Below are 72,089 nucleotides of genomic sequence, written 5' to 3'. Positions count from 1 at the left end.
AGAGATTTGAGCTCGGGGTCTACAGCGTTTTTCAAGCATTTGCCCTCGGGGGTCCACAGCGCTTCATGGATTCGAACTCGGGTCTACGGCGCTCTGTGTCAACGCACTTATCCTCTGAGCTACTTGCCTGTGCTCAATCACCTAAGTGTTCGTTCTCCTACTTCAGGTCTATAACAAGGTCTTAAATTTAAAAGAGGAAACCAAGAATCGAACCTGCAACTCAAAAACAGCTTGATGGCCTTGGGTCGGCTGCTAACCCACTGAGCCAACCAGTCTTCTCATCAACAGGAACGTCAATCAAGACTTAGTAAGCTAAATATGATCATCGACATTCTAATAAATAGATGTGGATTCGAACCCCAAACCTGAAGGTCATGCTGGACCATTGGTTTGCTGCTAAACCTCTATACCAGAACAAAGCTTGGGCTTGGAGTTCAGCAGCCAGCCCTTTGAACATCAACACTTTAGTAACCAATTTACTAATCTCCTGACAACTATAATTGCAAAGAGCGGTTTACCCAGGGAGGTGAAAATCAGGACTTAGAATGTTTTTTCCTTTTATCATTTAGGGACTGTAGATCAGCTTTGGATCAGCAGCCAACCCTTTAAATATCAAGACTTGGTAAATAAATGATCACCAATTTGATTAATTAATCAATCAAACCAATTAATCTTTAAGACATAATTGGCCGTCTAATGCAGATTAGCATCCAATATCCCTGCTGGAGGGCGACAATATTTGTAATGAGCCTCCTTACCCCAGGTGGGTAAAAATGGGGACTTAATAGATTCTCCTTCTTTATTTATGGGCCTTTGGTAGATGGGGTGTGAAACGCCAGGTTTGGACTTAAAGGTTGTGTAGAGTTGATGAAAATGATCCAAGACTTTACGATGTTGAGGAACTGGGTCTTAATTCATTTAAAAACCTAAGTCCCTGCTTTTGGAATGGGCTTCCCCGGTAAGACAGCCCATCCTAATTATATATGTTGCAGTGATGTCACAGACCGTGGACCGAAGAGGCGGGGTGTCCACAACCTAATGTGATGCCCACACATGTTACAGGCCTGTGGGGACCTGGGACTGGAGCAGACTGGTGGGTTGTCCATGGCCTCCAGACTTTCTCTCAGAGATTTGAGCTCGGGGTCTTCAGCGTTTTCAAGCATTACCCCTCAGAGACTACAAAGCTTCATGGATTCGAACTCGGGTCTACGGCGCCCTGGGTCAACGCTCTTATCCTCTGAGCTACTTGCCTCTGCTCAATCACTTCAGTGTTTGTTCTCCTACTTCAGGTCTATAACAAGGTCTCAAATTTAAAAGAGGAAACCAAGAATCGAACATGCAACTCAAAAACAGCTTGATGGCCTTGGGTTGGCTGCTAAACCACTGAGCCAACCAGTCTTCTCATCACCAGGAAAGTCAATCAAGACTTAGTAAGCTAAATATGATCATCGCCATTCTAATAAATAGATGTGGATTCGAACCACAAACCTGAAGGTCATGCTGGACCATTGGTTTGCTGCTAAACCTCTATACCAGAACAAAGCTCGGGCTTGGAGTTCAGCAGCCAGCCCTTTGTACATCAACACTCTAGTAACCAATTTACTAATCTCCTGACAACTATATTTGCAAAGAGCGGTTTACCCAGGTAGGTGAAAATCAGGACTTAGAATGTTTTTTCCTTTTATCATTTAGGGACTGTAGATCAGCTTTGGATCAGTGATTTAGCAGCCAACTTTTTAAATATCAAGACTTGGTAAATAAATGATCACCAATTTGATTAATTAATCAATCAACCAATTAATCTTTAAGACATAATTGGCCGTCTAATGAAGATTAGCATCCAATATCCCTGCTGGGGGGGGGGGCGACAATATTTGTAATGAACCTCCTTACCCCAGGTGGGTAAAAATGGGGACTTAATAGATTCTTCTTCTTTATTTATGGGCCTTTGGTAGATGGGGTGTGAAACGCCAGGTTTGGACTTACAGGTTGTGTAGAGTTGATGAAAATGATCCAAGACTTTACGATGTTGAGGAACTGGGTCTTATTCATTTTTAGTGCCAGTTTAGTAGGCTATTCACTAGGGTTGGTATAGAGTTAATGAAAATGATCCAAGACTTTACGATGTTGAGGAACTGGGTCTTAATTCTTTAAAAACCTAAGTCCCTGCTTTTGGAATGAGCTGCCCCAGTAAGACAGCCCGTTCTAATTATATATGTTGCAGTGATGTCACAGACTGCGAAAGGAAGAGGTGGGGAGTCCACAACCTAATGTGATGCCCACACATGTTACAGGGCTGTGGGGCCGGAGCAGACTGGTGGGTTGTCCATGGCCTCCAGACTTTCACTTAGGGATTTGAGCTCAGGGTTGGTCTACTGCACATCCATGTTTCTGCCCTCAGAGTCTACAGCGCTTACAAATTTGCACTTGGGGGGGTCTACTGCACTGTCATGGATTCAAACTCGGGTCTACGGCGCCCTGGGTCAACACTCTTATCCACTGAGCTACTTGCCTCTGCTCAACAGCTTGAGTGCTCATTCTCCTACCTAAGTAGTAAAAGTCTGCAACAAATTCAAATAGCTGAAGTGGGATTCGAACCCGTCACTCTAAAATCAATGCTGGATTGGGAAGCTCTTTACTAAACCACTGAGCCACAGCTCTTGGAACATCAACTTGGTAAATCAAGATTTAGTAAGTAAAAAGTGATCGCTGATTAACAAGCTGCGACTCCAAAACTGGTAATTTGTAGCTAGATTCCTAAACACCACCACTCAAGACTCGAAATTACTCAAATCCAGATAAAAAAAAAAGTGGGGCCTTTTTCTTCTTATTTAGACTCAGGGGTTTGGCAGCCAAAGCTTTAAAAGAAATGAAAATAATAAATCAACACTTAAGTAATGATCGTTGGTTGATTCCTGATCAGGTGCGGACTGACCATTGAGTCACTCGGGCACTGCCCGAGGGCCCCATGCCACTAGGGGGCCCCATCCGGGTTGCCAGGCTCAGTAAAACCAGGGACAGTATGTAAAAATCTGTGTTTTTTTTAGATCTGTCCCCGATATGTCCGAAAATGACATGCTTTTAATGTGAATATCCCAAGATTTTAGCTGGCCGCCTCTGCACTACCTCCTGGCGTGGTGGCCATCTGTAAGCCAGAGGGGCCCCATCCTCTTCTATTGCCCGGGGGCCCCATGAGTTGTCAGTCCGCCCCTGTTCCTGATCTCCAGCAGACAATATCTGTAACTCACTGTCTTGGAGGGTGAGTGAAAAGTGGGACTTGAATAAGCACAGATTTGATCAAACTATATTGCATTTGTCCACCTAATTCACACAAGTCATAGACTAAATAAGATTAGTACCAGGTGGTCCAATATCCCTGCTGGAGTCTCTTCCAACAACATTAATTACAACAAGGTTTTTTTTTATTATTATTATTTTTTTTAACCTAAGTGGTTAAAAACTGGAACTTTTTTCTTGATGGACTTTTGCACTCCAATTTTGGATTGGTTGGTTGAGCAGAGTTGCTGAAGACATCAAGATTTATTCTTTATAAGAGCAGGTTTCGGGGGAACAAGGAAAGGCAGTAGATGTGATTTTTAGAGTTCCTGTGCAAGTTCTTTGGATTAGAACTTTATAATCATTCACTATAAATATTCATTGTTTCTTGTGTTTGAGAATTCCTATTTGTAGACATCACTAACTCCAACATGAGCCAACACAACATTTATGGCCCGGATTCAGAGAGCAGTTACGACGGCGTATCTCCGGATACGCCGTCGTAACTCTGGGTTGCGGGGTTGTATCTTTGCGACTGATTCATAGAATCAGTTACGCATAGATTTCCCTAAGATCCGACCGGCGTAAGTGTCTTACACTGTCGTATCTTAGGCTGCATATTTACGCTGGCAGCTAGGTGGCGCTTCCGTAGATTTACATGAGGAATATGCAAATTAGGTAGATACGCCGATTCAGAAACGTACGTCCGCCCGGCGCATTTTTTTACAACGTTTACATTAGGCTTTTTCCGGCGTAAAGTTACCCCTGCTATATGAGGCGTATCCTATGTTAAGTATGGACGTCGTTCCTGCGTCGAATTTAAAAAATTTACGTCGTTTGCGTAAGTAGTTCGCGAATAGGGCTGTACGTAAGTTACGTTCACGTCTAAAGCATTGACGATTTGCGGCGTAATTTCGAGCATGCGCACTGGGATTCTTTCACGAACGGCGCATGCGCCGTTTGTAAAAAACGTCAAATACGTGGGGTCACAATGACTTTAAATAAAACACGCCCACATCATCCACATTTGAATTAGGCGGGCTTACGCCGTAACTAAGGGCGTAATTTACGGCTGCGTAACGTATCGGAGATACGTTATGCCCCGCCTAAAGATACTCCAAAGTATCTGAATCCGGCCCGCTAACTCCAACATAAGCCAACACAACATTTAAATCTCTTGCTGTGGATCATAGTTTATGGGTGCAATCAGCGGAATTGATGTTGAAGCCAGAAGCAGACACAGTTATGGTATAAGAACCTACCAAAAATTTTCTTATTTCGGAAAAATAAGGAAAAAGGAAAGAGGAGCAGTGGCAGCTGGTGCTCCAAATTTTTGGGGGGTGCAAACAAATTGAAAAATTCAGAAAAAAACCCCATCAATTGCAGCCTCACTGTGCCCATCAAACACAGCCACTGTACCAAATGCAGCCACTTTGCCCATTAACTGCTGCCACTGTGCCTCCCGACTGCCCGACCCTTACCCGGTCTTGGGTGACGGCGGAAGACGGTGTCCGGAGTCCTCCATGTCTTCTCCCGCCCACCCTCTCCTATGATTGGATGCCTGATAGGCACACAATCACAGCACCTGTCGTTTCAGCCAATCAGGTTACAGGTAACAGACCCGAGCCCCTGATTGGCGGAGAGGCGGTTCATTGTTAGGAAACCAAATATTTATTCGCTTTCCTAACACAATGCTGAGTGAACTGCGAGCGCCCAGCATGACGCTCGCTGTTCACCTTTTTTGACACCTATTAAAATCTATGGCTCTAATCAGGTTATTCAAAAAAAATACCCCGCTGCTGTAATTCAGGTGCCCGGCGCCCGAAAAGTTGCCTGGCACCTGAATAGGGGTTGTCAGCGGGTGCCATAGATAGATTCATGCAATGCTATTTGTCATAGAGCGGTGGCAGGAGAGAGGGGGTGGTGCCCGTGCGCCCTTTATGGCGCACCGCCACTGAAGAGGAGAAGTATGCTAATCTATCATAAGTGGAAGAGTGAAGATCTTGGAGGTGAATGAAGAATCGGCGATCGGTCCCCGGAGCTGAAGAACGGGGAGAGCTGTGTGTAAACACAGCTTCCCCGTTCTTCACAGTGGCAGCTTCATTGATAGTGTGTTCCCTGATATAGGGAAACACGATCAATGACGTCACACGTCCAGCCCCTCCCCCTACAGTTAGAAAAACATATGAGGTCACACATAACCCCTACAGCGCCCCCTAGTGGTAAACTTCTAGACTGCCATTGTCATTTTCACAGTAAACAATGCATTTTTATAGCATTTTTTGCTGTGAAAATGAACACTGCACATCACCCTGAACACACCATCCCCACTGTGAAACATGGTGATGGCATCATCATGTTGTGGGGATGCTTTTCTTCAGCAGGGACAGGAAAGCTGGTCAGAGTTGATAGGAAGATGGATGGAGCCAAATACAGGGCAATCTTAGAAGAAAACCTGTTAGAGTCTGCAAAAGACTTGAGACTGGGGTGGAGGTTAACCTTTCAGCAGGACAATGACCCTAAACATACAGCCAGAGCTACAATGCAATGATTTAGAACAAAGTATATTCATGTGTTAGAACGGCCCAGTCAATTTTTTATAACGTTTTAAGAGGTGGGGTGGATGGGGGGGGGAGGGTTGGGAGGAGGGGCTAGGGGGGTGGGTTGAGGGAAGATGGGAGGGTGTTGAGGCCTATATAGGAATCAATAGATACACGGTTTCGAAAAAAGGGAGTATTGTATTTTACATATGTAATACTATATTTGTTTTAGTGTACTTTTGATAAAATAAAACAAAGTAAAAAAAAATAAAACAATAAAGAATGGCCCAGTCAAAGTCCAGACCTAAATCCAATTGAGAATCTGTGGCAAGACTTGAAAATTGCTCTCCATCCAATCTGACAGAGCTTGAAATATTTTTCAAAGAACAATGGGCAAAAATGTCGCTCTCTAGACAGGCAAAGCTGGTAGAGACATCCCCAAAAAGCTGTAATTGCTGTGAAAGGAGGTTCTACAAAGTATTAACTCATGGGGGCGCCCTACAAATGTACCCCCCACACTTTTAACATACTTATTTGTAAAAAAAAAGAAAGAAAAACATTTATAATTTTCCTTCCACTTCACAATTATGTGCCACTTTGTGTTGGTCTATCACATAAAATCCCAATAAAATACATTTACGTTTTCGGATGTACCATGACAAAATGTGGGAAATTTCTAGGGGTATGAATACTTTTTCAAGGCACTGTATGTACAGCAGGGTCCAGAGGAGTGGCGAGGATCTTTGAAGTGCACCTTTTCGTTTTTTTGGGGAAAATGTGAACGTACCCTTTAAGCTGTTAATAACCCCCGGCACCAAGAAGAGAATTTTCAACATGCATACCAATTCCTGTGGCAGCATCCAAATTCCTAATATCATTGAACTACAACTGTCACTCTCCTTTAAGTGGAAGGACATCAGCTGCGGCACTAGTCATCACCCCCTCCCCCCGATGGCATCATTAAGGTGCCTGGGGGCCCAATGTCTACTGGCAGAAGTGTGGCAGAGAAGATGGCCAATCACAGCTGGGAAATGTGCTTCAATAAGGCAAAAGAAGATTCATGAGCAATACTGCCCTCTGCTGGCCATAAAAGATTGCAAAAACAATTTGAATTAACAGGAACGCATACAGTATTAGTATTTGGATTTCTCATCACTTTAATCTCCATGATAATGGTCACTAGGGAAAATAGAGAAAGTGAATCTTCACACTGGGGACAGAGGTTCAAACCCTTCACCACTCTAACAAAAACCTGGAAGAGGATTATTTACATTTAGCCTAGGTTCACACTGACAGCGGAAGTTTCAGTCCCGACTTCGGGGGGTCGATTTCAGAGACATCTATGTGGGTTTCTGCACAGATGTCTATTGAAAAAAATCGCACCCCGAGGTCGTCAAAAGTAGTATAGAAACTACTTTTGGGAATTGATGCGGCGCCGCAAATGTGGCATGGCGCCGATTCGGACGGTGCCACTGCATTGCGATAAGATATGTCAAATCGCTGCAATGTGAACCAGGGCTTAATACACTCGTGGAGCAGGAAAACCAAAAGGCCTTCTCTAGCCCATTCAAAAATATAAACAGGTGAATCTCCAAAAAATATATAATATCATCAAAAAGTTATTTTCAATAATTCAAATCAAAACGTGACACTCATATTTTAAGCATTTCGTTCTTCTTTTTTTTTTTTTTTTGAGGGGATCAGAGCACTGTGCAGCATTACAGGCCTCCTCAGTGCACAGTCCAGAGCCAGAGCACTGTGTGCATTACAGGCCTTCTCCGACCACCGTCCAGAGCCAGAGCACTGTGCAGCATTAGAGACCTCCTCATATCACCGTCCAGAGCCAGAGCACTGTGCAGCATTAGAGACCTCCTCATATCACTGTCCAGAGCACTGTGCAGCATTACAGGTCTCCTCAGAGCACTGTGCAGCATTACAGGCCTCCTCATACCCCTGTCCAGCATTACAGGCCTTCTCTGACCACCGTCCAGAGCCAGAGCACTGTGCAGCATTAGAGACCTCCTCATACCACCGTCCAGAGCCAGAGCACTGTGCAGCATTAGAGAACTCCTCATACCACCGTCTAGAGCACTGTGCAGCACTAGAGACCTCCTCATACCACCGTCCAGAGCACTGTGCAGCATTACAGGTCTCCTCAGAACACTGTGCAGCATTACAGGTCTCCTCAGAGCACTGTGCAGCATTACAGGTCTCCTCAGAGCACTGTGCAGCATTACAGGACTCATCAGACCACTGTCCAGAGCACTGTATGCATTACAGGCCTCCTCAGACCCCTGTCCAGCATTACAGGCCTCCTCAGACCACTGTCCATTTGTCCAGAGCACTGTGCAGCATTACAGACCTCCTCAGACCACTGTTCACTTGTGCCGAGCACTGCACAGCATTACAGGCCTCCTCAGAGGATTGTGCAGCATTACAGGCCTCCTCAGAGCACTGTGCAGCATTACAGGTCTCCTCAGAACACTGTGCAGCATTACAGGTCTCCTCAGAGCACTGTCCAGAGTACTGTATGCATTATAGGCCTCCTCAAACCCCTGTCCAGCATTACAGGCCTCCTCAGACCACTGTGCAGCATTACAGGTCTCCTCAGACCACTGTGCAGCATTACAGGTCTCCTCAGACCACTGTATGCATTACAGGCCTTCTCAGACACCTGTCAAGCATTACAGGTCTCCTCAGACCACTGTATGCATTACAGGCCTTCTCAGACACCTGTCAAGCATTACAGGCCTCCTCAGACCACTGTCCACTTGTCCAGAGCACTGTGCAGCATTACAGACCTCCTCAGACCGCTGTTCACTTGTTCAGAGCACTGTGCAGCATTACAGGCCTCCTCAGAGCACTGTGCAGCATTACAGGCCTCCTCAGAGCACTGTGCAGCATTACAGGCCTCCTCAGAGCACTGTCCACTTGTCCAGAGCACTGTGCAGCATTACAGGCCTCCTCAGAGCACTGTGCAGCATTACAGGCCTCCTCAGAGCACTGTGCAGCATTAAAGGCCTCTCATACCACCATCCAGAGCACTGTGCAGCATTACAGGCCTCCTCAGACCACTATCCAGTTGTCCACAACACTGTGCACCATTAGAGGCCCCCTCAGACCACGTCCAGAGCACTGCGTAGCATTACAGGCCTTCCCAGAAGACCCAGGCAGAAGATCTCCCCAAAAAGCATAGAGCAGATCAAAAAATATAAGGTGTTTTTTTTTTCACTCCAGGAGTACATAATGAGTTTGGAAATTGTAGAGAAATGCTTAAATAATGCATTACAATTAAACTAAACCCATTTGATTTAAGCCGACTAAAATGTACTGGAGATTTTTGTCGACTATATACGACTAAAACAGTTGCAGATGATTAAAATGCGACAAACTAAAATGGCATTTTAGTCAAAAGGCTATAACTAAAACTAAATCGAAATTTGCTGCCAAAATGAACACTGCTCGAAGAATCAGTTTACAGAGCCGTTGTCTGGGAGTCGTGCTCCAGTAAACATGACTCTTGGAGAAAATCCCAGATGTTGGGACAAGAGCATCAGAAGATAACTCATACAAAATCAGTTTGGATTATTTTCCCAATTTGACCATTGGTAGAGCGCTGGACCTGAAACAGGAAGAAGTTTAGATCTAGGGGCCACTATCAGTTAGTGCTTAGATGCAGATAGTAAACAGGAAGAACACTGGGCTATAGATTGTTAACAAAGGATAGGTTAGGATTTTGCCAATTGGGGTCACAGTTTTTACCCTATCGTTAATGTTATTCTTGTTGTCCACTAGTCTCATCATTTAGTTTTAACATCGAAGCCCTGATGAAGAAGTATTGAGCCCCTGAAACAAGTTGGCTTTCATGCGATCTTTAACCACTTAAGCCCCGGACCTTTAGGCAGCTTAATTCCCAGGCCAGGTTTTGCGATTCGGCACTGCGTCGCTTTAACAGACAATTGCGCGGTCGTGCGACGTGGCTCCCAAACAAAATTGGCGTCCTTTTTTCCCCACAAATAGAGCTTTCGTTTGGTGGTATTTGATCACCTCTGCGGTTTTTATTTTTTGCGCTATAAACAAAAATAAAGCGACAATTTTGAAAAAAATGCTATATTTTTTACTTTTTGCTATAATAAATATCCCCCAAAAACATATATACATTTTTTTTTTCCCCTCAGTTTAGGCCGATACGTATTCTTCGACCTATTTTTAGTAAAAAAAATCGCAATAAGCGTTTATCGATTGGTTTGCGCAAAATTTATAGCGTTTACAAAATAGGGGATAGTTTTATTGCATTTTTATTAATTTTTTTTTTTTTACTACTAATGGCAGCGATCAGCGATTTTTTTCATGACTGCGACATTATGGCGGACACTTCGGACAATTTTGAGACATTTTTGGGACCATTGTCATTTTCACAGCAAAAAATGCATTTAAATTGCATTGTTTATTGTGAAAATTACAGTTGCAGTTTGGGAGTTAACCACAGGGGGCGCTGTAGGAGTTAGGGTTCACCTAGTGTGTGTTTACAACTGTAGGGGGGTGTGGCTGTAGGACTGACGTCATCGATCGAGTCTCCCTTATATAAGGGATCACTCGATCGATACGCCGCCACAGTGAAGCACGGGGAAGCCGTGTTTACATACGGCTCTCCCCGTTCTTCAGCTCCGGGGAGCGATCGCGACGAAGCGGCTATAAACAAATAGCCGCGCCGTCGTCCCGGATCGCTCCCCGAGGGAACCCGACCGCCGCATGTAGCGGGGGGGGTCCTGATCGGACCCCCGACCCGCAGAAAGGCAAGGACGTACATGTACGCCCATTTGCCTGTACGTGCCATATTGTGGACGTACATATACATGCGGCCGTCGGGAAGTGGTTAATGGGAAAAACTGTTTTTTTTTTGTTACTCACCGAAAAATCCCTTTCTCTGAGTTCATTGACGGACGCAGCTTCTCTTCTTTATTCATGACTAAACAGGGTTTTATATCACCATATACAGAAGTAGGACACTAGGCAGAAAAAAAAACACAGCACCGCCTATGGGCAGTCCTAACATGTATCAAAACCCCCCTCTCTGCTATAGGCATTCAGTTCGTAAATCAAAGCAATGATATAAGTATAGACGCCAATAAAGGGGTGGGTGATGTGTTCGTCATTGAACTCAGAGAAAGGAATTTTACGGCAAGTAACAAAAAAAATCGCATTTCCTCTTACGTTCATTGAGAGACACAGCTTCCATTATTTATTCATGACTAAACAGGGATGCTCCAAAGCAGTGCTACAACGAGGGGTGGGCAACCCAAAGGGCAACCAACGCAGTCAAGCAAACATGCCAGCTACCAAAACAAGGAGCCTTAAACAATAGTCGGCAAAACCTTGTAGCCAAAAACAAGCATCCAAAGATGCAAACACACCAACTACGTGAAACTTCACAAAAATACGAACACAGACGACCAGGTAGCAACCTGAGACACAGATGTCAGAAAGCACTGAAGGCACCATCTCCCCAGTGGAGCATGCACCAACCGGTAAGGGAGGTTGGTATTAAAGTACTCCAGAACACACCTCGGCCGGATTTAACGGAAACCGTGGCAGCAGAGGCCGCCAGGCCTGGTCTTAGCCGTCCAGAATCAAAAGAAGAAGCTGAACACCAGCAGGAGGCCACAATGGACAGGTACATACGTACCACCCAGACCACCTCCAAGGAGAGCAAATGCAACCCCTGTAGGATGTGATGGTCGTGGACACAAGGAAGGCAGAACAATGCCCCCAGTCAGCCATAGCAATATCAGCACAGTCTATCAGAGGGCAGACCTGAAGTCTGCATTGTACACCCGGGTACACCATTCGACCCAGGGAGGGGGTATAAGGGGAGACCCACAGTTGGGACAAAGTACACAGGCATTCTCGTGCCTCTCCTGGCTACAACCAGGGATCATCAGCCAGTCAGGAAATGTGTATGCCCATTAGGTGATTTGCTGCAGAGCATTACGCCGCCAGCAGCACCATGTCCCCAGCATGCTGCAGTCAGCTTGCAGGACACCACACATGGGGAAGTAGGGAAACGGGGGAACCCCAAAACCAGCAAACCATCCCCCAGGGTGCACAAGAAAGGGGGAAGGTCCCTGATGTCCCCTATCGCACCAACCCAACAGGATGCCACGCCCCTAATGGGACGTTGTCCACTAAGGATGGGACCTGGGGGGTACCGGCTCTAGAGTGGACCCCACAGGGCTGACCACCCTAGGCGGGTACCTGTGTCCCAAACCGCATATGTGAAGGGAAGGGAGGGCGCATAGTCTACTTACCGATCCAACTGAGCTAGTGGGTAAGGCTCCCATGACATATCCTTCTCTCCACCGAAGTGGGGGGGGGGGTGTCAGCTGTATGCACGAACAAGCTATTGGGATCTAAGCACAGGTACATTTTGTTTCCATTGTATTGCAGGTTAGTGGCCAGACCTAAACCATGTAGCTCTACCCCATTTTGTGTCTCTGTACCCCAGGTTGACATTGTGTTCACAGTAGCATTTGCAGTGAAAGTAGGACTGGCTAAAGAGGGATTACTTTGATGCAGTTGGTCAGCTTAAACATGTATTGCAATATACTAAATATTACTATTTTTCATTGCAAATGTTGCTTGATACCAGTGTGCAGAGGGTTCAACAAGTATTTTCCCACAAGACGTTTAACTCCCTGGCTGCCCCAGTCCAAGATGGGGCTTGGTCCCGGCCAGCCTAGCGCGTAGCTGAAATTCGGCACGTACTCACTGGACAGACTGGGGTGACCACTGGATCTAGCTTGCCCAGCCTGGCTGTTGATTAAAGATTTCCCAGGTTAAAAAACAGAAAAGGAAATGCTTCGGAATCAAAGGTCCCACTAGGGAACTTGGTCCTTACTCCTCAAAGAAATGAATGCGTCTAGCAGAGAGTGGGGTTTTATACCAGCTAGGACTGCACATAGGACTGCTTGTTTCTTTGTCGGCCTGGTGTCCTACTCCTGTAGGTGGCACTATAAAACCCTGTTTAGTCATGAATAGTGAAGAGAAGCTGTGTTGGTCAATGAATGGTAAGAGAAATAGGATTTTTGACTCACCGTAAAATTATATTCCTGGAGATTGGATACTGGACAAAAAAGCTTTCATTTAGTAGCAAGTAACAGTAGAAAGATCAGAAGAAAAGAACAGAGAAATATGACCCATTTCCCATAATGTACTCCAAGAAAGTAATTTTACGGTATTGCAAAAGTCCTACATTTTTTATTATTTAATTCAGGATACAGGATGAGCACTTGCCTACATTGAAACATCCAAAAGCAGTCTGCAACACAAGGCTAACAGCCCACAATAGCCAACAGGTTGAAGCTCAACAAAGCCTACAGAGCTGCATGAAGAACCTTGCGATCAAAGCTCAAAAGCCCAAGAAGCCAACTGATGGAGTGCTCTTTGACTAGGAGTGCTCTTTGACTGGGAAAGGTGGAACCCTGCCCCTTAAGGTCATAGGCTTGAAAGAGGAGTTGCTAAATCCATCTGTCGATAGCAGAACAAGCAGCAGGTTGTCCTCTCCGAGGACCTTCAGAATAATGAACAAGGAGTTAGACAATTGAAAGAGAGCTGTAACTGAGAGATAAACGCAAACAGTGCATACCATATCCGGCCAATAAAGGGAAACCTTACAGACAAAGAGATGGTAGAACAATGTCCCGATTAAGTTGAAAAGAAGAAACCACCTTGGAAAGAAAAGAGGCCTTGGGCCTTAAAGGACAACGGTCTTTGTGTAGCGCAAGAAGCGGTTCTTTACAAGGAAAGGTTGCCAAACTCATACATTTGCCTCATTTGAAGTAATGGAAAAAGGCAACCTTGCCATTAATGGAGTTGTAAAGTCAGAAAGTTTATCTTAATGCATTCTATGCATTAGGATAAAAATGCCTTGTGCGCCGCAGCCGCCCTAATACTTACCTGTACCCAGTCTCTGTCCAGCGATGTCCACGAGTGTCTCAGCCGTCCGAGACTCTCCCTCCCGATTGGCTGAGACACAACAGTGGTGCCATTGGCTCCCACTGTTGTCTATCAAAGTCAGTTAACCTATCGGGAGAGGGAGGGGGAGGGACTGGGCGGCAGATCCGTGTCTGAATGGACACAGGGAGCTATGACTGCTCCGGTGGCCCCATAGCATGCGGCTTGCTGTGGGGGCATTAAACAGGAGGGAGGGGCCAGGAGCACAGAAGAGGCACCCGAGAAGAGGAGGATCTGGCCTTTCCTGTGCAAAACCATTACACATTCTACGCAGACTCACTCCCTTTATCCCAAAAAAAAAACATAGCAGTCGTGGTGGAAACACTTATCAACTCCAGACTTGACTACGCAAATGCCCTCTATCTTGGACTCCCAAAATACCAAATCACTCGTCTGCAAGTCGTTCAAAATACGGCCGCTCGACTTGTGACTGGGAAAAAACCATGGGAATCAATCTCACCTTCGTTGAGATCCCTATATGGCGCCTGCGCACCGACTAGGAGCCGTGTAGAGCTGACTGTGCAAGCGCCATATAGGGCCGACTCGCAGTTCGGCTATTTGCGGAAAGTCATGACGCGCCTTATCCGCCGGTGGGAGTTTTTCTCAGGCACGTCAATCATATGGGCGAATGCCCAGTCCCGCGGGAATGAGTACCCGGAAGCCGGGAGGAAAATAGCGATAAAACCGTATGTACACCCCCCCCAAAAAAAAAATGCATACTGTACATGTTTGCGGTATACTGAATGTAATGTTATATACTTGTTTTTTGGGTGAACCCCCGGCTTTAAAGGAACACTAAAGTTAAAAAAAAAATTATTAAATAACAAACATGTTATACTTACCTCCACTGTGCAGCTCGTTTTGCACACAGTGGCCCCGATCCACGTCTTCTGGGGTCCCTCGGCAGCTGTCTCGGCTCCCCCCCCCGCAAGAGCTTTCCACCTACATGCGAGCGAGCTTGCATGGTGGAAAGCTCTTGGGGGCACGCTCCCGTGACATAGCCGGCGACTGTATCACTCGGCCCCGCCCCCTGCGGGCCACGTCATTGGATGTGATTGACAGCAGCGCCAGGTTTCAATCCATCCAGTGTAGCCAATCAACGGCCAGACTGGGAACCGAAGAGGATGATGGGGACGAGCGCGGGACTTTCGAGGGGTCAGGTAAGTAAAACGGGGGCTCGGGGGGAGGGGCGTACAGTACTGTCGGATGTTTTTTCACGTTAATGAATAGGATGAAAGGGGTCTAACAAAACAAAAAAATAATAGAAACCAAGGCATGCTGGGAGTGTAAAGGAGTTATATTGGGAAGTCCTTTTCCGCTTTTTTTGCAAGTGTCCAATCTACTGAAGGAAATAACATAACCCAGAGTAAGCATCCTGTGCTACATGAGCATGAAAAAAAGAAAAAAAAGATCTACCGGACCATAAATGGTAAACTTTTACACTTGTCAACGTCCAAAGAGAGCAGGAAAAAAAGAAAAAAAAGATCTACCGGACAATAAATGGTAAACTTTTACACTTGTCAACGTCCAAAGAGAGCAGGAAAAAAAGAAAAAAAAGATCTACCGGACAATAAATGGTAAACTTTTACACTTGTCAACGTCCAAAGAGAGCAGGAAAACGTCTACAATAAAGCACCCACCGCTCATAAAGGATGAACTCCTGCTGATCACCCGTTTCGAATGAGCAGTTCCTTGGCGTCTTCTGCTCACCCTGCTCTGCCCTCCAAGGCTGGCTCCGGCATGCATCAGTGGGTTTCGGGAAGCAGAAGATACAGCCCTGGGTGCTGATGGCAGGCTCAAGGCTGTTCAAGAAAAACTCAAAATTTTATGTTACATAAGATAGATATACAGGCCCAGATTCTCGTACGGGTTACGCCGTCCGTATCTCCAGATACGCCGTCGTAACTCTGAGTTTGAGGCGTCGTATCTATGCGCCTGATTCTTAGAATCAGTTACGCATAGATTTGTATTAGATCCGACCGGCGTAAGTCTCTTACGCCGTCATATCTAAGTTGCATATTTACGCTGGCCGCTAGGTGGCGCTTCCGTCGATTTACGTGTCGAATATGGTAATGAGCCAGATACGCCGATTCTCAAAACGTACTTGCGGCCGGCGCATTTTTTTACGTCGTTTGCGTAAGGCTTTTGTCGGCGTATAGTTACCCCTGCTCTATGAGGCGTACCAATGTTAGGTATGGACGTCGGAACAGCGTCAAATTTTTTACGTCGTTTGCGTAAGTCGTCCGTGAATGGGGCTGGACGTAAGTTACGTTCACGTCGACTAGGCATTGAGCGGGCGCAATTTAATTTGAAAATTCGACGGGATACTGAGCATTTTCTGGTCTGTCCTGCTAGGAAGTTTTCCCTTAACAACAGGAAATCTCTACAAAGTGAGAGTAATTCCACCTTAAAACAGTTGTTACCAGGACAGGTGTCCCCATTGTAAGATTTACCCTTGTGTGCTAGTGACACCTGTACACATTGGGATTTTCCTTCCTCATCTCAGCAACAATAGATAGTCTGACACTGCCATTTTGTGACAACCAGTGACACGGATACAGTGATCAGTGCTAAAAATATGCACTGTCACTGTACTAATAACACTGGCTGGGAAGGGGTTGAACATCTAGGGCAGGGGTCTCAAACTGGCAGCCCTCCAGCTCCTTGCAAAACTACAAGTCCCATGAAGCATTGATTGAAGGCTGACATTTACAAGCATGACTCCCATGGGCAGAGGCATGATGGGACTTGTAGTTTCGCAACAGCTGGAGGGCCACCAGTTGGAGACCCCTGATCTAGGGCTATCAAATGGTTAACTGTATGCCTACCCAGTGTTTGTGGTTACTATGTGTGCTACTTTTAATAAGGGAAGTAATAGTTTTTATTCCCCCGATTTGCAGGGACACAGAATCCATCCCTTCCTCTGTCACATCAGAGATCTGCCTTGTTTACATAGGCAGAGCTCCGTTCTGTGTCTCTGCCAGATGATCAGCGAGTGCCGGCGGACATCTATTGGCCGGCGCCCACTGATCGGCTTGTGCGGTGTCGAATCACATCAGGGGGCACCCCCCCCCCTCTACATGGAAGTGCCAGATCATGTACTAGGTACATGATCCAATGCAGGGTGGCCGCAATATAAGAACGGTTAAACAGCGGTTAAACAGTTTGGGGTAGATTCAGATACATTGGAGTATCTTTAGGCGGGGCGTAACGTATCTCAGATAGGTTACGCCGCCGTAAATTAGGGAGCAAGTTCCGTATTCAGAAAGAACTTGCGCCCTTAGTTACGGCGGCGTAACGTATGTTGTCCGGCGTAAGCCCGCCTAATTCAAATGTGGATGATGTGGGGGTGTTTTATCCAAATTCACTGTGAACCCACGTACCGATATTTGACGTTTTTTACGAACGGCGCATGCGCCATTCGTGAAAGAATCCCAGTGTGCATGCTCGAAATTACGCCGCAAATCGTCATTGCTTTCGACGTGAACGTAAATTACGTCCAGCCCTATTCGCGAACGACTTAAAATGTTCAAAATTCGAGACGGGAACGACATCCATACATAACATAGGATATGCCTCATATAGCAGGGGTAACTTTATGCCGGAAAAAGCCTAATGTAAACGACGTAAAAAAATGCGCCGGGCGGACATACGTTTCTGAATCGGCGTAACTACCTAATTTGCATATTTCTCGCGGAAATATACGGAAGCGCCACCTAGCGGCCCTCGTAAATTTGCAGCCTAAGATACGACGGCGTAAGAGACTTACGCCGGTCGGATCTTAGGGAAATCTATGCGTAACTGATTCTATGAATCAGGCGCATAGATACGACCACGCACACTCAGAGTCACGACGGTGTATCCGGAGATACGCCGTCGTAACTCTGTTGTGAATCTGGCCCTGTGTGTTTAGTATGACTGTAGATCAGGAGTCGCCAACCTATAGCCCACGAGCCGCCGTTAAATGTCCGGCCCGTCAGTGCAGAGTTCATATGTACCCAGCCCGTGGACATTTTAACCCGTCAGCTTTCTTGGGATAACAACCGATGCGGCTAAGCCACTTGGCTGTTATCTCAAGCAGCAGGAGGCGAACCTCCCGCCGCTCGCTGCACCCAAGCGACCAGCCCGCACATCCGCCGGCTGGCCGGAGACCTGAACGAAACCGCAATCGGGTCTCGGATCTAGTAACCCAAAAGCGACGTCATGACAGCATTCAAAACAGCCAAACTTGGCGTTTTTAATGCTTTTAAGTGCAAAAGAGGGATTTGGGGTCTTCTAGACCCCAGATCCCTCCATAAAGAGTACCTGTCACTACCAATTACTGTCACAAGGGATGTTTACATTCCTTCTGACAGCAATAAAAGTGATCAGAAATGGGACAATGTAAAAAATTAAATAAAACCTTAAAGCGCCCCATCCCTCCGTGCTTGGGCGCAGAATCAAACGCATGCGTTTGTCAGGACCGCAAATGTAAAAACAGTGTTCAAACCACACATCTGAGGTATCACCACGAACATCAGAGCAATAATTCTAGCACTAGACCTCCTCTGTAACTCTAAACTGGTAACCTATAGAAATTTTTGAAGCGTCGCCGATGGAGATTTTTAAGTACCGTAGTTTGTTGCAATTCCACGAGTGTGCTCAATTTTAAAGCACAAGATGGGGGGGGGGGGGGGCTGTGTAATGTAAAGTGGTTCAGAGCTGTGTAATGTAAAGGGATCTAGAGGTGTGGGGCTGTGTAATGTAAAGTGGTCTAGAGGTGCGGGGCTGTGTAATGTAAAGGGGTCCAGAAGTGCGGGGGCTGTGTAATGTAAAAGCTTCCAGAGGTGCGGGGGCTGTGTAATGAAAAAGGGTCCAGAGGTGCGGGGGCTGTGTAATGTAAAAGGATCCAGAGGTGCAGGGCTGTATAATGTAAAAGGGTCCAGAGGTGCGGGGCTGTGCAATGTAAAGGAGTCCAGAGGTGCGGGGGCTGTGTAATGTAAAAAGGTCCAGAGGTGCGAGGCTGTATAATGTAAAAGGATCCAGAGGTGCGGGGCTGTATAATGTAAAAGCTTCCAGAGGTGCGGGGGCTGTGTAATGTAAAAGGGTCCAGAGGTGCGGGGGCTGTGTAATGTAAAAGGGTCCAGAGGTGCGGGGCTGTATAATGTAAAGGGGTCCAGAGGTGCAGGGGCTGTGTATTGTAAAAGGGTCCAGAGGTGCAGGGGCTGTGTAATGTAAAAGGGTCCAGAGGTGCGGGGGCTGTGTAATGTAAAAGGGTCCAGAGGTGCGGGGGCTGTATAATGTAAAAGGGTCCAGAGGTGCGGGGCTGTGCAATGTAAAGGAGTCCAGAGGTGCGGGGCTGTGCAATGTAAAGGAGTCCAGAGTTTAGTGCAAACTAAACCGTCTAATGCATACTGTTAGATGGGGTAATTCGGTTGGTTGAAAACCAGTCGGTAAAGCTGAGCTGGGAATTTTCTTTGGTTTGGTTTGATAGAGGGGTTGACCTACCAAGAGAACCTGTCACTTTGCCTTGAATGTGTAAAGAGACAGAATAGCTAGATTCACAAAGAGTTAAGCCGGCGTATCAGTAGATACGCCGTCGTAACTCAGAATCTGCGCCGTCGTACATTTAAGTGTATTCTCAAATTGAGTTACACTTAAATGTAGCTAAGATACCACTGCCTGCGCCGTCGTATCTTAGCTGTCTAGTTCCGCCAGCCGCTAGGGGTGTGAGCGCTGATTTATGCCTAGAATGCGTAAATCAGCGAGATACGCCTATTCATGAACGTACGCTTGCCCGTCACAGTAAAGATACGCCGTTTACGTAAGGCGTTTTCAGGCGTAAAGTTAGTCGAACAAATAGTTGGCCTAGCCGATGTTAAGTATGGACGTCGTTCCCGCGTCAAATTTTGAAAAATTTACGTCGTTTGCGTAAGTCGTCCGTGAATGGGGCTGGACGTAATTTACGTTCACATCGAAACCAATACGTCCTTGCGGCGTACTTTGGAGCAATGCACACTGGGATATGTCCACGGACGGCGCATGCGCCGTTTGTTAAAAACGTCAAGTCACAAACATTTACATAAAACACGCCCCCCTGTTCCTCATTTGAATTAGGCGCGCTTAGGCCGTGCTTTGTGAATACAGCACTTCCCAGTGTATTTTGTGCGTGTACTCGAGAGAGGAGCCGGACTGCAGGAGTTGGGAGTAGGCAGGACTCCCCCAGAGGCAATCTGCCACCTTTCTCCATGCCCCGGGTGGCAATGGTGGGTGTGTGAGGGGGTCCTCCCACACAGCCCGCCCTACCTGCTCCGCTTTGAAGCCCAACGGGGCAGAGGGACTCCCTATAAGGGAGTGAGAGGATCTAGCCTGCTCAACCAGCCCCGTTAGTCCTTCGCCTCTCTTTTTAGAGACCGCGTGGTCAAAGTGCGTGCATGTTAACCCAATTTCAAGTGCGTGTAAGTGTGGTGGTTGTTTTTGTGGGAGGGGGGTGGGCGTACTAAGCGCAGGCTTACCTCGCATAGCACACCCAACGGGAGCCGGGCTGAGACCACCAAACTCAATTCACATGTAGCCGGGAGCGTGATCCGAACCCCTAGCTGCAGAGGTGAATGGCTTGTCAGCGCAGTGCCAATCGCGTTGAGCCACCGCAGCTCCACATGCACATTCCCTCTCTTGACTTACGGCGGCGTAGCGTAAATACGATACGCTACGCCGGGTCAAAATTACGCCGACCTACCTGAATCCAGCTAAATTACTTTAAATGGAACCTATGAGGACAGAAATAATGGAGCTTGTTTGTACAGGTACAATATTCGGGACCATCACCCTAACCCTTGTGTCAGTGCTCACCCTGGACAATGCATCTCCACAATGGCACCTCTCTTGGTTTACGCTGCCATGCAGTATTTGGACACCATAGGGGCCCCGAAACTGGTAAACCAATCCCTACAGTAGGACGGACATCACCCCAATTTCCCTCCAATAAAAACCACAAGTCAGATTTCATGACATTATTGAATCTTTATTAGTCTAGACAAGCAGAGAGCATAGTGGCCAGTGTGTGGGGCTGCTGCAGAACGCAAGATGAGAAACCATAGGCAAGTAAACAAAGATGCTTATTGGCTACATTCAGTCAAATAAACCCCTCCCACATCGGACAGAGGGGGGAACCTGGGGGGTGGGGATACAGGCTGTTGTGCCTCAGGGCTCCTCCCTGCATGCAGGAACTGCATATAACAAAAAAAAAACATCTAGGATACATCAAAAGACCCCTGATAAAGTGAGTGACATGATGAAGAGCAGACGCTGTAGTCATGAGAGATGAAGGGGTTGATGTGGACTACACAAAAGGAAAAAAAAGACAGATCTTTTTCCCGAAATGACGGTCTGTTTTGTTTACCAAACCAATGTTCTGCCTTCAACCTAAACAATACATTTTAATAAATCCCATCAAAGAGGCATAATTCCTGTAAAAATACACATAACCATGGCTGTCGCCATTTTATAAAAAGCCAACAAGTTCTCCTTTTAAAGAAAACATGCCCGCTGCCAACATGTCCTCCGTGATGCGCTGTGCTTTCATCCGCCGCTGGAAGGAAGCAACTGCAATTATGCCGGATGCTGAAGATTTAGCCTGAGATCTGGCGGCGCGCGGTCAGCGGGATGAGAATTAAAGTTTTCTTTGCGGGGAAGGCTGCTTTTCAGCTTTTTAAAATAGAATGTGGCTTAAAGATTGTAACAATAAATGTTCATCATCAAACTAAAGTTTAGTATAGAGTAGGAAAGGGTTAAAACCGCAGCCAGATCGCAGACAGTTGAGCAACCTTCCAGTCATGTTTCCATTACAGAAAGGAAGGGGAAATTTGTCTCCGTGGGAAATGTTGAAGCCTCACAGGGTTTTTATTGTTGGGTCCTCAATTGGGAAGAGTTTCCCCTTATTCCCAAAAAATATGGACCTCTTACCCCACTTTAAACCTAAAAACGTTGGTTGGTGTTCCACAATACAGCCAAAAGTTTTGTATAGAGTAGGAAATTATTAAACCCGTTGGATATCATGAAAATGTAACTACACTTCCTGACCTGCAGACACAACAGGTGAGGAAATTGTCTCCGTAGGAGAAATTCCCCTCTATTCTAATAACTTAAAAAAGGTGGATTTTGCCACCCCTTGTTGGTCTTGGTGGCTAGCGAAAGGCTGAATATCCCAGACCAGAATAAACGCAATATAAATTTTGACAAGATTTCTAATTCTTTCCCCACTCCATCCAAAATATGGCTTTAGACTTTAGTGTCCACGTCACTTGGACGAGTATCATTTATAGCTCCTGGTTGTGCATTTCCACAATCAAAATGTCAAACTTCTACAAATAACCAGCGCTGTTTAAGAAGCAAAAGTACGCCGCTGAAAACACATGACCGAGGGGGCTGATCTGGACATTATACCATTTACTCATTGGCTGAAAATCGAACCTAAAGTCATCCAGATTTTAAACTTGAGGTTCTCCAGCTTTCATAGGACTAGTCACAAACTAGAGACGAGCTTGGGTGTCCTCTAAACTCATCTCCACTAGAACGTCCTCTAAACTCATCTCCACTAGAACGTCCTCTAAACTCATCTCCACTAAAACGTCCTCTAAACTCATCTCCACTAGAACGTCCCCTAAACTCATCTCCACTAGAACGTCCTCTAAACTCATCTCCACTAGAACGTGGCCAATGGGTTGCAGGCCACGTCATTCCCACCCCACAGCCAGTCTCTGTCTAGGTGAGCTGCGGGGCAGGTATGACCCAGCCCACAGCTCACTGGAGTAAGTTTGAAGTTCTGGTAGAGAAGAATGGTAGAGAAGAATTTGGACGACGACCAAGCTCGGCATATCTGAAGTTTTCCCCAACTGCTAAATATCAACTTAAGACAAAAAGCACTATGGCACGAGGGCAAATCTAGAAGACCGTGTCAAACTGAGTAGAGGCAAATGCTCTGCACATACCCAAAATTAAAAATAGAGCCAGCAATTACCATAATAATTATGGACATTGGTAAAGTTTAGTACCGAAACTTGCCAAAAAAAAACATTTTAATCACCAAGTTGTAGAATAAATGAAGCAAAGTTATAGTATGGGAACTACCATTATTAGGACTGTGGGGCGGACAATAAGCTCAACTGCCCAGGCTGACGCCAGGAACAATGCTCAGGCAAGAAACAGTGGTGTGTTGTGGCACTATGGATCAGTTGACACATGGTAGGCTACAGTCTATGGCTAGCTTCACGCAAACTATATACTTGGGACAGGATTCAAACCCAACTTTCTTTCATCTGCCTCATGCCAACTGTCTGCTGATTAGGGGCAGATTATCCATCCACATCAACGTAGTCAATTAAATTGATCACAATTAACCCCTTCCATCTGTTTCTTAGTCTACTATAGGCTTAACTGTAGGTAAAAATGTGAAAGTGGGGTATACAAACACTTTAAAATGTTTTTTACGTTTAACTCGGCTTGTAGCAAGAGCATAAACTGGATGGGGGAAGTCTGAAGACAACATCTAAAGCCTCGTACACACGATCAGTCCATTCGATTAGAACGGTCTGAAGGACCGTTGTCATCGGTTAACCGATGAAGCTGACTGATGGTCCGTCGCGCCCACACACCATCGGTTAAATAATCGATCGTGTCAGAACGCGGTGACGTAAAACACAACGATGTGCTGAAAAAAATGAAGTTTGAGGCCTGGTACACACGATAGGATTGATCCGCGGATACGGTCCGCCGGACCGTATCCGCGGATAAATCCTCTGAGGATTTTGATCCGATGGAGTGTACTCACCATCGGATCAAAATCCGCGCCAAATTCCCATCGCGGTGACGTGTCGCGCCGTCGCCGCGATAATGACGCGGCGACGTGCGTGACGCTGTCATATAAGGATATCCACACATGCGTCGAATCATTACGACGCATGCGAGGGATGGGTTCGGACGGATCGATCCGGTGAGTCTGTACAGACCACCAGATCGATCCGCTGGAGCCGATTCCAGCAGATAGATTTGTTAGCATGTCTACAAATTTTTATCTGCTGGAAATCGGAAATATCCGCGGATAAATATCCGCTGGAACGTACACACCAGGGGATCTATCCGCTGAAACCGATCCGCTGAGATTTTTCAGCGGATGGATCCTCTCGTGTGTATGGGGCCTAATGCTTCCAAGCATGTGTCGACTTGATTCTGAGCATGCGTGGATTTTTAACCGATGGTCGTGCCTACTAACGATCGAATCCATCGGTTAAATTTAAAGCAAGTTGGCTTTTTTTTTAACCGATGGTTAAATAACCTATGGGGCCCACACACGATAGTTTTTTAACAATGAAAACGGTCCATCAGACCGTTGTCCTCTGTTTAACCTATCGTGTGTACGAGGTCTAAGAAGCTTTACCCCAATTAGATTCCTAGGTTTCCAGCAAACCCAGGAAAATGTTTCTCATCTTTAAAGTGTATAAAAGAAAAGGTGGATAGTACCAAATTCTCAAAAGGTTGTAAGAGAGAAAAACAAAAAGCATCACAGATATACAAGACCAGGTCCAGAAAACGTCTGTTTATAATAACCATGAACTAGCGTTTAACTTGAGCTCTATTGTTCTAGCAGTAAACACCATTAAAAGCAGAATTTAAAGAGGAGCTTTAGCCAGGGTCCAAAAAATAAAATAAAAAGTCAACAGCTACAAAAACTGTAGCCGTTGACTTAATAAACAGACAGACATATGCCCGTTTAGGGATCCAGCGCTGTCCTCACCAGGGACGGTTCTTCTTCGGGTCTCCTTTGTGGCTTCACAGGTAGCTTCCCCAAGCCGTGCTGCACCCTGTGAATGGTCCCACAGCCTCCTGGGACGTGACGAGCCACAGAAAGTTGTGGGCGGGGTACCAACTTCCCCTCCTCCAGATACCCAAAGCCAGATACAAGTCCAAAGGGGATCGAAGATTTGCAGTCCAAGGACCCCGCCTGTGGAATGCACTACCAACCACCATCCGACTGGAGTCGGACCACTTGGCCTTCAGGAGAAAGATTAAAACCCATCTCTTCTGAGGTCAAGGGGTTCCTTACCCATGAAATGGATACAGCGCCCAGAGGCGATTAAGTTCGCATGTGTTGCGCTTTACAAGTCTCTCTCTCTCTCTCTCTCAGAGATAGGGAAGAGGAAGAATGGAATTTCTCTTTTGGGTGAAGTTCCACTTTAAACTTGGCAACGGAGGGCCTAGCTATGGGTGGACCACTAAAAATACACATCAAATTTTTCTTTCAGGATCACCAGAATGGAATTTGGGTTGTAAAGAGGGGAGCAATATTTCACAGGAATGGACAAGTCCTAGGAGCCTGGTCACCAGGGCTCAAGTCCTGCAGGAACGCGTGGGAACGGAGTTCCTGCACCTTTTTTTACAGCAGGAACGCAGTTCCCTTTGCAGGACTCGAGCAGCCAAGCCACCTGAGCCAATCCTTCACTGAGCGGCAATGCCCAGCTCGAGTCACTGTCAGGGGAAGGCGAACCTTAGGCCCCGTACACACGAGAGGATCGATCCGCTGAAATTGATCCGCGGACCGGTTTCAGCGGATAGATCCCCTGGTGTGTACAATCCAGCGGATCTTTTTCCGCGGATTTTTGTCCCCGGGGATGGATTTCCAGCGGATCAAAATTTCTTTACATGCTAAGAAATCGATCCGCTGGAATCCAGTCCAACGGATTGATCCGCTGGTCTGTACAGAATCACCGGATCAATCCGTCCGAATCCATCCCCTGCATGCGTCATGATTCGACGCATGCGTGGAAGTCCATATATCACAGCGTCGCGCACGTCGCGTCGACGGCGCGACACGTCACCGCGGACGGAATTCCGCAGGGATTTTGATCTCATGGTTAGTACAACCATGAGATCAAAATCTCGTCTGTACCCGGCCTTAGTAATCTTTTATGTTACTGGCTGCGTCCTGTATATGGATTCATCGGGTAGTGTGCTTTAGTAATTATGCATATGAGCGTATCATTTTTTTTTTTTTTGGGGGGGGAGTGGATCTTGGGTGGGAGTTCACACACTTTTTTCCCCAGGACTTGACCCCTGCTGGTCACCAATGTTTATTGGGGCCTGTGCCAACGGGCTTTGGGCTTGTACAGTTGGAGACGCTCATGAGATTCAGAATTCATGTACAGAAGCATTCGACCTGCATTTCTAGACTATGGGGAATGCAAAGCCAATTTGAAGGAACAAAAGCCTATCGACAAAGACCCCAAAAAGTACAGATGGCACCCAACTTTTCGAGGCCTATGGAAGCCTCAGAGATGCGTTTATCTACTCTTCGTACGCACACAGATGACGTGCTGTCCTGCGGTGTTACCCATCAACTGTCACAAGGAAACTTCCTCTCTATCCTAAACATATTTCAATCCTCTTGTAGAAGCTTTGCAGCCAGTGAGCGGCCATTTCGGCACAAAGGTTGGATGCATTTAGGGATAAATGACTGCCACACCATCTGCCCCAACAGCAAAAAAAGCACTTTGAGTCCCCAGGGAGAAATGTAAATTAATGAAAACTTTGATGTTTAAGCCATCTGAATCAGATGCACCGTTGTAACAGCAGAGCACCCCCATTATACCCCTCACCTCAATCCAGAGATCTTATGACCCTGTAGATCTTTTAGCGTCATGAATATATTTTGTACCACAACAGATTTAGAAAGAAGCAGTCTGGCTCCGTAATATCCGAACAAGGAGTACCCTACCGAGGCAGGCTTACCTGTAGTCTAGCAGCGCTCTCTGGTGGTGAGAGAGTGCAACACTTTTAAGTCCAGATCTACAAAGTCCCCTTTTTAAACACAGACAGACACATGTTTTTTTTTCTGATGTTTTAATATCAGGAAGAGAGAAATTTTGATTCAGAAAGACACGGTGTTAGTATAGACCCTGAAAATGCTGCAGCAAGAGGGAAGAATGGTTCATTTGATTACGGTCGATGCAGCCAAGCGCCGGCTATTCTAGACCGGTAACCAAAAACACACACAGGTATGTAGTGAGGGGGGGGGGGGGGGGCATGCAAGACGTACACATATCATGAGGCTATGATGTATAAAATGAAGGACAGGATGTGGCTGGGACACAAAAAAAAAATGAAGGCTACCCCTCCCCTCAATCATCAAAACAACAAACAGGTTTAATTTCAAGACGGTGCAGACAGAATCCTGCTCAGGCGATTGGCTGTTTGACAGTGCAGACCCAGCTCCGTAAGCCAAGTACAGCTGTATTAAAGCGTGCTGCTTTCATATACGAATTAGTGGTGTAAAGAAGCAGTTTGTATCCTTCGCTGTTATCAAGAAATGACAGAGGGGAGGCTTTTGCCTATATAATGGGTGCTCAACCTGTGGCCCTCCAGCTGTTGCAGGACTACAAGTCCCATCATGCCTGTGGGAGCCATGTTTGTAACGGTCAGCATTGCAATGCCTCGCGGGACTTCTAGTTTTGCCACAGGTCAAGCATGCCTGGCCTAAATCAACTCTTCTATGGTGGGCAGGAAAGGGACTGCTCGAGTATGACGAGTTGCAATGGTGGAACACAAACTTCCTTTTCTAAGAGTTTTTTGGCATTCATGCTTTTGCAGGAAGGTTTTTGGCTGGCTAACCAATATCCCTTTTGATGGCTACTGTATAAAAAAAAAAACACAAGGGCCCGGATTCAGAGAGCAGTTACGACGGCGTATCTCCGGATACGCTGTCGTAACTCTGAGTTGCGGGGTTGTATCTATGCGACTGATTCATAGAATCGGTTACGCATAGATTTTCCTAAGATCCGACCGGCGTAAGTGTCTTACACCGTCGTATCTTAGGCTGCATATTTACGCTGGCCGCTAGGTGGCGCTTCCGCAGATTTACGCAAGGAATATGCTAATTAGGTAGATACGCAGATTCAGAAACGTACGTCCGCCCGTCGTTTACGTTAGGCTTTTTACAGCGTAAAGTTACCCCTGCTATATGAGGGGTATCCTATGTTAAGTATGGACGTCGTTCTCGCGTCGAATTTTGAAAATTTTACGTCGTTTGCGTAAGTCGTTCGCGTAAAGGGCTGTACGTAAGTTACGTTCACGTCTAAAGCAATGACGATTTGCGGGGTAATTTCGAGCATGCACACTGGGATTCTTTCACGGACGTTCGTAAAAAACGTCAAATACGAGGGGTCACAATAAATTTAAATAAAACACGCCCAGATCATCCACATTTGAATTAGGCGGGCTTACGCCGGACCACATACGTTACGCCGCCGTAACATAGGGCGCAAGTTCTTTCTGACTACGGAACTTGCGCCCTAATTTACGGCGGCGTAACGTATCTGAGATACGTTACGCCCGCCGACAGATACACTATTGTATCTGAATCCGGGCCAAGGAGTTAAAGGGGCTCTGTAAAGAAGATCTCTAGAGGCCTCTAATGAAGGCCAAGGCTCAGAGTAAATACTAAAGCTCCAGACTTTCATCTACAATAATGCGGAATAAGTTCAACCAGACTGCAAGGACTACGAAAAGGATCAATTGGTTGGAAATGATTGCCTACATCAAAATAGATATTTGCAAAAGCTACTCTTGGTCACGTGAACGGTACAGGAGGCAACCCGGAACAGCATTTTCTACAGGAAAAGCAAGTCATTTAGCCCTCACATCGCTATTGATCAATTGTAGGGCTGTTGACATAGCTGTGTTAATATTTGAATAAGGCTGAGCATATAAGATCATATTAACTACTGTCAGGTGTCCTATTTTGGACTGTAGGGAAGGACGCTTCTAGAACAGAACGATGAAGGCTTATTTTTCTATGATTCACATTGATATGTGATAAAATCGCACTAAATCTAGGCCAGGTTCTATGGTTCTCTTTAACACGAGCGTCTTCCCTTGCATTTTAGGAGCTCTGCTTTTCAAAGTTGATCTGGGTTTACTATAAGCAGAGGAGAAAGCCCTGGATCTAAGATTACAGATCCAGTTGGGTGTATACACGTGGGCTTCAAAAGCCATTGGATCCTAACTGCATTACAAATCATTGTTCGAGTACTGAAGAAGAGGGCCTATTCCCTCCGAAGTGAGTTGGCCGTTATTGGTCATTTCTAAGGTTTGAAACAAATTCAAATTCAAGTACTAGGAACTCCCAACTTGACACTTATAGCTAAATTCACGTAGCCCCGCGCAACTTTAAGGCGGCGTATCGTATTTACGCTACGCCGCCTTAAGTCAGAGAGGCAAGTACTGTATTCTCAAAGTACTTGCCTCCTAACTTACGGTGGCGTAGTGTAAATGCGGCGGGCGCAAGCGCGCCTAATTCAAAATAGGCTGAGGGGGGCGTGTTTTATGATAATTTGCTTTGACCTGACGTGATTGACGTTTTTTTGGAACGGCGCATGCGCCGTCCGCCTACATTTCCCAGTGTGCATTGCGGCTAAGTACGCCGCACGGTCCTATTGATTTAGACGTGGACGTAAATCCCTATTCACGCACGACTTACGCAAACAACGTAAATTTTTTGAATTTCGACGCGGGAACGGCGGCCATACTTTAACATTGGCTACGCCACCTAGGGGGATGCCTATCTTTAGGCGGCCTATCTCTTACGGAAACAGCGTATTTGTACTGCATCGGCCGGGCGTACGTTCGTGAATAGGCGTATCTAGTGATTTACATATGCTACGCCGACCACAATGGAAGCGCCACCTAGCGGCCAGCCTAAATATTGCACCCTAAGATAGGACGGCGCAAGCCGTCGTATCTTAGATAGGTTTAAGTGTATCTCTGTTTGAGCATACACTTAAACTTAGGTCGGCGTAGATTCCGAGTTAGGTCGGCGTATCTACTCTATGTGAATCTAGCTATTAGAAGTTGTTGATCTGCTAAGCAACTGGATTATGGTGGTCAGAAAGGCGGCAGCCTAGGTTCAGAATCAGGTCCTTACACCCTCTACCATTAACTAAGCTCAGGTGAAGAAAATGCATTCTATATGTGATCCACTTGAATGAGCCTCTACCTACATTGGTCCAGCATTATCGGACGACCTATCAAAGCTCCCCAACCTAGAATCCCCCCAGTGACCAAATACCAAAATGTGGGTGCCACTAAAGTCCAGGCTAAACCACTATGAATGCTGGCCGGAAGGGAGCTTGTCCAGGGTCCAAGTTGCAGCATTGTCAAAAAGGAAGATCTATAAGCCGCACATCAGATGACCCGTATAGAGAGAGATGAATTGGGCGCAGACCAGGCCATGCTCCCATCTGACTAGACATTAAAGTGGGCAAGCCAGCTTACACTGATAAAAAGGAATTCCCTAAAACTAAGGTGTCTATCATAATTCAGCTTTTGGTCCTCTCTTGCATTGTAGAGGAAAGTCCTCATCTGTCTACTCCAGATAAGACCTCCGATCCTCCCAAAAGCTTGAGGCTAGTTTGGTCTGAATATGGAGAAAATGCAGAGTACTTTAGTAACGTTTTAATCTGATCAAAACTGCACTCGTCTAGAACAGTGGTCTCCAAACTGCGGCCCTTTGCTAGCCTTTATTCGGCCCTTGGGGCACTATTCCTTCCACCGACACCAACGATAGGTCACCATTCCTCCCATTGACACCAACGATGGGTCACCATTCCTCCCATTGACACCAACGATGGGTCACCATTCCTTCCATTGACACCAACGATAGGTCACCATTCCTCCAATTGACACCAACGATAGGTCACCATTCCTCCCACTGACACCAACTATGGGTCACTATTCCTCCCATTGACACCAACGATGGGTCACCATTCCTCCCGACAGCAACAATGGGTCACCATTCCTCCCGACAGCAACGATGGGTCACCATTCCTCCCATTGACACCAACGATGGGTCACCATTCCTCCCACTGACACCAACGATGGGGCACTATTTCTTGGCACTGACACCAACAATGGGGCAAGATTTCTTGCCAATGATATAGCACTACTCCTCCTCCTACTGACCACCAAGCCTGAGGCCATGTTTATTCTCACTAATGCTGGGCCTTGGACATTTTCCATCCCCACTGGCCACAATTCGCCCCCCCAAAGACTGAAGGACCATGAACTGGCCCTTTGTTTGAAATGTTTAGAGACCCCTGATCTAGAAGAACAAGCTGCTAAGATACACCACATGATATAGAATTGAATAGGGGTATTTGAATGTAGGTCAGTTACTTCTAAGATTAGAAAGCAAGGTCTTCAATGCACAGCCAAGCCCATCGTAGGTCACAGAGCTTCCAGGAAACACAATGTCACTGGAACCAACAGAGTCAAGGAAATCTACGTTGTCAAAGCAAGTGTCATGGACCAATGGTGGGACACAGGCTGCAGCCGATGACCCAGTCTGATACAAGAACTGCATTGTTGCCATTAAAATGAGAAATTCTTTGCCGTCGAAAGCCTTATGGGAACGGTGGTTGAGGTGCAGCACACAAAGTTCTTATTTCAGACAATTTGATCATGAGGCCCAGTGTATGACGTCACTGGTAACAAACAAGTTGCAGATTTATGAATGAGGAGATTGGAAATACACAGCAGAAATCCATAAACACTTACTGCCTTTATCTGTCATAAAAACATATGCAGTTCTGTTCATCCAGTGTTGCGATTTAAACAACCCTGCCACAACAAGGTTGCATCACTCTATTTCCAGGTCAGGCCCTGTACACAAGACCGAGTTTCTCGGCAGAATTCAGACAGTTACTCGATCGGAGCCGTATTCTGCCGAGAAACCCGGTGGTGTGTACACTTTCGGCCGAGGAAGCCGACGAGTTCCTCGTCGAGCCAAATGGAGAACATGTTCTCTATTTCCTTGTTGTTCAAATGAGGAAAGTTGGCCCGCCGAGATCCTCGGCGGCTTCACACAGAACTCGACGAGCAAAACGATGAGTTTTGCCCGTCGAGTTCCTCGGACGTGTGTACGGGGCCTTAGTGTTTTTCTCTCCTCCACTCTGCTCACTGGACAATGTACCAGCATCATTTCTGGTGCTCAGCGAGCAAAAGGAGTGACCAAGTAGCAGCTTGATCATCCTAGCACTGCTGTTGGGCCTGGGTGTGCCAATCACTCAAGTGGCTGAACAGAATTACAGCTGTATATTTAGCCATTTCCCCAGAAATATGCTTTCTAATGAGTTTGAAACAAAGACCACTTTAAAGGAAACCCCATCATAAAAATTTGGCCTTTAATATAATTAATTGCAGTAACCCTTAGCAACTGGATAGCGTCTCGCAGGTTGCTACAGGTATCTGCACCTCATTATTCCCCATCTTATTAAAAAGGTCATTCAGCTCCCCCCAAAAAAGACATTTCAAGCTTTTGGCAGCGGTCAGAGAGATACACCAGTTTGGGGACCCAGAGTGACTTTTGTACTAGAATAATAATGTATCAGCACTACGAGGGGGCCCCTCTAAGCACACCCCCCAAATGGAAGGGAAGACCCAGAACTCTGGGGTAAGTGGGAACTAAACCCAAAGCCCGACTTTGTATACCAGACTCCTTTAAGGCCGAAATATGGCTTGTCAGTGGACAGTTTTGCCCAGAGAATCTTCTGATGGGAAGATCTCAATACGTCTTTTTTTGGGTGGAAAATGCACCTGCCACATATTTAACTTGACGAAAAAAATTCCACAAAATAAAATAAAAAAACGAAAAAAAAAAGTGTTTGTTTATCTTTATAAGAAACATTTACAGTGCAGCGGAGAGGCCTCCGTTTTCAAATCATTGTGCATTGGAGATAAATGGAGATGCTTTTTAAATTGCATACCTGAAGGTCACACATTGATTTTGCTAAAGCTGCCCAGAAACGTAACATTTGGAGTGATCTGTGCCGTCCTGCAGGTAAGCTAGGATGGATGGCTGAGCGCGCCCCCCATCAGAGAAATTAAAGCCCTCTTGTCCACATAGTCACACATGCACGCTCCCTTGTATACAATTCTGCACTGTATAGCGAATGCTCCCTTGTCCACAAACCCGCACATGCGCAGTGCACGCTCCCTTGTCCACAATTCTGCACTATATAGCGAATGCTCCCTTGTCCACAAACCCACAAATGCACAGTGCATGCTCCCTTGTCCACAAACAAGCACATGCGCAGTGCACGCTCCCTTGTCCACAAACAAGCACATGCACAGTGCACACCCCCTTGTCCACAAATAAGCACATGCACAGTGCATGCTCCCTTGTGCATAAACAAGCACATGCACAGTGCACGCTCCCTTGTCCACAAACCCGCACAGTGCACGCCCCCTTGTCCACAAACCACCACATGCACAGTGCACGCCCCCTTGTGCACAAACCACCACATGCACAGCGCATGCTCCCTTGTCCACAAATACACAGTGCACGCTCCCTTGCCCACAAACAAGCACATGCGCAATGCACGCTCCCTTGTCCACAAACCAGCACATGCGCAGTGCACGCCCCCTTGTGCACAAACCACCACATGCACAGTGCACGCCCCCTTGTGCACAAATACACAGTGCATGCTCCCTTGTCCACAAATACACAGCGCACGCTCCCTTGTCCACAAATACACAGCGCACGCTCCCTTGTCCACAAATACACAGCGCACGCTCCCTTGTCCACAAATACACAGCGCACGCTCCCTTGTCCACAAATACACAGCGCACGCTCCCTTGTCCACAAATACAGTGTGCACTCCCTTGTCCACAAATCCTCAGATACACAGTGTGTACTCCCTTGTCCACAAATCCTCAGATACACAGTGTGTACTCCCTTGTCTACAAATCAGCACATGCACACTCCCTTGTACACAGATCTTCACATGCACAGTGTGTACTCCCTTGTTCACAAATCTGCATATACACAGTGTGCACTCCCTTGTCCACAAATTTGCAGTTGCAGTGCACACTCCCTTGTTCACATATGCACAGTGCACACTCCCTTGTTCACAAATCCGCACTTGCAGTGCACACTCCCTTGTCCACAAATCGGCACATGCGCAGTGCACACTCCCTTGTCCACAAATCCGCACTCCCTCCCCCTGCCACGGCAGTGCTAAAAGCAGAGGGAGCCAAGAGCCTTGGGTTGAGGGAGAGAGCACTGCTTATGTGTGGATTTGTGGACAGGGGAGTGCACACGCCGATTTGTGGACAATGATGAAGTGCTCCCACCTGTGATGATGGGGGGGGGCGCACTCAACCACCCATCTTAGCCAATATGTAGGGCAGCATGGATCACTCAGAATGATAACTTCCTGGCTCTGCGACAGATGTACTTGGTCTACAGGTTTGTAATCTAAAAGAAGCTGAATTTAGCTACAAAGCATTGAAACCAACTGGGGGCCCCTTGAGTGCAGCTGTAAGCTGCCGGTTCACACAGGGGCGGCACGACTTCGGGGGCGACTCGGCCAGGCGACATGAAGACGACATCTAAGGCGACTTGCAAAATGACTTCTGTATAGAAGTCAATGCAGGTCGCCCCCGAAGTAGTACAAGAACCTTTTTCTAAGTCGGAGCGACTTGCGTCGCTCCTATTAGAACGGTTCTATTCACTAGAATGGGACGCGACTTGTCAGGCGGATGCGTCGCCTGACGAGTCGCCCCAGTGTGAACCGGGTCTTATTATAAAGGTAAACGACCCCAAGCCTCTTTAACTGACCTGTACAACGACTGTACTCAATTCCTCGCCTGATCCTTTTTATTTTAGACACATTGTTGAAAATGTACATTTTTAATACACTTTCAGAAATAACAGATTCCCCTCTGCCAGGACTTACCAAGCCAAAAGTATTGCTGTACAACTGCGGTTATATCCTCTCAGGCAAATACATGATTACATAAATAATTTGCATTCCCCAATCTGTGTATTCTGTTTTGTAGCTCAAAAATGTGCGTAAATAAAATAAAAAAGGGTGTGCGTGGGGGGGAGGGGTTTACCTTTAAAACTGCAAAATAAAACCGGCAACAAAAACAGACAAATCAGAAGCAGATATGGTTTAAATGACATTGATTATTAAATTCTGGAGGTGCCCAGGAACACAGCACAAACGGCTTATTCATTACATTTCACAGGTTGTCACGCTAGTTATATAGTGAGGTGGGGGGCGGAGCCAGGACCCACCCCTACAGTGGCAAGGAAATTTTTTCTCTCGATTATTTGGAGTCTGCCTTCAAATTTGGGGTCCGTTTGACAAACGAATATTTCTTATTTTTTTTATTCCCCAGGACATATAGCAGATATGGGTCGGGAGAGGGGGAGGGGGTTGGGAAAGAAGAGTAATAGTACACTTATAATCTACAGGTGTATAATGATACAAGAAAGACAGGCGGACTGGCCAAAAAACAAAGAAAGATAAAACAAAAAAAAAAATGAAATTATTTTAGGAGTGGAGGTTATGTTGTAGCCTGCGTTAGAAGATACACAGATACTGAAAAGCGTCATTTCAGTCCCAGGCCTACAGGCTGCACCACAAAATGTCTATTTCAGTTTTTTTTTTTTTTTTTTAATTGTTTAAATCACCTCTGAAAGTTACTTTTTTTTTTGTTTGTTTTTTTGTCTTTTAAGATCAGTTCTATTCAGAAAGGTGAAGCCGTGTCCTTAGGGTTTGCTTCGGGTCTGGCACTCCTGCAAAGAGATGAAAAACAAAGTGAGATTTGCTGTACAATAAGACAAAAAAATCATTCAAAAACTTTTTTTTCCCGAAGCGGACCCACCACTCAAAAAACTTTTGCCCTTGCGGAGAATTATAGCTGGGTTCAGGTAGATGTGTGCATTATTACGGCGGAGTAGCGTATCGTATTTACGCTACGCCGCCGTAAGTCAGAGAGGCAAGTGCTGTATTCACAAAGCACTTGCTTCCTAAGTTACGGTGGCGTAGGGTAAATGGGGCCGGCGTAAGCGCGCCTAATTCAAATGAGGATGAGGGGAGCGTGTTTTATGTAAATGGGGGGTGACCCGACGTGATTGATGTTTTTTACGAACGGCGCATGCGCCATCCGTGTACATATCCCAGTGTGCATTGCTCCAAAGTACGCCGCAAGGACATATTGGTTTCGACGTGAACGTAAATTACGTCCAGCCCCATTTACGGACGACTTACGCAAACGACGTAAAATTTTCAAATTTCGACGCGGGAACGACGGCCATACTTAACATTGACTAGGCCAGCTATTTGTTCGACTAACTTTACGCCGGAAAAAGCCATACGTAAACGACGTAAAAAAAAAGCGCCGGGCTCACGTACGTTTCTGAATCGGCGTATCTAGTCATTTGCATATTCTACGCTGAACTCAACGGAAGCGCCACCTAGCGGCCAGAGTAAATATTGCACCCTAAGATACGACGGCGTAGGAGACTTGCGCCGCTCGTATCTTAGCCTAATTTAAGCGTATCTGGTTTCCCGAATACGCTTAAATTTAGGACAGCGTAGAGTTACGACGGCGTATCTACTATCTACAGCTTTCTGAATCCAGCTATTAATGTTCCCTTTAACCCCTTCCTGCCCAGCCCTGGCATCCTTTAAACCAGGTATCTCCAAATGACGGCCCTCCAGCTGTTGCAGAACTAAACGCCCCGTAAGGCATTGTAAAACGTTGACATTCACAAACATGCCTAGGCATGATGGGAATTGTAGTTCCTGAACAACTGGAGGGCCGTAGTTGGGAGACCCCTGCTTTAAAGGAACACTAAAGGTACAATTTTTTTTTTTTTAAATAACATACATGTTATACTTACCTCCACTGTGCAGCTCGTTTTGCACAGAGTGACCCGGATCCGTGTCTTCTGGGGTCCCTCGGCGGCTGTCTCGGCTCCTCCTCGCAAAAGCTTTCCACGTTCATGCGAGCTCCCTCGCATGGTGGAAAGCTTTTGCGAGCGCGCTCCCGTGATACAGCAGCGGCCATAGCCGCCGACTGTATCACTCGGCCCCGCCCCCCGGCGCGCCGCGTCATCCGCTGTGATTGACAGCAGCGCCAGCCAATGGCTGCGCTGCTATCAATCCGCCCAGCCTAGCCAATCAACGGCCAGGCTGGGAACCGAGCAGGATGACAAGCACGCGCCCGGGACTTTCCAACGGTGAGGTAAGTAAAACGGGGGCTCGGGGGGGGGGGGGGGGGGGGCGGTGCTGTCAGATGTTTTTTTACCTTAATGCATAGGATGCATTAAGGTAAAAAAACTTTTACCTTTACAACTCCTTTAACCACTTGTCCACCGGGCCCTATTTTGGCAATTCTCTCCTTCATGTAAAAATCACAATTTTGTTGCTAGAAAATTAATCAGAACCCCCAAACATATATTTTTTTTAGCAGACACCCTAGGGAAAAAAATCGTGGTCATTGCAACTTTTTTTCTCGCACGGTATTTGCGCAATCATTTTTCAAACGCCTTTTTTTGTGAAAAAAAAAAAAACGGTTTCATGAATTAAAAAATAACAAAACAGTAAAGTTAGCCCAATTTTTTTGTTTAATGTGAAAGATGATGTTACGCCGAGTAAATAGATACCTAACATGTCACGCTTTAATTTGCGCACACTCATGGAATGGCGCCAAACTTCGGTACCTAAAAATCTCCATAGGTGAAGATTTAACATTTTTTACAGGTTACTATTTTCGAGTTACAGAGGAGGTCCAGTGCTAGATTTGTTGCACACGCTCTAACGCACGCGACGATACCTCACGTGTGGGGTTTGAACGGCGTTTACATATGTGGGCGGGACTTGCATGCGTGTTCGCTTCTGCGCGCGAGATAACGTGGACAGGGGCGTTTTGAAAGAAAATTAATTTTATTTTACTTAATTTTTTTTATTTTTACAATTTTTTTTAAAAAACATTTTTTATCACTTTTATTCCTATTACAAGAAAATGTAAACATCCCTTGTAATAGGAATCAGTGTGACAGGTCCTCTTTATGGAGAGATGTGCGGTCAATATTTACCCGCTCCCTGCCCAGGCCAATTTTCAGCATTCAGCGCTGTCGCACTTTGAATGACAATTGCGCAGTCATGCAACACTGTACCCAAACTACATTTTTGTATTTGTTTTTCTTTAGGTGGTATTTAATCGCCACTAATTGAAAAAAAAAAAACTATGTTTTTCTTAAGTTTCTGTTATCAATTTTCTCCGTCACTGATGTGCACTAATGAGGCTGCATTGATGGGCACTGATGAGGAGGCACCAATATGCAGCACTGATGGGCTCCGTGAAAAAAATGCAGCTGATCGGCTCTCCTCATACGCTGTCAGCGTGAGGAGAGGAATGCCGATAACCAGCATTTCCTCGTTTACATGTGATTGGACACAACTGATCCCATGGGTCAAGAGCCTCATCATTGGCTCTTTACCGGGATCAGTGGTGCACCGTGTCCCAACAATCGTCGCGAAAGCGGGAAGAGGTCATGTGACATCCTCCCAGAACGAGTGTGCTCCCATCCGCCCGTCATTTGACAATACGGTGGACGGGAAGCTGGTAAAAGGAGACGCAGGGCCAAAGCTATTTTGCCTATACATCTCCTGGGGATCACAGGAGTGCTGGTGACTTGTCCTCAATGTTCCCCTAACGGGGAAGTTCCTTCAATGACTGCGCAGGCGCAAACTTCCCGACGGAAATGTTAAAAAAAGAGCCAGGAGGCCGAGCGAGCGGAGCGAGCCGTCCAAGCGAAGCGAGGACGTGAGGCCGACTGGCCACTTACCTCGAAATCCACGTCGCCCTGCATCCCGGCCGAGGTTCGGAGATTTCCGTCAGCAAGTTTGCGCCTGCGCAGTCCTTGTAGGAACTTTCCCGTTAGCTGGAACCGTCTCAGCACATCAGATTGCGCATGCGCTGGAACTTCCAAGATAGCTGGAACCAGCACGGCAGATCACCGTTCATTCAGCACTCCTGTGACTCGTATTCAGCCGGCAGTGGGCTAAAGTCGGCTGACGTCACTCAGTCAGGTCCAGGCGTTGGATTGATTCTGACTTTATAGTCCGGATCCACCCAGATGCCTAAAAAGGCAGCTGGCTCACCCTCTCAGTGAGATGCTGGGAGACTGAGGCAGCCGCTCCCGACCCCTGCGCAGCCTAGTGTTCCAGTGAACGCTGGAGGCTCTCTGCTCAGAGCGGAGGGGAGAGCTGAGCGATCAGCAGTGTTTGATCCCTCAGTTCTCAAAGTATAGTATAAAGGTGTTTTTTTTTTTTCAACCCCAAAATTTGTCTGTTAATGTAAATCTCTTACAAACCTGGGCAAATTCTCAAAGTAACAGGAATCTCCAACGTGAAGTTTAAAAGAGGTGAAGTGGAATCACAACTCCACCAACACCAGAGAATCAGCCCGGGTAATATTTCCATAAGATCATCAGATTTCCCTTCTGAAAGGTTTTATTTCCATAGAATTAGATCATTGACAGGTAACCCTCCTCTGCTGGACAGGTGCGACAACTTCTGCATATGAGACTAATTGGAACTCCTCTAGAGAAACTGTTCGGCTTTTCAAAATGAACTGGTCATAAACCTGATGCCGCGTACACACGATCGGATTTTCCGTAGGGAAAAACCTTGGATGTTTTTTCCGATGGAAATCCGCTCAAGCTTGGCTTGCACAGACACGGTCACATCAAAGTTCTCTGCACTTTCGTCCGTCAAGAACGTGTGACGTACAACACTACGATGAGCAGAGAAAATGAAGTTCAATGCTTCCGAGCATGCGTCGGAATTTTGAGCGTCGGAATTGCTACAAACGATTGGATTTTCCAATAGGAATTTTTTCCGTCGGAAAATTTGAGAACCAGCTCTCAATCTTTTGTTGGCGGAAATTCCGACACACGCGCGCCCCCCGCTCGCTCCTGACTCCCGCGATCACCGCCGGGCACCCGCGATCGCTCGTTGCAGAGCGAGAACCTGCAGTGTGGGATGTGTCCGGCGCTGCAAGATGGTGTTTTGGCGGTATCCGGGACCAGTGTGGAACGCAAGCGGCCGGCAGTGTGACATCACGCCACCTACCTCCACTCGTAAGTAGGAGTCGTTCTAACTCAGATGCTCGTAACTCAGGGACTGCCTGTATATAGGAAAATGCTAAACAACACCTGACGAGGCTCCCAATCCTGGGCATCACCCCTAAATGGTATCTTAAAGCAGAACTACAACCCCCCCTCACCCTTTACAGCAGCATTCTCCAAACTGTGGTCCATTGCTTGCCTTTATCAGGCCCTTGGGGGACTATTCCATCCACTGACACCAACAATGGGACTCAATTCCTGTCGCTGACACCAACAATGGGGCACCATTCCTCACTCTGACACCAAAAATGGGGCACTATTTTGTCCATTGATAACAAGGATAGGGCACAATTCCCCCCATTGACACCAAAGATATGGCACAATTCATCCCACCGACACCAATGTCCGGGGCACAATTCATCCCACCGACACCAACGTCGGGGCACTATTCTTACCACCGACACCAACGTCAAGGCAATATTCTTACCACCGACACCAACATCGGGGCACTATTCTTACCACCGACACCAACGTCAAGGCAATATTCTTACCACCGACACCAACATCGGGGCACTATTCTTACCACCGACACCAACATCGGGGCACTATTCTTACCACCGACACCAACATCGGGGCAATATTCTTACCACCGACAGCAACGTCGGGGGACTATTCTTCCCACCAACACCAACGTCAAGGCAATATTCTTACCACCGACACCAACGTCGGGGCACTATTCTTACCACCGACACCAACGTCGGGGCACTATTCTTACCACCGACACCAACGTCAAGGCAATATTCTTACCACCGACACCAACATCGGGGCACTATACTTACCACCGACAACAACGTCGGGGCACTATTCTTACCACCGACACCAACGTCGGGGGACTATTCTTACCACCGACACCAACGTCGGGGCACTATTCTTACCACCGACACCAACGTCAAGGCAATATTCTTACCACCGACACCAACATCGGGGCACTATACTTACCACCGACACCAACGTCGGGGCACTATTCTTACCACCGACACCAACGTCGGGGGACTATTCTTACCACCGACACCAACGTCAAGGCAATATTCTTACCACCGACACCAACATCGGGGCACTATTCTTACCACCGACACCAACGTCGGGGCACTATTCCTCCCACCGACACCAACGTCGGGGCACTATTCTTTCCACCGACACCAACGTCGGGGCACAATTCCTCCCACCGACACCAACGTCGGGGCACTATTCTTTCCACCGACACCAACGTCGGGGGACTATTCTTCCCACCGACACCAAAGTCGGGGGACTATTCTTCCCACCGACACCAACGTCGGGGCACTATTCCTCCCACCGACACCAACGTCGAGGGGAATATTTCTCCCATCGACACCAACGTCGGGGCACTATTCCCCCACCGACACCAATGTCCAGGGCACTATTCCCCCCCACCGACACCAATGTCAGGGCACTATTCCCCCCCACCGACACCAACGTCGGGGCACAATTCCTACCACCGACACAAACGTCGGGGGAACTATTTCTCCCACCGACACCAACGTCGGGGCACTATTCCACCAACCGAGACCAACGTCGGGGCACAAGCCCTCCCACCGACAACAACGTCAGGGCACTATTCCTCCCACCGACACCAACGTCAGGGCACTATTCCTCCCACCGACACCAACGTCAGGGCACTATTCCTCCCACCGACACCAACTTCAGGGCACTATTTCTCCCACCGACACCAACGTCAGGGCACAAGCCCTCCCACCGACAACAACGTCAGGCCTCCCACCGACACCAACGTCAGGGCACAAGCCCTCCCACCGACAACAACGTCAGGCCTCCCACCGACACCAACGTCGGGGCACAAGCCCTCCCACCGACAACAACGTCAGGACACTATTCCTCCCACTGACACCAACGTCGGGGCACTATTCCCCCACCGACACCAATGATGGGAAATAGTTTACTCCCACTGGATGCAAGGACATTTTCTACTCCCACTGGCTCTAGTACGGCCCCCCTAAAGTCTGAAGGACAGTAAACTAGCTCTTTGTTCGGAAAGTTTAGAGACCCCTGATTTACAGCCAAGGTAGCTGCCATCTTGGCCTCTTTTTCATCTTTAGTTGCCATGGTGCTGCAGACGAATAGCTATGCTTCCCACCTTGTGATAGCTTGCCAGTTCGGCTGAGAGAACAAGCAACTGCAAGTTAGCATTACCGCTATTGGAAAACCATTAAATGGATGGGTTTAGTTTGGCTTTAATAAGATTAACAAGGTGATTGGAAGGGGCAGAGCACAGCCGCTTCTATAGGAAAGTAGATATTTGCTCATAGCCTGAGCTGCCCTGTATCTCAGATCTGCTGATCATCTTAGAAATAGCTTTTCAATAAAGGTAGACCTCGCTTCAGTATCTTATTATGACCCCCCGTGTTCCTTCTGAACAGATAGGACAGCTGAATGGACAAATCCTTCCCATGATGTCACAACCTGTAAAAAGAACCAAACAAATGCAAAGCAGAAATGTTTTACCTTCCAAACCTTCTTCTCCCTCTCGTTTGCTAGCAGTTCCTCTCTCGGATGCCACTGCCAGTCTATGCAAATGAAAAAGGGAGAAGAAAAATTGAGCAGAGAGAACATAGACAGCCCCTTCAAGAAGAATGGATGAAAACAGCGGCACAGTAAAGGAACGTGAAGACATGTGGTCTGCGATCAATGGAGGAGATTTAAAGTAGAAACAGATGCAAAACTTTTTTTTATTTTTCCATTTTGGATAAACCCGGAGGATTTTATTTTCACCATCTGTGTCCCATTGTGGAGATTTCCCTTCACTTCCTGTCCCATAGCCAAACAGGAAGTGAGAGGAAAACCCTGCAAATTAAAGTATAACTAAAAAAGGAAAAAAACTTTTTTTTTATAGGTTTGGATAGAGTGGAGAGGGATTGTTTTTTATTGCTGTCTGTGCCTCCATTAGGAATAGCTTTTAAATGACACCCATTTCCTGTGAGCCCAAGGCATCATGGGTGTCATTCAACCCATTTCCTGTGAGCCCAAGGCATCATGGGTGTCATTCAACCCATTTCCTGTGAGCCCAAGGCATCATGGGTGTCATTCAACCCATTTCCTGTGAGCTCAAGGCATCATGGGTGTCATTCAACCCATTTCCTGTGAGCCCAAGGCATCATGGGTGTCATTCAACCCATTTCCTGTGAGCCCAAGGCATCATGGGTGTCATTCAACCCATTTCCTGTGAGCCCAAGGCATCATGGGTGTCATTCAACCCATTTCCTGTGAGCTCAGGGCATCATAAGGGTCATTCAACCTACTTCCTGTGAGCCCAAGGCATCATGGGTGTCATTCAACCCATTTCCTGTGAGCCCAAGACATCATGGGTGTCATTAGACCCATTTCCTGTGAGCCCAAGGCATCATGGGTGTCATTCAACCTACTTCCTGTGAGCTCAGGGCATCATAAGGGTCATTCAACCCACTTCTTGTAAGGCCCAGGGCATCATTTAACCCTCTCTCGGTGAGCACAGGGTAGCATTAAACCCATTTCCTGAGAGCCCGTCAACATAGGCATCATTACACCTCTATTCTGAGCCTTGGGCATCTAGGGTTTCATTAGATCCCTTTCATAGGGTGTGGTGCTGTGCTTTGCGGCATTTAAGATCTACCATTGAGATGTCGCATAACCAAGACCTCTGGGGGGAAAAACAGGCATGCAGGATGTGGGAGGGGGTTTAAAGGTTTTTTCTTTGCCTTCCTCTGGTCAAGCTGTGGGTACAGGGTTAGGTTTATGGAAATTTTCTATTATTGGTTGAACTCTAAATACTTTTTTTATTGTAAAACTATAACTTCTACATCATTTTTTTCACAATCTGTCTTTCTTGCATCACTAGCAATGGTAAGAGGTCAGAAATTGGACCATGCTATAGAAATTTTTCTTCTTTTTTTTTTTTTGCCTTCCTCTGGATCAGCTGAGGGTAGAGAGTTCCGTTTATTAAGCTTTTTTTTATTGGTTGATGGTGATGCCCTTATGTCCATTTAAGTTACTTTGGCTTCTCAATGAATCTCTCTACCTGACTGTCTCATTCCTACACCAATGCCACTCGACAGGATTTTTATATTGTAAAGCGCTGAGTAAACTGTTGGCGCTACATAAATCCTGTATAATAATTTCCAAAAATTCTCCTCCTTTTATGTATCCAGGTGGACTGACATTTTACATAACATATAGGTAAATTCAGGTACATGTCCGCAACTTTGCGGCGGCGTAGCTTAAGGCATTTAAGCTACGCCGCCGTAAGCTAGCGAGGCAAGTACATGATTCACAATGTACTTGCCTGCTAAGTTACGGCGGTGTAGCCAAAATCGGCAGGCGTAAGGGCGCCTAATTCAAATGTGTTTGAGGGGGGCGTGTTTTATGTTAATGGAGCTTGACCTTACATTTTTTTCGAACTGCGCATGCGCTGGGCGCCTACATTTCCCAGTGTGCATTGCGGCTAAGTACGCCTCACGGGCCTATTGATTTAGACGTGGACGTAAATCCCTATTCACGGACAACTTGCGCAAACGACGTAAAACTTTCGAATTTTGGCGCGGGAACGCCGGCCATACTTAACATTGGCTAGGCCAACTAGGGCCTAGCTCTAACTTTAGGCGGCCTATCTCTTACGTAAACGGTGTAAATGTACTGCGTCGGCCGGGCGTACGTTCGTGAATCAGCGTATCTACTGATTTGCATATTCTACGCCAACCACAATGGAAGCGCTACCTAGCGGCCAGCAGAAATATTGCAATCTAAGATAGGACGGCGCAAGCCGTCGTATCTTAGTTATGTTTAAGCGTATCTCTGTTTGAGAATACACTTAAACATAGGTCGGCGTAGATTCAGAGTTAGGTCGGCGTATCTACTGATACGCCGACTTAACTATCTCTGAATCTACCTAATTGTGTTTACAGCCATCAACTCTACACCAATTGTGAAAAAGATAGGAGGGCAAACTCTGCTATAAAAGGAAGCCTTTAAAACTTGCCCTCTCTCAACTTACATTTCAGTCCAGTCACAGCTGTCCTATGTATTTTATACAGAGGAAATCAGAAATGTGCAAGGAAAAGGGGACACCTGGGATCTTAATGTCACTATAGGAATCATGTGTTCTTCATTCAACCTACTTCCTGTGAGCCCATAGCATCATTGGTGGTATTGAACCCATTTCCTGAGAGGCCAAGTCAACATACACTCGTCAGCCACTTTATTAGGTACACCTTTCTAGTATCGGGTTGGACCTCCTTTGCCTCCATTCTTGGTGGCATAGATTCAACAAGGTGATGGAAACGTTCCTCAGAGATTTTGCTCCATAGTGACAGGATAACATCACACAGTTGCTGCTGATTTGTCGGCTGCACATCCATGATGCGACTCACCCATTCCACCACATCCCAAAGGTCCTCTATTGGGTGAGATGTGGTGAGTGTGGAGGACAGTGACCTCATTGTTCAGTGGTGAGATGATTGGATCTTTGTGACATGGTGCCTTATCCTGCTGGAAGAAGTCATCAGAAGATGGGGACACTGTAGTCATAAAGGGATGGACATGGTCACCAACAATACTTTGGTAGGACATGGTGTTTAAATGATGCTTAAAGCAGAGGTCCACCTAATTTATTTATTTTTTTTAAGTCAGCAGCTACAAATACTGCAGCTGCTGACTTTTAATAAATGGACACTTACCTGTCCAGTGCGCCCGCAATGTCGGCAGCCGAGACCGAGCAATCGCTTGTATCTCCGCTGCTTCCACCACCACCATGAGGAAGTGAAGCGTTGCGGCTTCACTGCCCGCCTTCCCTACTGTGCATGCATGAGCTGCACAGCATGCCGTCACTGGTTCCCGCTGTCTCCTGGGACCAGTGTGTTTCCCAGAAGACGGGGGGGGGGGGGGGTTACGCAAAGGGGCGCGACTCCCACAAGAGTACATTCCTGGAAGTGGGTGCAAATACCTGTATTATACCCCCCGCAACCCCCTGAAAAGGTGCCAAATGTGACACCGGGGGGGGGGTTCCCAAAAGCAGAGGCTCACCATTTGTATGGACCTCCGCTTTAACGGGTTACTAAGGGCAATTTTTTTTTTTTTTTTAATAACAAACATGTTATACTTACCTCCACTGTGCAGCTCGTTTTGCACAGGGTGTCCCCTAACCCTGTCTTCTGGGGTCCGTCGGCGGCTGTCTCGGCTCCTCCTCGCAAAAGCTTTCTACCTTCATGCGAGCGAGCGAGCATGTTATAAAGCTTTTGCGAGCGCGCTCCAGTGATACAGCGGCGGGCATAGCCGCCGACTGTATCACTCGGCCCAGGCCCTCGGCGCGCCGCGTCATCCGCTGTGATTGACAGCAGCGCCAGCCAATGGCTGTGCTGCTATCAATCCGTCCAGCCTAGCCAATCAACAGCCAGGCTGAGAACCGAAGATGATCACATGGACGCGCCCGGGACTTTCGAAGGGTCAGGTAAGTAAAACGGGAGCTCGGGGGTGGGGTGGATGTTCGGTACCATCGGATGTTTTTTCACCTTAATGCATAGGATGCATTAAAGTGAAAAAACATTTACCTTTAATTGGTACTAAAGGACCCAAAGTGTGCCAAGAAAATATCCCCCACACCATTACACCACCAGCCTGGACCGTGGATACAGGGCAGAATAGATCCACGCTTTCGTGTTTACACCAAATTCTGACCCCACAATCTGAACGGCGCAGATGAAATTGAGACTTCCCTTCAATTGTCCAATTTCGGTGAGCATGTGCGAATTGTAGCCTCAGTTTCCTGTTCTTAGCCAACAGGCGTGGCACCCGGGGTGGTCTGCTGCTGTAAGCTCATCTGCTTCAAGGTTTGATGTGTTGTGCTTTCAGAGATGGTATTCTGCATACCTTGGCTTTAAGTTATTGGAGTTACTGTTGCCTATCATCTCAAACCAGTCTGACCACGCATTGTCCTCCACACAATACCGCTCACTGGATATTTTCTTTTTTTTTTAGACCATTCTCTGTAAACTCAAGAGATGGTTGTGTGTGAAAATCCCAGTAGATCAGCAGTTTTTGAAATACTCAAGACCAGCCCGTCTGGCAGCAACCACCATGCCACGTTCAAAGTCACCCAAAACCCCTTACTTCCCCATTCTGATGCTCTGTTTGAACTTCAGCATGTCGTCTTCACCACGTCTAAATGCATCGAGTGGCTGCCACGATTGGCCGATTAGCAATTTATGACACCAAGCAATTGAACAGGTGTACCTAATAAAGCGCCCGGTCAGCAAATGTGTCATTTACCCCACTTTGTGCGCACAGGGCAACATTCACCCTTTTTTTCTGGGGGGCATCAGGGGTTTCCTTTCCCTTTCATAAGGGGCACAGTCAAGCCACCCAGTGGTGCTGTTCTCTGCAGCTTTCAAGATCCACTTCTGAAGAAATAAAGGAGGACCTGTAACATGGTGCTGTGATGTTGCACAACTAAAGAAGACCTCTGGGAAAATGGCAGGCATGGGGATTAGAAAGCTGAAATTATGTGGCGGCTTCTGGCCAAGAAGCTACCCAACTCAAGTTGCTTCTATTTTTCTTTAACTGGTTGCAGACCAGACGCGGCCACCGCCGCCGTAGCTATACGTCGGCTCTTGAGCAGGCCACTAGGGGCGTGTGCGCCCGATCGCCACCAGGCACAGGCAATTGCTCGATGCAGAGCAAGGACCGGGAGAGAAATGCTGATCTTCTGTTCATACAATGTATGAACAGAAGATCAGTCATTTCCCCTAGTAAATCCATCCCCCCTACAGTTAGAGCACATACTTAACCCCTTCACTGCCAGTGGCATTTTTATAGTAATCCAATGCATTTTTATTGCACTGATCGCTATAAAAATGCCAATGGTCCCAAAAATGTGTCAAGTGTCCGCCATAATGGCGCAGTACCGAAGAAGGGAGGGGGGGGAAAAACCGCTGATCGCCGCCATTACTAGTAAAAATAAAAAAAATATGTATATATTACTAAAAATGCCATGAAAATGACCCCTATGTAAACGCTATAAAACTTTTGCGCAAACCAATAAACGCTTATTGCGATTTTTTTTTTTTTACGAACAATAGGTAGAGGAATACCCAGCGGCCTAATCTGAGGGAAAAAATATGTTTTTTATATATTTTTGGGGGATATTTATCATAGCAAAAAATATTTGTTTTCAAAATTGACGCTCTATTTTTGTTTATAGCGCAAAAACTAAAAACCACAGAGGTGATCAAATACCACCAAAAAAAAGCTCCATTTGTGGGGAAAAAAGAACACCAATTGTGTTTGGGAGCCACGTCGCACGATCACGCAATTGTCAGTTAAAGCGACGCAGTGCCGAATCGCAAAAAGTGCTCTGGTCTTTGATCAGCAATATGGTCCGGGGGTTAAGTAGTTAACAAGAAAAAAGGTAACAAAGAACCTGAAAATACAAGACAATTGTCTCTAAAAGCCAAGACATTGAACAGCTTATAAAGGGTGAAATGGAAGATTCCTGGGAAAAATCATCTACCAACATCTAGAATTATTCTGACTTCCATGTTAAGAGAAATCTGGCCAAATCTAAGTGAGCAAACAGAAGGAAATGGAAGGCGATATCTGTGCTGAAATCTTCAACTCAAAATTAATCTCAAACAGAGCAGAGATAAGGGGAGCCGTTTACATGGAAAGCTAGTAAATATCAAGCAAAGCCCCCGCTTCTTCTGCCTACCGGTCATTTATTGTGACCTCATCGTTTCCATACAATCATTTCCATAAAAATCACCAGCTTATCTCTCCTCTCTCATGACCGTTATCTGAGGGAGCTAAAAACATTAGAAAGTACACTTTTTGACATGCAATCTACCATTTGGATGTCCCTGCGGACTTGGATACCATTTGGATGTCCCTGCGGACTTGGATACCATTTGGATGTCCCTGCGGACTTGGATACCATTTGGATGTCCCTGCGGACTTGGATCCAGAACTTCCCGCATTACTCTTACAATGGGACCATGACTTTATTTGGAAGATCTCGCAAGGGAACACAGCAACTTGTACCATGCTTTGAAAAAGTTCCACATTTTCTCAAGTTTAAAAAAAAAAAAAAAGAAGAATAAAAAAAATTATTATCTACCTCGTATTTATCGGCGTATACCGCACACTTTTTTCCCCTTAAAATCAGGGGAAAATCGTGGGTGTGCGATATACGCTGCTTCCCGCGCTGTGTTTAATCCGGCCGCCGACATATACAGAGCGCAGTACACTCAGCCAGGCTCGGCTCCGCTCGCGCCCTGTGCCGCCTCCTAGCCTTTATGCGAGGAGCCGAGCGTGCTGAGTGTACTGCGCTCGGTATACGGCAGCGTTCAAACACAGCGCGGGAAGCAGGGGATCAGCTCAACAACAGCGCGGGAGAAGTGGGGAGGACACCACCAGGGCCGCAGACGGACGCCAGACCGGAGAAGGCCGCCGATGGACGCGGGACAAGACACCAAAACTAAGTAATTCAATTTTTGTTCCCCCAGGAATTTCCCATTAGGGGTGTGCGCTATAAGCCGGTGCGCGCTATAGGCAGATAAATACGGTATGTGCCACTTTGTGTTGGTCCATCACATAAAATCCCAATAAAGTACATTTATGGATTTGGATGCAACATGACAAAATGTGGGAAATTTCAAATACTTTTTCAAGGCGCTGAAAACCCTTTCCGAGCTTTTCTACCAGGGTTGGGTATCTTTTTCGAACATTGAGCTTCAGGGAGGGACACAGAGTGGTGAGAGGAAGGGCAACCCTAGCAATCCCCCTCACAGCCAGATTCCCCCCCCCCCCCTGCCAGAAAGCAGTTTTTAGGCAAACGTTTTGTTAGTACATTCGATGTAGCTACCATCGCTCACAAAACTAAAGTCCAATGCTAGGAGATTAAAGGATAGAAAAATTAACACCACCCACCCCCAGCATTTGTAAAAATCCAGCTTTTGCTGCAATACTTCTCTACAGTGCTGATCCCTGCAGACACTACATTGCGACATCTTATTGCAAGGGCTCTTCTTAGTAAATGACGCCCAGCGTCATTCAACCCATTTCCTCTGAGCACAGGCATGCCTCCTTGGTGGGCACACCTTTAAGTCAGCCTAGGGTCACAGTAGTGTTGCAGACCACTCTGCCATCATAATTTAGGAACCATTCTCAGCAGATTTGAAGACTGCCCATAGATGACCCGAGAGAAGAGAAAAGGACACCAGGATGTCATGTGAATGCCTTAAAAGGAGTTGTAAAGGAATTTTTTTTTTTTTTTTTGCTGAAATTACCGTTTACAGGGTATAGAGACATAATAGTTAAACGATTCCTTTTAAAATTGATTAAAAATAGATAAAAATCAATCATATAATGTACATCTAGTTTCGTTTTTGCATGTTGTCCTGCCTCTCTGCTGTACAGAGCCATAGAGCAGTGATGGTTTGGAAAATGAAACTAGAATCTCCCGGTACTGTGGTCATCAGGAAACAGACAACCAGGAAGTATCCAGAACAGAGAAGGATTACAGCAACATCAAAGCAAAAAACGAACAATGAGGACATGAAACCAGGACTGCAGTAAGGTAAAGGAAGCCATTTAGCTTAAAAAAAAAAAAATTCCTTTGGTGACCCTTTAAGATACCTGGAGTGGTTGTAAGGGTATAAGGTTTTTCTACCCTACTGTATTCTATGCAGCAAGGGAAAAAAATAAATAAAAAAATGCGCACAGCTCCTCACTAAATACATACCAGAGTCCGATCTTGCTCAAGCGATGTGCATGAGAGCAGAGGCTCTCCCCCTCCTCATTGGCTCAGAAACAGCAGCGGGAGCCTTTGGAGTCGGACCACTTGGCCTTCAGGAGAAAGATTAAAACCCATCTCTTCTGAGGTCAAGGGGTTCCTTACCCATGAAATGGATACAGCGCGTTGTGTTGCGCTTTACAAGTGTCTCTCTCGCCAATCACTGCCAGTGATGAGGGAGCTCAAGTGCCCCCATTACAGGTGGCTTGCCATGGGGGAGTCGGCAGGGAGGAGCCAGGAGCTCCAGCAAAACTCCAGAGCAGGCAAGTATGACATGTTTATATAAAAAACTAACAGGACTTCACCTTAACACCTGTACCTCCCGGCCCATAAAGGGGTTTCTGATGCCAGCAGGCAGGGCTGGGTTTAGGATAATGCAACTTCCGTGGCTGGCTTTCACACGATCAGAAAGCTCTCGATCAAAGTAGTGATCAGGAGCTAGTCAGCGCAGGTAACTGCGCCGGGAGCGCACGGGCCACAGGTTTATTTCCATTTAGGTATGCAAATATGCGACCTCTCGGCAGCCAGACCCACCCGCTGAAAGGCCGCATATTTGCGTGCGCTCTGCGGTTAGAGTATAAAGGTGAGAACAGCTGCCAAGATCGGATAGTTCAACTAAAGCAGGGGTCTCAAAATTGGTGGCCCTCCAGCTGTTGCAAAACTACAAGTCCCATGAGGCATTGCAAGGCTGACAGTTACAAGCATGATTCCCACAGGCATGATGGGACTTGTTTCGCAACAGCTGGAGGGCCACCGGTTTGAGACCCCTAAACCAGTGTTTTTCAACTCCAGTCCTCAAGGCACACCAACAGGTCATGTTTTCAGGCTTTCCATTATTTTGAACAGGTGATTTGATCAGTTTCACTGCCTTAGAAATCACCACAGTCGTTTCATCTAAAGGAAATCCTGAAAACATGACCTGTTGGTGTGCCTTGAGGACTGGAGTTGAAAAACACTGCCCTAAACTACAGTGTATAGCTTCCACTCCACAGGCCTGCAGTAACAGAACAGTGGGGTACCATTTTTAAAGGAAAAGTAAACAGGACTGTAAGCGAACCATTTTATTTAGCGTCTGGAGCGTTGACTGGCGTGCAGAAAGCTTTAAAAAAAATAACCGCGTGTCCGATGCCATGCTTTGAAGCAAGTGTAAACGTGCCCTAAGGCTTGGTCCACTGTGCGTAGATCCCTTTCCACACATTGCATGTGTAATAGAGCGGTCCCCGACTTCTCCAAAACCGTGCTGCACCATGTGGTTTAGCACTGGCAATGGCAGATGCTTGGGGCACCACTGACCATTAAGGGCAGCGCCATCCTGTGCACGTGGGGAAAGTGTACAATTTAGCGTTTGTTTCCAACACGCACAGCTGTGAACCTAGTCTAAGGCCATCTGAATGTACTACATTACCAAGCAGGAAGCAGGTGTAGATAAGCTGATGTAGGCGGGTGATAAGCCACTGATTGTGGAAGGTACTGAAGGTGCACACCAGCTAAAACTTGTAAACTAAGCCATGAAAGGCATACAAAAGCTCCATCTCCCTGATTGGGGCTTCAGCTTCCAGCCCAGGCATTGGTGTATTGCACAAATCTCACTGCCGTGTTAAAAATCAGGTGATCCAAGAACCCCCATTTGCTTAAAGGGGTTGTAAAGGTACAATTTTTTTTTTCCTAAATAGCTTCCTTTACCCTAGTGGAGTCCTCTTTCACTTACCTCATCCTTCCATTTTGCTTTTAAATGTCCTTATTTCTTCTGAGAAATCCTCACTTCCTGTTACTCCACACAGTAATGCAAGGCTTTCTCCCTGGTGTGGAGTGTCGTGCTCGCCCACTCCCTTGGACTACGGGAGAGTCAGGACGCCGACTAACACACAGCTCCTTTATCTGCAACCTAGAGAGTGTCCTGACTCTCCTGTAGTCCAAGGGAGTGGGCGAGCATGACACTCCACACCAGGGAAAGCCTCACATTACTGTGTGGAGTTACAGAGAGAAGAACAGGAAGTGAGGATTTCTCAGAAGAAATAAGCACATTTAAAAGCAAAATGGAAGGATGAGGTAAGTGAAGGAGGACTGTACTAAGGTAAAGGAAGCTATTTAGGAAAAAAAAAAAAAAATTGTACGTTTACAACCCTTTTAACTGCTTGCCGACCAGCCGCCGCAGTTTTACGGCGGCAGGTCGGCTCTGCTGGGCAAGAGCACGTAGCTATACGTCACCTCGCCCAGCAGCTAATAGGGGAGCGCGCCCCCCGCTCGTCCCTGACTCCCGTGCCCAGGGGTCGCGATCACTGCCGGGCACCCGCGATCGCTCGTTACAGAGCGAGGACCGGGAGCTGTGTGTGTAAACACACAGCTCCCGGTCCTGTCAGGGGAGAAATGCCTGATTGTCTGTTCATACAATGTATGAACAGCGATCAGTCATTTCCCCTAGTGAGGCCACCCCCCCCTTACAGTTAGAACACACCCAGGGAACATACTTAACCCCGTCCCCTAGTGTTAACCCCTTCCCTGCCAGTGACATTTTTATAGTAATCCAATGCATTTTTATAGCACTGATCGCTATAAAAATGCCAATGGTCCCAAAAATGTGTCAAAAGTGTCCGCCATAATGTTGCAGTACCGAAAAAAAAAAAATCGTTAATCGCCGCCATTACTAGTAAAAAAAATAAAATAAAAATGCCATAAAACGACCCCCTATTTTGTAAACGCTATAACTTTTGCGCAAACCAAACGCTTATTGCGATGTTGGTTTACGAAAAATATGTAGAAGAATACGTATCGGCCTAAACTGAGGAAAAAAATAATTTTAGATATATTTTTGGGGGATATTTATTATAGTAAAAAATATTAATATTTTCCTAAATTGTCGCTCTATTTTTGTTTATAGCGCAAAAACTAAAAACCGCAGAGGTGATCAAATACCACCAAAAGAAAGCTCTATTTGTGGGAAAAAAAGGACGCCAATTTTGTTTGGGAGCCACGTCGCACGACCAATCAATTGTCAGTTAAAGTGGAGGTTCCGCCTAAAAAAAAATGTCTAACAATACATTGAGATGGCTGATTACACTGCGGGTATGCCGTTTTTTTTTCGTACATACCTCGATATCGCCGTTTCATCCCTCGGCTTCCGGGTACGATTCTTGTGGGGCTGGGCGGTCCTAGTTGATCGACGTTCCTCCGACCGACGCATACTTGACGTCACGACTTTCTGGAAGAAGCCGAACATCGCTGCGCAGGCGCCGTATAGAGCCGACTCTATACGGCGCCTGCACAATGACGTTCGGCTTCTGTCGGAAAGTCGTGACGCGCAGTATGCGCCGGTCGGAGGAACGTCAATCAACTAGGTCCAGCAAGAATCATACGTGGCTCCACTTTAAAGCGACGCAGTGCCGAATCGCAAAAAGTGCTCTGGTCTTTGACCAGCAATATGGTCCGGGGCTTAAGTGGTTAACCAGTAATTATGAAGAAGAGGTGATCCCAAACACTCTTCCATCTCTCACATTCAGAAAACTTGCTGTCTAAAAGTACTAAGAGTCAAACCTGTACTGGAAATCTCCTGGACACATCAAGCACAGAAAAGGAAACTCCATAGACTTCAGGAAATACACTCCCAGTGAACGTGTGATAAGCTGACTGCATTCTGGCTGACATTAAGGAAAACGTGAAAGATTTGCTGACTTGGCACAGTTTCAGTGTCTGCTAAATAATATTAACCAGTAGCCGATTTTTTTTTTTTTGGCCCTGGTCAACAACTTGCTTTGACACATAAAAGAAAAGGATTAGATACAAGCCGGCATCATAAAATTAATATTTCTGCACATATACCCATGTACTGTAGTTCTTTAATGTTTATAATCGATTACATTCTAAACAGATAAGGGATTAGGTATCAAATACATATAATATTAACCCCTGTTGCAGCTTTGACAAAATTTAGGAAATTCAAAAAAAAACGGGGGGTGTACCAGGATTTTAACAAGACTAATTCTTTACCTTGCGCACGACCTCTTCCTCCTCCTGGCGCTTCTCATAATGAGAAAAGTCATCAAAGATGGAGGTCGTGTGCTTGTAAGTGGCAATGATTTTAAGCACTAATTTCGCTTTTTCTAAGGGCACCTCCTGCGTGTCTCGCGAGTTTGTGACCGGTTTGTTGTCGTTGTTCTCCAGGCGGATGTGCCTCAGCTGGTTGTTCGGGACGTCCTTGACAAAGAGCCACTTGACGTCAAACTTGCCCTTCCACTTGTCCTGCGACCAGACACCGGCGCTGGTGCCGTAGTCGACGGGTGACCGCATCTCGGCCACGCCACAGAAATGTCCACTGCCGTTGACGCTGAAGAGCAAGTAGACCGGCCCTTTGGCGTTCATGGAGCGGAAGGCGCTGTCTAGACGCTTATTCCCATGCTCTGTGCTACACCAGATAGAGTACTTGATGGAGCGGTGGATATCGTCCTCGGAGTAGCTCTTAATGATAAACACTCGTCCATTTTTCAGGTTCCAGTCAAAGTCCTTGGGGTTGTAGCTGTGGGAGGCTTTGAGCTTCTCCAACACTGGATGGGAGTCACTACCGGGAGCAGCATGAGGCTGGGCCCCACCCAAGGGATTGCCATCAGGTCCCCCACCTTGCCCGTAGGCAGCGTTCCTGTTCCGAGGGGCTACCCAGCGGTTTTGTGGAGCCTGTTGCTGCTGCTGCGGTGGTGGTGGAGGGTTTTGGAAGGGGGCTTGGGATAAAGGCGGTGGTTGGGCCGGGATGGGCTGCAGCAGCTGCTGTTGGGGTTGTGGTTGAAGGATGGACTGAGGAGATGGGATTTGCTGAGCCATCGGGGGCTTTGTGACAGGGCCCTTGTTATCCCATGTGCCGATGTCCATGTTGTGTTTGATGGGTGGCGGAGGCAGGGCTCCGCCAATGATGGTCACAGGCTTGGTTTTTGTCTTAGGCTGGGGTTTGGCAGGTTTGCTGGCTATGGCGGCCCAAGAGGTGGGTTTCGGGGGTGGCATGCTTATGCTTGGGCCCCCATTGCCAGACAGGGCACTAGGCATTCCCACACTATTGACTACAGAGCCCACTGTCTTGACTGCAGAGGCGGTGACATTGCTACCTATCTTTAGCCCCACCATGCCCTGCTCAATGCTGTTCATGCCAGGTGCCTTGTTCAGAGTCTCATTGTGAAACCCGGTCTGTCCATCCACAATGGTGCCCCCCAGAGAGCTTGGCGGGTAGCTATAGCTACCTCCATAGGCAGAGTTCTGAGTCTGCTGGCCCTGAGAGCCGCTGGTGCCCCAGGCGGAGAAGGCATGGTTCTCGGGGAAGAAGTTGAAACGATGTTGGTAGATGTTGTTTCCAAGTCCACCAGGCTGGCCAAACACGGCATCGTGCATGAAATGGTGGTCTCCATTGCTCAGCTGTCCATACGGGGTGAGGTACGGGATAGGAGGATCCCCACCTGTTGACCACGGTGCCTCACTGAGGGAGTACGGGAAACCAATCGATGGAGGGTAGTAGCTGGAGAGGTATGGGTCCGTCATTGAAGGGTAGCTGTTACTCTGTTAAAAAAAAAAAAATATGGAATTTAGTCACAACTCAATTTAGACCATATTTATAGTTTTAACACTTTTTAATAATCGACACAGAATAGGAGGTAAACGAGACAAAACATTTCTCTTTTATACAACAGAAGGGTCAGAGCCTCTGTCAGTTCTTTACAGGTGTATGTGGTCCCGTTTAGTGATTTACTTTCATTGAAAAGGATAAAATTTAAAAAGGTTTAAATCGCTGTAAGCGGTTGTACACCCATACACATAACAAAAAAAAACACCCTTGCAAGCCAAAAGGCATAATGAGCTAGTATGCAGCATACTAGCTCATTATGATATACCCAAGAACAAAGCCCCCCCCCCCCCGTAATCGGAGTGTGGTCCACATCGAGGGGAGTTGACATCTTGCTCTTGGCGTGTTTTCCAGGTCCGGCGCTGTGAGTGGCCAGAGCCGCAATGACGTCACTCCCGGCAAGGTCTGGAAGAGTCTGTCGGACCCTCATACAGGCATTCGGAGCGCATGCGCTGCCGACATCAGCATGAAAAGGGAATATCTCCTAAACTGTACAGGTTTAGGAGATATTAATTTTACCTTCAAGTAAGCCTTACTGGTAGGTAAAAGTGTCAAATTTGGATAAACAACCGCTTTAAGGAGGCAGAAAAAGCCATTGTGCTTTCTGTATAAAATGTATCTTTCTAGTCAGGCTCCTATAAAAGATCTTGCAATTTTCAGTATAGATCCATAAATGACCAAATCTGTGTGACAGTGGCTCTCTGCTTGCCTTTACTGGGCCCTTGATGCACTTTTGAGGTCTCCCCACTGAGACTAATTGTGTAATTGTTATTAAAATTTTTTACTCCAACTGATCAGCGACCCTATGGCATTCTCTTAACTCCCCACCAACGCCAGGGCATTCTCTAACCCCCTCCACCGACGCCAGGGCATTCTCTAACCCCCCCCACCGACGCCAGGGCATTCTCTAACCCCCCCCCACCGAAGCCAGGGCATTCTCTAACCCCCCCCCCACCGAAGCCAGGGCATTCTCTAACCCCCCCCCCCCCCCGAAGCCAGGGCATTCTCTAACCCCCCCCCACCGACGCCAGGGCATTCTCTAACCCCCCCCCGAAGCCAGGACATTCTCTAAACCCCCCCCCCCCCCCCACCGACGCCAGGGCATTCTCTAACCCCCCAACCGACGCCAGGGCATTCTCTACCCCCCCCACCGACGCCAGGGCATTCTCTACCCCCCCCACCGACGCCAGGGCATTCTCTAACCCCCCCACCGACGCCAGAGCATTCTCTTACCACCCACCGATGCCAGGGCATTCTCTAACACCCCCCACCGACGCCAGGGCATTCTCTAACACCCCCCCCCCCCTATGGTTTGAAAGCAGCAAACTGGTCCATTGTTTTGAAAGTTTGAAGACCCCTGCTCTTAGGGATTCTGCAGCCGAGACAACAGGATTGTTAGTATGACAAAGACCTGAGAAACAATATAATACAAATGGAGAAAAAATACTAAATGTTCCCAATAGAAAACATTGGGGTTCACGTACTAAATCTGGACCACTCAGAATCTGGTGCAGCCGTGCATGGTAGCCAATCAGCTTCTAACTTCAGCTTGTCCTATTAAAACAAATCTGGAAGCCGATTGGTTTCTATGCACAGCTGTACCACCTCACTGTTCATTTCGCCATATTAAAGGTTTCATGACTAAAAGGTCACATTCATGAGGGATGCAAGCTAGGAAATTCTCTAACCATTTACAAATAATGTTACCAAGACTTCCTCTTTCCACAGAAAGCAGCTCTGACTCATGGCGTCCATTCTGGGCAATTACTTTTTTTGTTGCTGCTCTGTGTGCCACCACTGGGGAGATTTCTCCTGACTTCCTGTCCAGGAGACCACATGGAAAGAGGACCTTCCCATGGAGAACAGACCGCAAAGAAAATGTTGCCCAACATACCTAGGGGGGTGGTTTTCCAAGGGGGGAGGTGGGAGATTTGAAGACAGACCATAACTGGGATCCTAATACACGAATAAAGCTCCTGGTTTGTGGACCTTTGATCACCACATCTACATCTGCTTGTTAGACAACCCATTCCAAAACCATGAGCAATAACATGTGGTTGGCCCTCTTGGCAATATTTGCATGTTTTTAACATGTTTACACTCTAAATCTTGACAGCTCATTCACAGAACATGTGTCTGTTCACCTTTATATCCCTTTCACATGAGCTGTCAGTTTTTTTTAGGCGGACCCGATTGGACCATTGGAGCAGCAGATGGACACGTGTTCGTTGACACCCGCCGACATCCATTTGTTTTTAGCAGATCGGATGGGGGGACCCGTTCCTCATCTGTCTGGCAGATTGGATAACAGTCGGATGTAAAAAACGGACAGGCGGTCTGGTTATATCTGAACGCCCATACAGGACAGAAGGTTGTGTCTGCCCTCCATAAGCAGAGCAGACACGGACCTGTCATCCACCAGCTCAGAGGAGAGATTCCCCGCTGAGCAGGTGGATCCGCTGGTGGAGTCCACCAGTGTGAAAGCAGCCTTACAGAGAATAATGCAAAGGTGATCATACACCCCCCAGCCCCCCCACGCCAGCCAGTGCCCGCTGTATTTGACAACCATAAGCTTGTCAGTGCCCATGCAGGCAGTCCAGCTGGACTGTTGGAACGGCTCCATGGGCACTGACAGCTCAGCATCGCCGGCGGTAAGATTGGCAGGGGGAGGGAGAGCAAAGGTAAACGCACCAATTTTTTGTATACTGCGGAAGATTAAAAAAAACTTGTGGAATTGCGCCAAACTTCGTTACTCAAAAATCTCCACAGGCAATGTTTTCAAAATGTTTTACAGGTTACCGGTTTAGAGAAACAGAGGAGGTCTAGGGCTAGTAGATATTACTCCTGCTCCAATGTTCGTGGCCATACCTCACATGTGGTGTGAACGCTGTTTACATATGCGGGCACGACGTACGTATGCGTTTGCTTCTGTGTGCAACCCTGTCCTCAGAGCCCACCAACAGGCCCAGTTTTATGTATTACCTTGGGGAGACGCAGACTAAAATACTGCAATCACTTGCAAATTATATCACCTGTGATGTATTTCAGTTATCTTGCAAACCTGTTGGTGGGCCCTGAGGACAGGAGTTGATGACCACTGATCTAAGGGCACCTGACCTTCACACCTACTTAAGGCCCCTTTCACACGGGGCGGATCAGTAATGATCCGCCCTGAGACCCTCCGCTTGCTCAGCGGGGATCGCTTTGTTGATCCCCGCTGAGCCGGCGGATGACAGGGCGGTCTCCACAAACTGTGCAGGGACCGCCCTGTCTTTTCTCTGCTCTCCCCTATGGGGGGGATCGGATGAACATGGACCGTCTCTGTCCGTGTTCACCCAATCCGATCCGATCCGTTCCTCCGTCACACTTTGGCGGATCGGATGTCAGCGGGCATGTCACCGCTGACATCCGCGGCTCCATAGAGGAGCACGGAGCGCCCGTTCAGGTACGCAAAAAAAAAAAAAAAACTGGCAGGCGGACCTGAACGGGCGCTCCGTGTGAAAGAGCTTTAAGTTTGTTGGGCATCACATTCCCGAAACCATATTGTGTTATAGCTGCAAAAGGGTGAAGGAGGGTGCCAAGCAGCCTGTGCTCCTCTGATGGCTTTCCACAACATTTTGGAGGGTGTCTGTTAACTTGTGCCCATTAAGCCAAAAAGGGCATTTGTCAGGTAGTGATGTTGGATGAGAGGACATGGGCTCGCAATTGGTGTTCCTTGTCATGCCAAAGGTGATCAGTAGGGTTGAGGTCAGTTCCTCCACACCAAACCATGTCTTTATGGAGCTGGCTTTGTACAGGAAAAGTGAAAGGTCTTCAAACTTACCATAGCTGGAAGTGCTCATCTCAAAAGTTCTTTACATTAGAAATACCTGAACTAAAATGTGAAGGAATGTCCACATATCTATAGCCATCTACAGTAAATACGACTATGCAGTATTAGAGAATTTCCCAACTTCAAGCTGCAAAATGAGATCGAAATAAAACATGACAGGTGCTCTTTGAATGGAATCTATATCATAAGCCAACATAGCCAAGGCAGCATACTTGGCTTTGTTGCCCCAGAAGTAGCCTTGAGAAACATCCGTTTCCACCAGTGGCTATTTAGACAGGAGTAAAGTAGAATATCACACAGCAATTTCATTGGATAACCCCCCGACCCACCCAGGAGATATTGACTGACCTGATTGGACTGGCCGGACAGGTACTGCTCGAAGTCGTTGTCGTGAACGTTGTCCTTCTGGTGTAGGGATCCATTTTGCACTGAAATAAGATCATTGTTTGAGCGCCCTAGTGGAAAAACTTTTGAGGAGAAATTGAGTTTATAAACTAACTGGGCAAGGATTGGCCTAAGACACAAGTCTAAGCAAAAGCTGAGGGAGCGGGGGGAAGGGGGGGCTACAGTTACATCCGTTCAACATAATATACCAATACAAAAGGGGGGCCAAAAAAACACATTCAGTACATCTCTGCAACACATGCATATTCCCTGTGCACAGAAACCCCCCCACTGAACCCAGCAGGAACCCAACTTCCCATTTCAGAAAACCTCCCCTTTATTAGATAGAGACTAATACAGGGGAGGTGTTCTGTAGTCCAGCAGTGGATAACGCACACTGGGCTGACAATTCTGCTTTGTATTTCAATGCAACAGAAGAAGAGTTGTCAGCGGACTACAGGAAGTCAGGAGCTCACCGGAATTCAGGCAGATCTGCAGGATATTTATTTTATTTTTTAGATACCACACACACACACACACACACACACACACGTTAAACTTTTTATTTTTTTATTCTAGATAGAATGGGAAAGGTTTTACTGCTCTCTGTGGTCCCAATGAAGGAACAAATTCCATCGTCGCAGTGACAATAAGGATTTTACATCACTTCATGTCCTTGTGATACGAGTACAGGAAGAGGAATAAACCTCCCCAAGTCTTCGCCTCTAGGGAGGCTATAGGAGCTCAACCTTAAAGTGATTGTAAAGTCTTGTTAGTTTTATTTTAAACATGTCATACTTGCCTCCCCTGTGTAGTTGGTCCTCCTCTCGGGTCCCTTTGCCAGCGCGCCCGGCTCCTCCCTCCTGTCGAGTGCCCCCACAGCAAGGAGCTTGTTATAGGGGCACCCGAGCTGCAGCTCCGTGTGTTCAGACATGGCGCTGCCGTTCGGCCCCGCCCCCTCTCTTCCCTAGGCTAACTGACTGATTGACAGCCGCGGGAGTCAATGACAGCCGCTGCTGTCTCTCAGCCAATCAGTAGGGAGAATACCGGACTGCCGAGGAATTCGTGGACATCACTGGACAGAGATGGGGCTCAGGTAAATATTAGGTGGGTGCTGGGGAGGCTTCTACACACAGAAGGCTTTTTATCTTAATGCATAGAACACATTAAGATAAAAAAAAAACACCACCTGCCTTTACAACCCCTTTAACAATACGATACTAAATGTTCCCTTTTATACAAGCAACGCTGTCCTAGTAGTTACCGGCCCTTTATGGAACCAAGCTGAAGAGGTTGTCCACCCAAAAGTGATATTTTAGTTTATAAAGAGAACCTGGTGAGATTTCTCATGTGTGTCCTGGATACTCAGACAGGGAAATCCCTTCTCTGTATAAAATAAACCCCTCATAATAGGCACAGCAGGTGTACAGACGCAGGAACTCAGCACAGGGATGGTGGGAACCCCTCATAATAGGCACAGCAGGTGTACAGACGCAGGAACTCAGCACAGGGATGGTGGGAACCCCTCATAATGGGCACAGGAGGTGTACAGACCCGGGAACTCAGCACAGGGATGGTGGGAACCCCTCATAATGAGCACAGCAGGTGTACGGACCCAGGAACTCAGCACAGGGATGGTGGGAAGCCGTCATAATAGGCACAGCAGGTGTACAGACGCAGGAACTCAGCACAGGGATGGTGGGAACCCCTCATAATGGGCACAGGAGGTGTACAGACCCGGGAACTCAGCACAGGGATGGTGGGAACCCCTCATAATGAGCACAGCAGGTGTACGGACCCAGGAACTCGGCACAGGGATGGTGGGAACCCCTCATAATGGGCACAGCAGGTGTACAGACCCAGGAACTCAGCACAGGGATGGTGGGAAGCCGTCATAATGGGCACAGCAGGTGTACGGACCCAGGAACTCGGCACAGGGATGGTGGGAAGCCCTCATAATGGGCACAGCAAGTGTACAGACCCAGGAACTCGGCACAGGGATGGTGGGAAGCCCTCAATGGGCACAGCAGGTGTACAGACCCAGGAACTCAGCACAGGGATGGTGGGAAGCCGTCATAATGGGCACAGCAGGTGTACAGACCCGGGAACTCAGCGCAGGGATGGTGGGAACCGTTAATGGGCACAGCAGGTGTACAGACCCAGGAACTCAGCACAGGAATAGTGGGAACCTGTCATAATGGGCACAGCAGGTGTACAGACCCAGGAACTCAGCACAGGAATAGTGGGAACCTGTCATAATGGGCACAGCAGGTGTACAGACCCGGGAACTCAGCACAGGAATAGTGGGAACCTGTCATAATGGCACATCAGGTGTACGGACCCGGAAACTCAGCACAGGGATGGTGGGAACCCCTCATAATAGGCACAGCAGGTGTACGGACCAAGGAACTCGGCACAGGAATGGTGGGAAGCCCTCAATGGGCACAGCAGGTGTACGGACCCGGGAACTCAGCACAGGGATGGTGGGAAGCCCTCAATGGGCACAGCAGGTGTACAGACGGGGGAACTCAGCACAGGGATGGTGGGAACCCCTCATAATGGGCACAGCAGGTGTACAGACCCGGAAACTCAGCACAGGGATGGTGGGAACCCCTCATAATGGGCACAGCAGGTGTACGGACCCGGGAACTCAGCACAGGGATGGTGGGAAGCCCTCAATGGGCACAGGTGTACGGACCCGGGAACTCAGCACAGGGATGGTGGGAAGCCCTCAATGGGCACAGCAAGTGTACAGACCCAGGAACTCAGCACAGGGATGGTGGGAAGCCCTCAATGGGCACAGCAGGTGTACAGACCCAGGAACTCAGCACAGGGATGGTGGGAAGCCCTCAATGGGCACAGCAGGTATACAGACCCGGGAACTCAGCACAGGGATGGTGGGAAGCCCTCAATGGGCACAGCAGGTATACAGACCCGGGAACTCGGCACAGGGATGGTGGGAAGCCCTCAATGGGAACAGCAGGTGTACAGACCCGGGAACATAGCACAGGGATGATGAAAGACCCTAATAATGGGCACAGCAGGTGTACAGACCAGCGATCTCACCAATACAGTACCCGATAGATAGAAAAGACTGTCTGGGGGTATAAATCGCCATAGTCCACCAAAGACTGAAATATCATTCTATTATAGAATTGTGATTGGCTTCCCATGTACAATATCTTCAGATCTACCATTTTCTTTTTGAAAAAGGGAAAATTATTTCCTAAGTGCTGGGCGATATTTGACTAGTGTGGTGTACATTTCTAGCTCTCATAAGGAATAAGGTGGCTATGTGGAAAGGGGGGGGTCAATTATTCAACACCCCCCCACGCAGTCTTCCTGCCTGCTCCTCTTGTCAGTGTGAAAAGTGCAGACATGTATACACTGTGCTGACTCCATGCAGTTGGATAAAGCCTGTTGGGTGGCTTTGCCTGGTAGCAGGACACAGGCTGCTCATTGCATCCCAGCAATCCTATTGGAAAACGACATTAATCCACACACTTTACATTAGCAATGACAGAGTCTAATTGCTTTCAGTTCATGTATTTCCTATGCAAAGTTTCAGAATGAGATGCGAGTCACACAATCACATCCAGCATGCTGCAGCACAATGCAAATCATCTGACTGATGATAAACAGGCAAATTCAGCCTGGCCTGCTGGAAGCCAAACTTGCCCAGCTGTGACACAAGAAGCAGCCGCCACTGAACAGGTCTGCCACCCTCTCCAAAACGATGCAAGCTTTATCGACTATTACTGACTTGTGATACTAGGCCGATGCCACAGAGCATGGTATAATATTTCTACAAGCCTTAAAGGCCAACTCCACCTTTTACAAAAAAATAAATAAATGCACATTTATTTGCAGGAAAAAAAAAATGTGCATTATTACTTTTTAGGAAAAGTCTGCAAAGCATTACAATCAATGGATCATGGGTGCAATGCCAGGCTTCTGCAGACTCTTCCACAAGCTCCGTCTGTACAGTTAGAGAACTGGAGGAAATGTCAATGGACTACAAGTGACGTGATCACCAAACTGGCGTCACTATGAGAACTACAAATCCATTTGCCGCAGTGCCAGATGGGGCTTGTAGTTCATTCAAAACAGGAGAACTTCATAGATATTCTTCTGCATTGATCATCTTTTGGCTCCAGCCGATGGTTGCTACAGCACCTGCTTCCATACACAGCCATTATTCCAGGAACGTGTCTGCTGGCACTGTGCATTGGCATCTCTTGTAGTTCATTCAAACACAGATCTCTGAATTAATAGACGCATGTGTGTGGGCGGAGCCATGCAAATCTCGAAAAGTGACAGCAGCTGCTAAACACAGGGTGAAACTGCAAAGTTCAGAGTTAGCCTTTAATCTTTTTTGTGTCCACTGTCTGCCTTCTGTGGCATCTGAAATAAAAGTGCAATAAAGAGACCCTATTACAGTAGTTGTAAAGCCTCAAGGTTTTTTCACCTTAACGCATTCTACGCATTAAGTTAAAAAACCTATGCTGCAGCCCCTCCCCCCTTACCTGAGCCCAATCCGGTCCAGTGATGTGCAGGAGCGCAGCAGCTCCAGCCACCGTCTCTCTCCTCATTGGACAGATTGATAGCCGCAGAAGACATTGACTCCCACCGTCAAACAAATCCAGTGACACGGAAGTGGACGGGTCCCGCTGTCTGTATCAATAGATGCAGCAGCGGGACTCGAAGGCGAGCCCACATGGGTGCCCCCAGGAAAGCGACTTTCTGTGGGGGGCAACCGGTGAAGAGAATGCCTGTGTCCAGCACTGCACCGACGTGGGAACCACAACCTACATGGCAGGAGATGCAACCATCCAACACACACTTTTAAATTTGAGGAATGGGCGATTGGGCAAGTTGAACAGCCTCTTGCAGGTCATTTTGTTTCTTTAAAATAGAAAACCTAGAAGCCCAAGCCCCGGTTCAAACTACAAACCGTGTGTAAACTGCACAGGAACTGCACTGCATTCCCATGCGATTCAGTACGGTGTGATTTGTGCCCATTCATTTTGAATGATCTCAAATTGCACAGCATCGCACCAAAGAAATGCATGCGTTTTTGGAGCCGTGCCGCAAAACAGATTGCATGGTTCTTTTGTACCATATGATCTATGAAGGCAAACGCACTCTATTTGCTACGTTTGGGGCGTCAATAAATTTGTATTTACAAACATAAATAGAAGGCCACTGCCTACCTTTAGGCTGCATTCACACCTTAGCGCGGCGTTTTGTACCGCGATTTGCCGCGACAAATTACGTCGTTTTGTACCGCGATAAAACGCGTCGTTTTTTAACATCGTTTTCGCTGGAGGGGCGATTTACACATTGACGGCTATGCCGAACGCCGAAGCCGCCTGAAAAAAAGGATCAGGGACTTGTTTTGAGCTTCAGGCGTACGGCGTTTCGGCGTGGATATGTGAACCATCTCCATAGAGAACATTGTTAAATCACCCCTCCAGCGTATTTTAGGCTGCAATAGCGTCAGGCGTTAAAACGCCTAGGTGTGAATGGAGCCTTAGACCCTTGAAGCTGCCCCCCCCCTTTAAAGTGAAAATAATCATCACTTTATATACGATATAAAGAAAGCAAGGTGCGATCCGATCACCCATGAATACAGAATTTTAAATGTAAAGTGAAAGACAGTAAAAATTATATAAAATTATGAAAAATTCATAGACTGGCATTGCGATTCACCACTATGCAGGTTAATCTTCTGTGTCCTTAAATGGTCCAACTGTGCCACCATAAAATCACCAGCCGCTGTGAAAAAGCTAGTTTCCTGAAAACGCAATCAGCGAAACTAGTCAAGGCTCTACGGGTGTCGTCACTTCCTGTTGCAGTGTGACATCACTTCCGGCTGTTGGAAAGCACAGTGGTGCTGGTTGACAGAAAGGCTGATAACAAGTGGGTGCTGTATTCTGCCTTTGTGTACACCTGGAACAATACTAGTGATGCACCCAAATTTCCACTGAAAACAGGCTTTCAACCTTGTGCCAAAAAAAATATATATGTTTTTATGCATTCACGTTGTGCATTTTTTCAACTGATCAATTATGCAAAAAAATAAAAAACACTGCTTCAAAAAAAGGTGGCGATAATTCATATTAATTTAAATTCATGCCATTAAAAAAAAAAAAAAAAAGATATATTAATTATATTAATTATATATATATATATATATATATATTTATTATTATTTTTTTATCCCTTCATTTCGCACCATTAATAAACACTACACTATAAGTACTTTTCTGGTTTGATGTTGTGGTGTCTTTGGAGCGAATATTGAAGAATTAGGGGGGAGTTTGAAGACCTATTGATGGATGGTGTGATCGATCTGGAGGATTTAGCCCATTGCGCCTGTTGACCTTTAGTAACAGAGGTCGCTGGATTAATGGCGAGTGTGCATTTTTCACAGCGGCTGGTGATTTATGGTGGCACAGTTGGAAGATCATTTAAGGGCACATAGAAGATTCACAACACGCGTCTATAGGATTTTCCATCATTTTTACTGTTTCACTTCACATGAATATTGTTTTTTGTATTTAAGGGTGATAGCACCTTGCTTTCTTTCTTTATAATAAAAAAGTATTGCCCCCCCACAGCAGATTGCAATGCAGTGCCGGAAACGCACATGAATTGTGGCATTGCCCTCATTGCATACACATGAACCTAATAAACTTTTATACTATATATATATATATATATATATATATATATATATATATATATATATATATATATATATATATATATATATATATATATATATGCGCAACATTTTTTTTTTTAGTTTTGGATAAAGTGGAGAAGGATTAGAACCCCTGTCAGCTTGTATTACTGTCTGTGCCCCCGTTCGGGAGATTCACCCCATTTGTTCTCTTTACTTTTATCATTGAAAGTAAAAAAAAATTATTTTGGGTTATCCCCAAAAAAGTGGAAATCTTCCAAACAAGACACTAGTTCTGCAATCCACACAGCGGAAGTTCCATTTTAGGGTGGAACTCTGCTTTAATTAGTAGGGATTTCCTCACACTTCCTGTTTGGATATGAGACAGGAAGTGAAGGGAAATCTTTGAAATGGGACAACCATGGAGTCTGGATCTGCCAGATTCCTGAACCGACATCCAGCTCAGCCTCTCAACAACCCTTCGAGAGCCTGAGCCGGCCACTTCCACCACGTTCATAGCTCAGCACTCCAGTGAGCGAGGAGGGGGCAGGACAGAGAGCGGTTACTGACAGTCTCCAACTCTCTGCTCGGGAGCTGTGAGAACCGAGTGATCGGCAGTGTTCGATTGCTCGGTTCTTAGAGTTAAGAGCTAAGCTGCCCAAGTAAAAAAAAAAAAAAAAAACAAACACCACACACACACTTCTCTCAAAGAGGAAGTGAACATCCTCTGTCATTAACCTATAGGTAAGCCTATAAAATAAGGCTTACCTATAGGTAGTGTAAAGATCTCCTAAATGTGCACCGTTTGATATTTCCATTACATGCAGCCAGTGAAATCACTTGTGCATGCGCTCTGAAGGATCAGCCACCTGTTCTGTTCCTTCAGAACCCTGCTGTGCCTTGAACAGCGGCTCCCACACACATGCGCGGGAGTGACATCATCGCGGCTCCGGCCAGTCACAGAGCCATAGCCTGCGAACCCGGAAGCAAGAAGGGAGCCCTTTCAGCACTAACATTGTGGTGCCGACACAGCTTTGTTTTAAAAGGCAAGTTTCACATAATGTAGTATACGATACATACTAGCACATTACGACTTTACCATGCGGGCACTTTAGAGCCTCAATGAGTAGAAAGATCAACCATCCTTGACAATCTCTGACCCTTGTACATTGCAATAATAGAATATATGAATGATGGCAAGAGAGCACAAAACACAACACATGGCATCTATTAGTGTGAGAGGGTTGGGACAACAAACCCAAAACAAGTTCTATGGGAAAGCAAAGATTTTATTTGATGCTATTGGTGGTGGGGGGGGTCGCTGACACATTGGCAATCAAGGTCTATGGAATGTTGCAGGTAGCGCATGCACATCACGCATTCATATAGTTAATAGAAGGGGGATTTTAGGGGCAGGAAGAGACTTGAAAAGCACACGGAAAAACTTACCTTTACTGTCTTGTCCTTTTGGTCTCTGCGAATCAAAATGAGAAAAAAAAAAAAAAAAAAAAAAATTAGAAAAAATGGTCCAGACTGTGTGTATAATATAGTGCGAGGTTCAGTTATTTCAACAGTCACATGTACATACACTGAAGGAAAGTGTCGCCCTTCCAGGCTCATGCTGTCCAGTAGGCAGATTAGAACTTCTTAATGGCTGCCATGGGCAAAACACGTGTAAACCAATCATGGCCAATCACATATCTATACTACTCCTGTAATTCCTCTGCGTACAAAACGTGGCTGGCAATGTAGATACATACCGTAGCAACCTCAGACATAAAACAGAACAAAAGCATACCCCTCTAGACCAGGGGTAGGCAACCTGTGGCCCTCCGGCTGCTGCAGAACTACAAGTCCCATCATGCCTCTAGGAGAAATTGTAACAGCCAGCCTTGCAATGCCTCATGGGAAATTTAGTTTCACAATAGCTGGAGGGCCCCAGGTTTCCCAACCCTGCTCTATAGTGTGTCCTTTACGAGCACTACGGCTACTTTCACACTGAAAGCGCCGGCCGTTGGTATTTGGCCACGAGCAGGTCACATTTCGTGTTTACAAAATAGGGGATAGTTTTATAGCATTTTTATTAATTTTTCTTTTTACTACTAATGGCGACGATCAGCGATTTTTCTCGTGACCGCGACATTATGGCGGACACATGGGACACATTTTTGGGACAATTGTAATTTTCACAGCAAAAAAATGCTATAAAAATGCATTGTTTACTGTGAAAATGACAATTGCAGTTTGGGAGTTAACCACCAGGGGGCGCTGAAGGGGTCAAGTGTGACCTCATATGTGTTTCTTACTGTAGGGGGCGCGGCTGGACGTGTGACGTCATTGATCGTGATTCCCTATATCAGGGAACAGACGATCAATGACAGCACCACAGTGAAGAACGGGGAAGCTGTGTTTACACCCAGCTCTCCTCGTTCTTCAGCTCCGGGGACCGATCGTGGGACTCCAGCGGCGATCGGGTCCCGGAGCTTCGGACCGAGTCGCGGGTGCGCGCCCACGGCTGGGCACTTAAAGAGGACGTGCAGGTACGTGCCTGTGCCCAGCCGTGCCATTCTGCCGACGTCTACAGTGTTTCCCCGAAAATAGGCCCGGGTCTTATATTAATTTTGGCAACAAAAGACACAGTAGGGCTTATTTTCAGGGTAGGTCTTACCATGTAATGTGCTGTCTTCTCTCTCTCTCTCCCTGCCTGTCAAGAATCCCCAGTGTGAACCAAGTTAAAATGCTTGTAAAATCCTATAATCCACTCTACCATAGTATATAATGTACAACATGTGTGTTTCTGTAATATAATTGTGCGAAATACCTTTGTTATAGCGCCGCTCTGCGCTTCTGTGACCTGCCGGAGCTCTCTTCCCCACAAATATATTACAGAAACACACACATTGTACATTATATACTACTGTAATAGAGTGTATTATAGGATTTTACAAGCTTTTTAAACTAGGGCTTATTTTCGGGGTAGGGCTTATAATGCAGCCTTCCTAACAAATAACACTAGGTCTTATTTTCGGGGTAGGTCTTATTTTCGGGGAAACACGGTATGTGCAGGAGGCGGTCCTTAAGTGGTTAAGAAATGTATTAGAACACCCCCTGAACATAAATCAATCACATTCTTCATGTGCTCAAGGATGATTTGGGCAGGAGGGAAGTGACAGTTCCATTCTTGCCAGCTCTGAATACATCTTTCATAGTGGAGGCCACAATGTAACTTTACTTTTGCTTCATAAAGTTTGTTTGGGCTTGATGAGGTCACAATCACTTCTTCAGCCAATTAGAGGAAGCCTTGTATTCACTGGTTAAAAAAAAAAAAAAAAAAAAAAAAAAGAAAAAAGATGCCCTGTGAATGGCTGAGCAGCAACCTGTCAGCAGGCGGCACCCTATTCTCATGGTCATCGACCACGGAGAGTAGCAACGAACGACGCCGCTGTTCAACAAACTTGGCACTTCCCTATGCCACTCCCTTCTCCAATTACATCTCCATGTCAATATTGTATTGTCTGCCCTGGAGAGGCCTGCTCTGTCATCAAGTACATAGATTACCCCTACAGGCCCGTTCATAAGAAACCCCTTCCACATTTGCTTGTGGAATTAAAATGGGAATTTAACCACTTCCATACCGGCCCTTTTATGGAACTTTGTTTACAAGTTTAAATTTGTATTTTTTGCTAGAAAATTACTCAGAACGTACAAACTTATATTTTTTTTTTGTAGAGACTCTAGGGAATAAAATGGCAGTCGTTGCAACTTTTTACATCAGACCGTATCTGCGCAGCAATTTTTCAAAGGTTTTTTTTAACCATTTCATAAGTTTGAAAAAATAAATAAAAAAAAACAGTAAAGTTAGCACAATTTTTTTGTATAATGTGGCAGAGAAAATTGAGTACTGTCCGTGATACTTTTTTTTTATTTGCACCAACATAATTTTTTTTAGAACAAGCTTTCGGGGGGATGTCCCCCTTCAGCCTAGGTTCACACTGCTGCGAATTCAAAATCGCGGTAAAATGCGCGATTTTGCCGCAATTTAATGTAAATCGCGGCCCGAATCGCAAAAAGTAGTACAGGAACTACTTTTTGAAATCGCAGATGCGACGTCGCACTGATTAGGACAGTGCCATTGCCGACAAATGCCGCCGATTTGAGATGCGATTTGACATGTCAAATCGTACCCAGTGTGAACCAGGGCTCAAGGTCCAAGCAGTACCGATTCTTTTTTTTTTTTTGCAGAATGTTAAATCAAAAACATAAAAAAAAAAAAATACATACAAATCAATAGTAATAAAGCTAGCAGCAGAACTAGAAAGATAAGACAGAGGGAAAGCTGTAGACTGGAGGAGGGGGGGGGGGGGGAAATGATAGTCACAGATGGGGGTCATAAAACCTTGAAGAGGTGGGGGGGGGGGCATACCCAAAAGGCTTGTATGTTGGTGCAAATAAAAAAAGTATCACGGACAGTACTCAATTTCCGCTGTTACAATTGCACCAATACGGCTACAATCATGTTTGTATGATGTGAAAGATGTTAAGCCGAGTAAACAGATACCCAACATGATGCCACACTTTAAAATTGCGCCCACTCGTGGAGTGGTGCCAAACTTCAGTACTTCAAGCTCTCCATAGTCGACGCTATCAATTTTTTTTTCTTAAGAGGTGGTTGGTCTTAAGCTAGTTTAAAAAAAAAAAAAAAAAAAGGATTTTTTTTTTACACTCCCGAAAATAAAAATAAAATCTCCCCATCACTTTTATTCCCATTACAGGGATTGTAAACATCCCTTTATAATAGGAATGTGTGTGACAGGTCCTCTTTATGGAGAGATGTGGGGTCAATAAGACCCCACATCTCTCCTCCAGGCTGGAAAGACTAAAATAAAATAAACGGTCTCGACCATTCCAGCCGCATCCCCAGCATTGTTCACTTCCGCCGGTCCAGATGTGACGT

At 46.7% G+C, this 72,089-nt stretch overlaps 1 protein-coding gene across 3 annotated transcripts; it reads right to left on the bottom strand.

The window, feature by feature from the left end:
• Positions 1 to 34,807: 34,807 nt before the first annotated feature.
• Positions 34,808 to 68,615, bottom strand: YTHDF1 (YTH N6-methyladenosine RNA binding protein 1). 3 transcript variants are annotated; one of them, XM_040331499.1, is made up of 5 exons: positions 68,585 to 68,615; positions 60,412 to 60,530; positions 54,620 to 56,167; positions 42,325 to 42,386; positions 34,808 to 35,442 (listed from the first exon to the last, which is right to left on the bottom strand). In XM_040331499.1, the coding sequence occupies exons 3-4, from the start codon at positions 56,147 to 56,149 to the stop codon at positions 42,354 to 42,356; spliced, it is 1,563 nt and encodes a 520-aa protein (XP_040187433.1). In that variant the 5' UTR covers positions 56,150 to 56,167; positions 60,412 to 60,530; positions 68,585 to 68,615; the 3' UTR covers positions 34,808 to 35,442; positions 42,325 to 42,353. The 3 variants fall into 3 exon arrangements, with proteins under 3 accessions (XP_040187433.1, XP_040187434.1, XP_040187432.1); XM_040331500.1 differs by having other exon boundaries at positions 60,412 to 60,491; positions 68,585 to 68,612; XM_040331498.1 differs by lacking the exons at positions 42,325 to 42,386; positions 68,585 to 68,615 and having other exon boundaries at positions 60,412 to 60,485.
• Positions 68,616 to 72,089: the final 3,474 nt, after the last annotated feature.

Source organism: Rana temporaria, chromosome 12, assembly GCF_905171775.1.
Source record: "Rana temporaria chromosome 12, aRanTem1.1, whole genome shotgun sequence".
Classification (NCBI taxonomy): domain Eukaryota; kingdom Metazoa; phylum Chordata; class Amphibia; order Anura; family Ranidae; genus Rana; species Rana temporaria.
This window is presented reverse-complemented; position numbering and strand designations above follow the sequence as displayed.

Bases quoted from the DNA above. Each gene is read 5' to 3' on its own strand.
- YTHDF1 (XM_040331499.1), bottom strand. From the start codon at position 56,149: ATGACGGACCCATACCTCTCCAGCTACTACCCTCCATCGATTGGTTTC. The intron at 42,387-54,619 runs GTAAAGAATTAG...TCATTTGCATAG, and splicing joins AGGAAGAGGTCGTGCGCAAG to ACTGGCAGTGGCATCCGAGA.